The sequence below is a fragment of the Cryptomeria japonica genome, chromosome 4 (assembly GCF_030272615.1).
Source record: "Cryptomeria japonica chromosome 4, Sugi_1.0, whole genome shotgun sequence".
NCBI lineage: Eukaryota > Viridiplantae > Streptophyta > Pinopsida > Cupressales > Cupressaceae > Cryptomeria > Cryptomeria japonica.
Genome location: NC_081408.1, coordinates 195,451,144 through 195,523,232, shown reverse-complemented (window position 1 = coordinate 195,523,232; position 72,089 = coordinate 195,451,144). Strand labels below are relative to the sequence as shown.

At 35.8% G+C, this 72,089-nt stretch overlaps 2 protein-coding genes across 5 annotated transcripts; one reads left to right on the top strand and one right to left on the bottom strand.

Moving 5' to 3' along the window:
- Window positions 1–33,032: 33,032 nt before the first annotated feature.
- On the top strand, window positions 33,033–39,447 carry LOC131076291 (FACT complex subunit SPT16). 4 transcript variants are annotated; one of them, XM_058013413.2, is made up of 8 exons: window positions 33,033–33,241; window positions 33,355–33,439; window positions 33,601–33,753; window positions 33,947–34,022; window positions 34,152–34,277; window positions 34,729–34,781; window positions 35,025–35,444; window positions 36,223–39,447. In XM_058013413.2, the coding sequence occupies exons 7-8, from the start codon at window positions 35,032–35,034 to the stop codon at window positions 38,963–38,965; spliced, it is 3,156 nt and encodes a 1,051-aa protein (XP_057869396.2). In that variant the 5' UTR covers window positions 33,033–33,241; window positions 33,355–33,439; window positions 33,601–33,753; window positions 33,947–34,022; window positions 34,152–34,277; window positions 34,729–34,781; window positions 35,025–35,031; the 3' UTR covers window positions 38,966–39,447. The 4 variants fall into 4 exon arrangements, with proteins under 4 accessions (XP_057869396.2, XP_057869395.2, XP_057869393.2 ...); XM_058013412.2 differs by having other exon boundaries at window positions 33,355–33,483; window positions 34,165–34,277; XM_058013410.2 differs by having other exon boundaries at window positions 33,355–33,483.
- Window positions 39,448–44,402: 4,955 nt separating this feature from the next.
- LOC131076290 (uncharacterized) lies at window positions 44,403–58,538 on the bottom strand. Its single transcript, XM_058013409.2, has 5 exons — window positions 58,187–58,538; window positions 47,465–47,765; window positions 46,341–46,499; window positions 45,130–45,428; window positions 44,403–45,037 (listed from the first exon to the last, which is right to left on the bottom strand). The coding sequence occupies exons 1-5, from the start codon at window positions 58,376–58,378 to the stop codon at window positions 44,780–44,782; spliced, it is 1,209 nt and encodes a 402-aa protein (XP_057869392.2). The 5' UTR covers window positions 58,379–58,538; the 3' UTR covers window positions 44,403–44,779.
- Window positions 58,539–72,089: the final 13,551 nt, after the last annotated feature.

Here is a 72,089-nt window from a genome sequence, read left to right as displayed (position 1 = left end):
CTAGTGTTGCCATCAATGCCAAAGGGGGAGATTGTTGCCAATATCAAGGAATTGATAATGTGTTGCATTGATGTTTTGTCATTGATGTCAATACTAGCTATTATGGTTGTTTATCAGCTTCCGATAGAAGGATTGGATTGGGAAGATTATCAGTTGATTGTCACTGGTATTATCTGGATGATGGGATAAGTTTGTATGAATGATTCATATGCTTTTGAAGTATGTTTCAGTCAGTTGGTATTGACTTGATGATCGGATGCTATCTTATGTTCTAGTAAGCCTTCTTTATAGGTGTGGTAAGGGTTTCACCGACAGAGCTTTATTGAAGATCTTTTATGAAATGCATAAGTGGTGTTGGTGCAACTTCTAGAAGGGATTCAGGATGCTGATGGTGATTGTGTTTGTGCCTTGACTGATTGGTGTCATTGCTTTGGCGTGTGTGGATCTAATTTAGATTTGGTGCTATCTAGGTTATGGATCGGTTTCATGTAATTTGTTGGTGGATCCTCTGATGTGCTTCTGAGATGTTTTATTGATTAGATGATGTTGATAGACTTATAAAGCACTAAGAGGGGGGTGAATCAGTGATAGCAAAAACAATAACACTTTAAACCCAGACCGGTAAAAACAATTGACCAGTTTACTTAAGAATTTGCATGCAATCCAGTGTTATAAAAGCATTCACAACAAGTAAAACATTCACCATAACACAAGTAGTATACATGGAAAACCCAACTAGGAAAAACAACGGTGAGATGGGACTCACAAGCTAACTATCTGTAGAAATAGGTAACTGACCGGTTATGGTCTACAAAGTGCTTTGTTAGGAGCGAATCCTGTTAAAGATCCCAAATCCCTGTTATGAGCTATACCTCGTTAAAGGTAGCCTCAGTGGAGGATTTATATCCAAGTTAATGAATCACCTTGTTAGAGTATTTCTACAATGAAGCTTGTTAGAGCTTACCCTATTAGGGAATTTAACTGATGTAGTGATTAGAAAACAACTGGTGGTATGATCTAGGAATAACACATTCTACTTGTATAGATCCTTTTCTGCTCACTCAATACTGCATCACCGACATACTCTGCAACTTCTTAAACAAATCGCATCAACTCTAACTCATAACATCACTTGTATCTTGCATATATAAAAATAACTCATCATAATGTCTTTTTATAGATATTAGATTTCATGTCAGCTCAAGAACCTCAACACAATTTCCTAGGTTCAATGAATCTGGACAATCTTCCATAACACATCACAAATCACCGCCAAAAATTTCGGTTAGAGGTAACACATCACAACCGGTGATAGCTCATAACACAATCTATGAAACCGGTTGGAACACCGATACCGGTTTAGTGTTGACCGCTTCCAACTTACATACCGATTGTCTCCATTCGCACCTTGTTGCATCTCGAAACTGGTAATAGTGGAATTGACCAAAACCGATTGTCTTTACTGCATATATCGGTTGTCAACATATACCGATTTAGACACCTTCATACCGGTTAGACTTCTCTATACATATGATACCGGTTTATAATACAAAGACTTAATATTAGTACCCATTTGACCTAACTATGACAATCAAAACATATGTGTGCCATCAATGACAACACATAAAGTCATCCAATACAAAAATCATCATCAAGCCAACAATCTCCCCCTTTGGCATTGATGGAAACACTTAGGAAAATTTTGTCAACTAAGTGTGCTTACAAAAATGTACAGACTCCCCCTTAACAGTACATACAAAATTTTCACATCACACACATATATTTACTCCCCCTTTGACAACAATGCCAAATTGAAAAGTGCAATACATATATCATATCAAAATTTGTCATAAAAAACTGCATATATATAAATATAAGAGTTTTTAAGGTGTGTACAATGCAATTCTTAAGAAAATGTCACTAAAATGACTCTTCAATTGTTTAAAATCATTATCCCATGTTTCTAGTAATGTCTCAGTGATCTCAACATTTGTCAAAATTTTAGCAGCAAATTCTTCCATGGCATCCACAGTGCTCATCTCCGGGGTTTCCAAAACTGCTTTTGAATCCTTGTATGCCCTATGTAGAATTTCAACTTTTGGAATCAACTGGTTCTTCAGTTCTTTCAAGGATCTGATTCGCTTAACCTGGTCAAAATCATAAACATCTAATAGGTGTTGTAAAGCATCAACCTATTTTCCAAAATTTAAAGTGGAATCCTATACTAGTATATAAGCATCACTTATCCTCTCCAGTTCCTTTTCTGTATCTTCTTTCTTTTTCTTCAAATCAGAATAAAAAATGAAACTTTAGATATATTAGCCAGAATTTTACCTCCAGTTTATATACCAGTTCTCAATAGATCTTTATTTACTAATAATGCAATCTTGCCTTTATCACTTTCCGAAATTAATTGCTCTCCCCTTTTCTTCCTGTAATATTTTTCAGCTAAGGCATGTGTTGCCTCTTCAAGTGATTTTAATTGGTCAATATCATCATCAACCAACTGTCCAAGATTGGCAATAGGGGTAGATAAATTACCAGTATCAGTCTCGGGTAGGAGACTTGTCAAAATGTCAACAATAGTATGAATAGTCTCTGCTTCTTTTCTCTGCTCTTTTAACCTCTTCTTTTGAGCCCTGGATTAGATAATAGTAGCAATCTCCATCAGTTCAGATGCACTCAAATTGTCTACATCTATAGGGCCTTTTATACTGATTGAGTTGTCACCATCATCAGTTTTCTTCTTTTCCTTTTCTTTCTCCTCTTCATCCTTTTTCTCTTCTACCTCTTCTTTGTTTTCTTTGCTTCTATTTGTTCCTCCTGTGTGGTTGTAGTGACCGGTGGTAGTTAACTTTCAACTTTGTGTTCTTTTTCCGGTGGTGGTTGTCTGTCCACACTTGGTTCAGTAACTAGTACTTCCTCTGCTATTTGTTTACCAACAATATTCGGTTGTTGTTCAGTTTTCTTAACTGGTTCAATGTTGTTACGGTTGTATCAACAATATCCTGAATTTCTTCAGTTTCATCCACAAGGAATATGACTAGGAGAGAACTTGTGTCATCCTTACTCTTGACAGGATAGACTATATTTGGTGTAATAATTTCTTCAACGTCCAGCTCCGATGGAGCTCCAGTCTCAGTATTATCAGGCTTATTATCATAGCCTTTCAATAGTGGATTCATCCTCTGAATATCTTGTGCAATTCGATGAGTATTATCCTCAACAAGCTAAATCTTTCCATCCAATATTCTTAGTCTCCTTGTTTTAGAATGAAATTGTCCTTTATATTTAGCAATCAATGCTAATAATTCTTCACGAGACAACTCGAGAAAATATTGAACAAAAACTCTATCAATAATCTCTTGGTCCTAATCTAAAATCAACTTCCATTTATTTTCAAGAATTGAATATAAAGAATCAGAAATGTCCCTTTGAATATCTTATGGTAACCAATTATTTTGACACAGGTGATTGATTACCTCTTGAACAACTTCTTGTTTCTGACCTTCATCAAAGGAATCAAAATGTTCTTTTACATTATCAAATCATTTTCTCCTTAATGTTTTCAGAGTCCTTTCAAAATCACTCATTGGTTTGAAAGATACAACATCAATAGGAGTACTTTGCTTGGAAATTTCACCTACTGGTTTAGACTTCTTACCAGTTACCTCCATCTTCTTTGATTCTTCTTCAGTTTCCTCAAATTCCTCTTGATGTATGAGATGTTTGCCTCATTTCCTCGTGATAGTCTACTTATTTGCATATACCTTAGGTACCAGTTCCTTCTTGATTTGAATACTCCTTGTTATTCTTGTACCAGTGGACACAGAAGTTGCTTGCTCATCTTTCTTCTTTTTCCCTTTCACACTACTGGGTTGTGTTGATCCAATCCTTTCTTGATAAGTTCCCAGTATTTTCTTCTTAGTGTCCTTAGGAGATGCCAAAAGGTTGTTGGCATAACCAATTAGTAAGTTATAACTGACATCATAGCTCATTTCCTCCATTTCTTCTTCTCTTGGTTCAACAGCCTCCATAAGGCAAAAGTCAGTCACAGTGAAACAAATGTCTTTTTCAAAGTGTTTCACCACTTCATCAGATAACCTTAATCTCATGCTCATTTTCTTTTGAAACTCATTGAAATACCTGTCCATTGCAACTGGAAATGTGTTCTTCACAGCCTTTATGCTATTCTTAATTTGGGTTGTAACTGGTGTATCCTTAGACCATTGTATATCACCAATTTCTGGAATAAAATTCTGAAAGTAGAAAAACAAACCGATCAAAATTTGTCCATATTTAAACTTATGACTGTTGTCTTTCTTTATTGATTCTAAATTCAGCATCAATTGACTTCTCATCGCCTCACACAGATCATAATCTTCAACTTCTTTCATCATCCTATAGGCAGCATGCACTGCAGTAGATGGTACATTGTTCATTCTGCTAGAATTGAATATCCGATAGCCAATAACCATTGTTGCAAACTTGACTCTTTGATATGCAATATTATTGACCGATATAGCACGACCATCGGCATTGGTCTTTTTCAACTCAATAACGGTCTCCTTTGAGATTTTCGTCAATTTAGGTACTTCACCAGTTTAAAAGAAACCAGTTACTGCATGAATAGCCTCCTTTTTTGATAGTGTGAGACCTATCAAGATACATATTTCCTCCATGTACATGACAGAGGATAATCCTGACACGTTCTTCCTCAAAATCTTCAAGAAAGTAGACTGCATTATGAAAACCCTTTTCATAAACCCTAATATATTTGGGTTTGATTTTCTGGCTCTTATCACATAAAGATTTAAGCTAAGAATGGATTGCCAATGACCCTAGATCCTCAATTTTGCAATCTATGTAGCTAGACAAGTCACCTTTAATTAGAACACCTTGGGGAACTTGAGACAATGCATTATAAGATTCTATCTTATTCGTTCCCATAGACTCCATAGCTTCAGCAGTGATAAAAAGACTCTCTGCTAGTGTAGACGATGATGCCATTCTAAATACTCTTGATTTGAGAGAGAAATTTACATAAATACCTTGTTCCCTTTGTGTTGGTAGGGTTTTCGATTTCTCTCTTGCTTGCACACCCGATTCACCTTTCTTCGCTTCAAATCCGATTCAACTTTTTAAACCGTAGCACAAATTCGTTCTCAAACTGCTAACAATGCTTTGTTTCACTCTACAAGTGCTCAAAATGCTTCTTCGAATGCAATTAGGATAAAAATGACAGTGAAATTTCCTTTTATTAACTTACCCACTGCATTTATTATACCACCGATATGGTAACAAACCCTAATTACCACTTAACAAACTTTCCTATATCGGTAGACATATCAATCAATTGGTAAACCTTAGAAAATCGATTGACAATAATATCAAAAATTCTTATTTTACAACTCAAAATGCAAAATTTTCTTACCATACTCTCTTCAAGGGGTCCAAAAATAGATTTATAGATATGCTCCCCTTAGGCTTGTTGAAAAGCTCATTTTACCGGTGTAGCATTCTCCACACTCGGTGAAGGGTTTGATTCTTCTAATGGCTTGTCCTCACTTTTCTTCTTCCAAATCCTATTTATCTCCGCTCTAGTTTCTTCAACATCGATTGTCTTCTTTCCTTTCCAATCTTCATTGTGACTTACTGGTTGGTTCTTCTTAGTTCTGCAAAACTTGGCAATGTGTCCCGATTTGTGACAATGATAGCAGGCCATCCCAGATGCTCTCCAAGGTCTTGCGTTACCTCTTCCAGTCCTTCTTCTATAGTTCATAGCCACATGTCCATATTTATCGCAAATTATGCAAATCACATTGGTTACCTTTTCCATCTCATAGGGACTAAATCAGTTGACATAAGGTTTTTGCTAGTTCATGTTTCTCTGGTTTTCATAAGTCCTTCTCTAGTCATCGATGGGTCTTGAATTCATGTGAGGTGTTGGGTTATTTTCTCCATATCTGCATTCAACTGATCTATGTCCATACATGTTGCATGTGTAATAATGACCTTCAAATCTTATAGACACATATCTAGTATTAGCATTGTAGCCTATGTTCTCATTAGATCTGCTTCTACAAACATTAGTAGTACATCCAGGTTTAAGATAGTTAAAACAAACTAGTTTAAACTTCTTCTTACCTGATTTCATGCCTTTAGATACCAGTTTGTCTTTTGATGAAGTAACCTTTATTTTAGAAGACTCACCTTGCTCAAATGTATTGAATCCTAATCCAGATGTGTCACCTTTCATCCTCCGAGATTGGATCTATTCATCCAAGATAGAGGAACTATTGTTGAATTTGTCAAGCTTCCCATTAGCCTCAGTAAGCTCTTTGGTAAGATCTTCATTATGCTTCGTAAGAGTTTCTCTAAGAGACATTGTCAATTCAAGATCTAACTATAATGCTTCTTTTTCTTCATTCTCCTCATGCCAGTGTTCATGCAAAGCTGCATTCTCCTGCTTGATCTTAGAAATCTCATGATCTTTCTCTTTGATCAGGTCTTCAGCTGCCCTCCTTGCTTCAATTTATTGACTCATATGGATTGTAAGAGCTTCATGTTCTCTCCTCAGGTTAAGTTTTTCACCATTCAGTTTCTTCACTTCTTCAGCTAGTGCATCAATGTTGGCCTCATCTGAAGAGTTGTTGTCAGAGATCTCCAATAATTACTCAGTCAGTTCTCTCTTCTTTACCTGTGAAGCCTTGAATCTTCCTCTCAAGGTTTCAAGCACATCTCTAGTTTCATCAAGTAGTCTAGCCATCTCTCTATAACTCATATCCCCCATAATGGCTTTAGGGTTTCCTTCCAAGTGGTTAAGCCTTAAGGAAGTTAAGCTCTAATACCAATTGATAGACTTATAAAGAACTGAGAGGAGGGGTGAATCAGTGATAGAAAAAACAATAACACTTTAAACCTAGACTGGTAAAAACAATTAACCAATTTACTTAAGACTTTGCATGCAATCCAAAGTGTTATAAAAGAATTCACAACAAGTAAAACATTCACCATAACACAAGTAGTTATATGTGGAAAAACCACTGTGAGATGGGACTCACAAGCTAACTATCTACAGAAATAGGTAACTGACCGATTAAGGTCTACAAAGTCCTTTGTTAGGAGTGAATCTTGTTAAAGATCCCAAAGCCCGGTTAGGAGCTATACCTGGTTAAAGGTAACCACAGTGGAGGATTTAGATCCAAGTTAATGAATCATCTTGTTAGAGGATTTCTAAAATGAATCTTGTTATAGATTACCTGGTTAGGGGATTTAACTGATGTAGTGATTAGAAAACAACAAGTGGTATGATATAGGAATAGCACATTCTGCTTGTATAGATCCTTTTCTGCTCACTCAATATTGCATCACCGACATACTCTGCAACTCCTTCAACAAATCACATCAACTCTAACTCATAACATCACTTGTATCTTGAATATATAAAAATAACATCATAATGTCTTTTTTATAAACATTAGATTTCATGTCGGCTCAATAACCTCAACACAATTTCCTAGGTTCAGTGAATCTGGACAATCTTCCATAACACATCACAAATCACCGCCAAAAATGTCACATCACAACCGGTGAAAACTCATCACACAATCTGTGAAACCGGTTGGAATGTCGATACCGGTTTAGTGTTGACCACTTCCAACTCACATACCAATTGTCTCCATTTGCACCTTGCTACATCTCGAAACTGGTAATAGTGAAATTGACCAAAATCGATTGTCTTTACTGCATATACTGGTTGTCAACATATACTGGTTTAGACACCTTCATATCGGTTATACTTCTCTATTCATATGATATCGGTTTATAATACAAAGACTTAATAGAAGTACTTGTTTGACCAAACTAAGACAATCAAAACATATGTGTGCCATCAATGACAACACATAGTCATCCAAAACAAAAATCATCATCAAGCCAACAAATGTTTGTTTGGCCTTAGGCCGACAAGTTTTATGATTTTATTTCAGGATTATGTAATGGATCTATTGAATTATCATTTAGGTGGCCGACTTAATTGGTTAGGTCCTGGGTTGGTATAAATATATGTAAGATCTCATTGTAGATCATGGGCAAGGAGCGAATAATGTAATAATCATTTATGCAGAGGATTTGGTCGATCATAGGTAATCGAGTTGGGTTTATGTAAGAGGTTTTGGATCTTTGGTATTGAGCTTAACCGGAACTATAATCTGGCATGTTTGATGCTATCACAAGCAGTTCTTCTTTTTGGATTGTTGTCCAAATATTTTGAGGTGGTTGACCTCTCTGTAGTCAGTGAGACTCCATTTTGATGAGCAACGCGCTCTAGGCAGTGTGCCTTCCTGCATGTGCAGGCCCCTATTGTAATCATATACTTTCTATAGAAGTATCATCTGACTGTGGGTAGGGTTTCCCACCATGGTTTTTCCCTTTGCCGGGTTTTCCACGTATAAATAATGGTGCTATGTGTTATGGTTGCATGGTATTTATTCTCTGGTTTTCAATCATGCTTTAATGATTTTTCAGTTATTCTGATAAAAGGTTTTAAGTGCTTTAATTCACATAATTTGTTAACAACTAATTCACCCCCCCCTCTTAGTTGTTCACCGCTTATCCTAACATTGTAGCCCCTAATATTTCACGATAGGACCTTCATTGCCCTTGGTATGCCTTTTCCTGATCTAAGATTATTCTGACCTTTTGCATTAATAGACATCTCAAACTTCTTCTTAGTACTATTTGGACCCCTTTGCCTCTTCTCCCCTATCTTGGCTTTAACACTTTTAGATTTTGATTGTCCTAGAGAATGTTTCTCCAAAATCCCTTATGTAGATTGTGTTAGGGCTTCCAAAATTTTCTAGTTTTTGTGCTCTAAAAATTTCCTTTAGTCTCCTTGTGCATGCTTTAGGTTTTTCAAAAATCTTAAGTGTTGAAAGTAGCATATTTTGCCCTAAGTGTGTCTCCCTTCTCTTTTAATTTTGTGTTGATTGGTTGTCCTGATCCCTGGTGCATTAAGTTATGACCTTGAGTCCTTCAAAACATTTTTTCATCGGCCCCTTGCATTAGAAGTAACATCCTTGAGCGGTTGCATATACATTTTAATTTCCTAAAGTCTCAACCTAGACCTAAGTTTCCTAACAAATAAGTCCTTCACAGTCCCCTTGACCCTTAAGTATTTCTTAAAGTGTCCACATGCTTTATTATTTCAATTAAGTTTCATCCTTCCCCTCACCCCTATACGATCTTTTCCAAGACCTTGAATGCATTGCAGGGTGACAGGGAAGCATTTGGCAGTCATAATTCTTAGTTGTCCCTCTACCCTACAAATATGTCATGGAGATAGAAATCATGTTGCGGGGTGGTGGGTAGCGGTTTAATCTCTTTGTATTGTGAATATTATTCTCCTCATCCTCGCGTGGTTAGAGCCTAAGCTAAGAAACCACCATGGGATGGAGGGGAAACAACAAAACATTGAAGGAAGTCATCCCTCTACCCCATGGGAGAGAAGTCAAAGGAAGATAGTGGCATGGGATGGAGGGGTGATAAAAAAAAAGGTAAATTCTTCCCCTTTGCTCTGCGAAATAAATAAATAAGAAAATACACCCCATGAGCTAGTAGAGAGAGATAATAAAGAAACAAGTGTTCCCCTCTACCCCATGATGATAAAATAAGTTAGATAAAAGTGGCAAGGAATAGAGGGATGGATAATAGAAAAAGAAAAAGAAGGTGAAGAAGACAGAAAAGCCACCACATCAATAGGTCAGAGGAAGTCAAGGCCTCACCTCAGTAATCCATTGCAAAATCAAGGGTGGAATTCAAATCTGAAGGCCACCAACTCAAAGCACTTGCATGACATGAATTAATGGTGATGAGACTAAATTCCAATTACGAAGATTAAATTTGAATTTTCACAATTCATTTTCCCACTACGCTATCCAGATATCAAAAGAGAAAGATTTTTATGCAAGGAGCACAATTTTGCAGCAACATAGTCATCCAACACTAGATCTTTGAAGACAAGTAAGTAATGCCATCATATATGTGCTTTCTAAATTTGGTCTATAGAACTTGGAGAATTAATTAGTAGGGTTATTAAGTTTATCAAGTAGTAAAAATCCAAACCCTAGCATTAAACAATGGCTCCCAAAACAAAAACCACCACTATTAAACCAATCGCAAAAAAGGCTCATTGACAAGGTAAAATTTCAAAACCCAAGAGGAAGAAGGTAGCCACCCCAAAATCCATAGAGACCTCACAACCTGCCCAGACCCCACAACCCACACAAAATATATGAAATAAAGAAACCACACCTGTAGCATCTATGGATGTAGAAGCCCTAAGAAAACAAGTTACAAAACAACTAACTAAAATTGAGAGCAAGAAAAAGGAGGTTAGGGGTTGCATCGGGATTTGCTTGATATTTTTAAGGGTTCTACTATGAAAGATTCTCTGAAATAGGTCTTGAATGATAGACGCAATAAATATGGAGATGTTGCAACTAAATAAATAAGGTGGGACATTTTCTGGTTCTTCTATGGCAACAAAGACAATGAAATACCAATATCAAACCCTTGGACTCTAGACCTAGGAAAATTGGTAGTGCCTAATGTTTTTGTGGAGATCGAATTGATCAGATTCTTATCGAGAAGTTATCATCCCAAGTCCTCAACAATCAGAATCGTAGAGGGAAACATTAAGGTAGATATAAGTCAAGAGGCTATATCATCCTACTTTGACCTAATTAGAGAAGCCTTGAAAGAGATTAACCTAGAAAAATTTAAGGATGAATAAGACAAGAAAAAGTTGATTCTAAGGAGGGATGAAGTCCCAAGGTATAGAAAGAATATGTACCAAGGAGGAAAGGATTATTTGTTACAGTCAAAGCAAGAGCCTTTTGATTTGGTTTCACTTGAGCATTTATTTTTTCAAAACATATTATGCATTGTGTCAAATTTTAGGAGTTGATGCACAAAAGACAAAGATGCCTATGAATTTGATGTTGATGGAAATGAGAATCCAACATTCTCATTCAAATGAGTTATATGATTTTTCCAATTATCTTCAAGACCAATTACATGAAGGATTAATGAGGGTAAAGGCCAACCAAATAGTGGCGATTTATAAGCATTTTTTTTTGAAAAAGGGGTAAAGATTTATTCAGAAATCATAGAAATACAAAGAACAGGCCTTAGGCCCACCAAGACAGCAACAAAAACTAAAGGATCCTAAAAGAACCACCAGCACCACCACTACAATGTCCAGTGACCATAGCAATAGATCCTATTGTCGGATTTCCAATGATAATACCTTTTCGGAAAGCCCTCAGAAAGATGACATCAAGTATTTTGGAATTACACCAAAAACCAAGCTCATTCGAAGCCTCGAAGGGCCTCAAAAATGACAATGAAAATGAAACCAACATAAAAGGGAAATTGATCCTACACCACTGGGTGTTCTTGCATCATCCTTTCTTCTAGCATTAACCTGCCTAAAGTTTCAAGATAACCAGGAGGTAGACCATCCCTTCCACTAAAATCCCAACCATCAACACGCTCTGAAGCCCACTTGGCCAAACAATCAGCCACTCTATTCCACTCCCTGGGAATATGACAAAAGGAGACAAAATCCAATGTATTACATATTTATAAAATTTGTCTGACCACAAAAGCTAATTGCCAACTCACATCATTCAAGTTTTGTTTGTTCAACATGTCCACAACAATCTGAGAATCCAACTCACAAATAATCTTCCTCCATCCTAAAGAACAACCTCGCTCAACAACAATCTTAATAGCTAGGGCCTCCATAAGATTGTTAGAGTGCTGCCCAATATAAACAGAGGAAAAAAACTGCACAACCATCATCACCTCTACCTATACCTCCAATACCTGCATGTCCAGGATTCCCACGGGAAGAGCCATCTTTATTAATTTTTAAGATTCCCATAGGAGGGGGAATCCACCTTGCATCTCTACTTATCCACTACTTTGCATGTCGAGATCTTTTTCTAGCAGCACAGTCCATTTTAATATTTTCCAATTGCAGATTCCTTACAATAGCATAATCACCGGATCAACATTTTCAGAGAAATTGCACTTAGCTGAGATTGTCTCCTAAGGCCTATTAATTATCTTCTTCCACGGCTGAGGACTCCCTATATTTGAATCACAAAAGACCCTCTGATTCCTTTCCAACCACAAATTCTAGATAATAAGGGCTGGCCCAATAGCCTAGGCCACTTGAAGAAAAGAGGTCTTTGCTGGGGGTCTGCCCAAGCTATCCCAAAATTCAATTAAGGAGGTAGCATGAAAACAAGCATGTTGCCAAGCCTCCCACCACTTGTGCCAAATCTCCCTAGAGAAAGGGCATAGAAAAAACAAGTGGGAGAAGTCTTCCTCATTATGCATACACAGATAACAAATAGATGGTCCCTAGAAGCCTCTCTTATGAAGATTCTCCCACGTGAGGCATTTCCTCTAAGCAACCAGCCATAAGAAGAAATTACATTTCGGCCAAGAGAAGCTATTACAAACCTTCTTCCACCAGGGAACATCTGTCAGGCCATGCAATTGCCTATAAAGCTGAGCATAACCTTCAGCAACAGAAAACTTGCCTTTTGGATTATGACCCCAAGCCAAAATATCTCTCTCCTTGAGGGAACTACATAACCTACCCTCCAAGATATTAACCAACACCACACGATATTCATCTGAACCACCAGAGGGCCATTCAAGAGGATCCTTCCAACAAGTCACCTCAACTTGTCCAATGCCCCTAACCATTTTAAAATTCTCCACCTTAACCCATCCATCATCAGTGAAAATTTTGCAAAGAGGGTGAAGCTGTGGATAAATAGACAGAATAGGAGGGTGACCATCCCAAGAGTCCTGCCAAAAAAGAGCTTCATAGCCTCTATTACAAATCCAGAAAAGGCCATCTTTAATAAGTTGGGCACCTTTTTTAAGAGTATCCCAGATACAAGAGCCCCTGCCCACTAAACTAAGATGAGGCACCTCATGATCATTAGTACCAGGGAGATACTTATGGGTTAAAATCTTGGCCCAATCCTGATCCTAACTGTTACACCACCTCCAATACAGCTTAGTCGCCAAGGCCTTGCTAACCAAAGCAATAGATCTGAGGCTAAGACCCCTAGCATGTCTCCGTCTACAAACAAAGTCCCATTTAACTAAACTCCACTTAGAAGAAAGAAAACTACCAGACCAAAGAAATTGATGGGAAAGAGCATCGAACTCTCTCACAAAGTTTGAGGGGGGAGCCTGCACAAAACACTTATAAATGGGAAGCGCTTGCACCATAGTCTTCAGAAGAATCACTCTTCTAGCAGAGGATAACAACCTGTAAGTCCGATGATTAACCTTACAACAAAATTTATCCAAAATTCCTTGCCAAAAATCTTCGTGCTCAACCCCCAAATCTAAAGGAATCCTGAGGTACAACAAAGGAAGGGACCTTGTTTGAAATCTGAGGATCCTGGCAATCCTATTCTGAATAAGTCGGGGGTTGTTAAAGAAATATATGGATGATTTATCTTCATTAATTTTTTGACCTGAGGCTTTGCAATAGATATCCAAAGCTCTCCTGAAATTCACTGCCTCATTAATTCTGGCCTTGCCCATCAAACTAGTGTCATCCACAAACTGAAGATGCGAGTAGAGAGGTAGAACATTACTCCAACTCCAGCCCTGAATAAGACCATGTCTCACTTGGGAAGTGATAAATTTTCCAAGACCTTCGCCCATGAGAATAAATAAATAGGGAGATAAAGGGTCCCCTTGCTGAAGCCCTCGCGAAGCACTAAACAATTATGAGGGTTCCCCATTAATAAGAATTGAGAAAGAGGTAGAAGTCACACAACTAAGAACCCAATTCACCCACTCTTCTCCAAAACCAAAACCCAAAAGGATCTTCTGTAAGAAATCCCAACTCACCCTATCATAAGATTTGGCCATGTCAAGTTTAATAAACATAGCCTTCTCCTTAGAGGAAGCCAACAAATGAATATCGAGGATATGTCTTCCATCAATGAACCCACCTTGCTCCTTAGAAACCAAAGTGCAGAGGAGAGGTTTGAGTCGTTCAACAATCAATTTAGTGATTATCTTGTAGACAACATTACATAAAGCAATAGGCATGTACCGATCCAAGCTATTAGCCCCCTCCTTCTTAGGAATGAGAGACAAGAAGGTAGAATTCATAGATTTTAGCATTTGTTTATACCTATGAGATTCTTGAACCACATCTAGAAGATCATACTTTATAATCTCCCAAAATTCTTGAAAAAACTCAATAGGAAACCCGTCAGGGCCAGGAGCCTTGCCTTTTTTCATTTGAAACACAACCCCCTCAAGTTCAGACAAAAAAATGGGGTGCAAGAGAGCATCATTGATTTCAACAGAGATAAGAGGGGGAATATAGTTCAAGATGGCCCTCTCTTCCACCATAGCTTCAGGATCCTCTTTGGTAAACAAATTAGAAAAAAAAATTGACGGCTTTTGTAGCAATTTCTTCTTTAGATGAAAGATGAACCCCTTCTGAAGAAATGAGAGAGGTAATAGAGTTACCATACCTCCGAGCCTTAACAAAATTATGAAAAAAAGTAGTGTTTCTATCACCTTCTTGGAGCCAATCCACACGAGACTTTTGTTTCCAGAAAATCTCCTCACGCAACTCCCACTCTTCTAAGTCCTTTAGAGCAAGGGACTCGACCATACTAAGCTCTACAGTCATCCCTTGATCCCTAATTTGACGTGTAACCTCATCCAGCTTGGATTGAGCTGCCATCTTGTGTCTATGCAGGTTCCCAAAACATTGTTTATTCCACCTCTGCAGCCTGTATTTTACATGTTGTAATCTCTTCCCAAAGGAGTACATAGCCCACCCATGGGTAGGCACCCCTTCATACATCCCTCAATGATTGATCACGAAGCCACATCAATTGAAATTTGAAAGAGGGATTTTTGCAGGTTCTAAAAGATGAAATATAAAGCTTAATAGGCCAATGATCAGAACCCCTCCAATCAAGAATTTCTGAACTGGTGGACCACCTATCATGCACCCAACAGCAGGAAACCAAAAATCTATCAAGCCTTTCAGAGATAGCCTCAACACAACTCGTCCTATTATTCCATGTAAAGACATCATTAATTGGCTTCACATCAATGAGATTCAAGAGACCAATATTATCTCTGAGTAAATTTGAGGAAGGATCAAGCCTGAGTAACCCACCTCACTTTTCTTCTAAACTGGTAACGACATTAAAATCTCCAGCCAAAATCCAGGGGAGAAAAGGATCCTGTGCCCGAACAAGATTGATGTGAGCCCAAAGATGAGACTTTTCCACAAGATCAGTAGGAGCATAAATATTAGAGAAGAGGCATCTTTCTCCAGTCTCAAAGCTAGAAGCGACCATAGAAATGGAAGACCTGCTAGAAAACCACCACAAAGGGGAAACTTTCCTCCAGTTCCAGAAGCAACCAACCCCCCCTGAACTGCCACAAGAGCTCACTCCTTGCCAAAGGCCCTAGGGCCAGAAATGCAAAGCACAACTGGGAAAACCATCCACTAAAAGCTTGGTTTCCTAAATAAAAACAACATTAGGAGACTCATAGTAAATTAATTTGTGAACAATCTTTTGTCTAGGGATGTTGTTCAACCCCCTTACATTCCATGAGAACACAATCATTTATGTGGTTGAGAGAAGTGGGAATCAATGGGATTCATAGACCCCAACTCAACCAAAGTATCACCAATAAGCTTAACCTTTTCCTAATCCATTTTATGTCCACTCCTTAAAGGTTTGTCTAAAGAACCCTTTTTGAGGGTCTTCTACTACAAGCCTAAAACAGGTGGGGCTTTGTTACACTTCACTGAACCTAAGGCTACTATAGTGGAAGGAGGAGTAAACGCCATGACCACTGCACCTTCAGGGACCTGTGACTCACTAAGATCTCTGTTGTCCTGAACATGGGAAGGCAAATCCATAACCATTTGAACATCATGTTGATTCTCCAAAGATAGGGCCCAACCCTCTTTCTTGGAATCCCCATCTAGCACCCCATGCTGAAATTGGGCACCCAAGGACATTTCAACTAGAACTCCTTCCTCTTGGACCAAATCCTCTAGAACCTCAAACCTATTTAGGGTGACATCATTTTGCCTATCCAACTAGGTTATCTTATTTCCCTTATCTTTATTCTAAGGTTTGACAGGAATGAAGCCATCTTTATCAACAGGACCATTAGGCATAGGGGCTTTCCCCTTATCTTCCCCTAGAACAGAGTGAGGAGGATCGGAAACAACCAATTTAGAAGATTTATTTTTGGGACATCTTCATTGTAAATGACCATATTCATGACAAATTCTGCATCTAAATGACAAGGTCTCATAGTCAAACTGTTGGATCCAAGAAGATGTGCCCAAACAGATTTCTATAGAGTCTAGCAAAGGATTATTTAAATCAACTTCTACACATATACGAGTGTAGGAAATTACCTTTCGATCTTGAGTTTGTGAATCCGAACCCAAAAGTTTACCAAGAAGCACTGAGATTGAGTAAAGAATATCTTCTCTCTAGAATTCCAATGGAATCCTCGGCAATTGGTTCCACACGAGCACACGAGAGGGAAGTTCCTCAGCAGAATTAAAGCCAATATGCCAAGGTTTGATAAAGAGTTCCACCTGGTTGAAAAAATAAGGGCCACCCTCAAAAGCCTTGTTCCTGTCTGCCAAGTTGGAAAAAATAACTAGAAAATAGTTATTGGTTGCCATAAGTAGCTCCATGTCTCCTTCAGGATTCCAGACACGATGTGCCCAAGACTCTAAAATAGGTATAGAGAATCGAAGACCAATAAATTTGCATATGAGAGCATGATTGCACCAATATTCGACATCCTCTGAAATTTTCTCAGGTTGAATAACCAAAACTGGATGATCTTAGGATCTCTCCAAACAACCATTCACCTTTTTCATGCGAAAAGGATCTTTCAAAGAAGAGATGCCTACCCCTGATTGGCAATGACCAATGTTTTCCTTTCCACATGCATGCATCAAATGAGATGGATCTGCCATATCCAGATCTCCAGAGACCATCTGAGAAGAGGCTAATCCTCTATTCTCCATGGATCCAGAAAAATACCAAAAGAAGAAAAAGAAGAGGGACCCCGTGGAAAACCCAACCCCAAAACCCCGCACACCCCAACGACAACCTAGAGCTGAAGAAACAGAAAAGGGTTGCAAAAAAAACCCCGTGGCAGCCCAAAAAACCCGACCACGAGCAAGCAAAAATCGACCCCCAGCAAGCAAGACACAGGCTAGGGCACATCGGCCCTAGCATGACACCCACGCACACGCAGAGCCATCTCCTCTCCTTCTCTTGAGCTTGTGATTTATAAGCATTATTCCCTCTTGTGTCACCTAATTCTTTTATAGAATAGAATAGCATGGAGCCCAAGCCTCAATATTGTCATGTCTGATTCTAAAGGTGAGAGGTGGCCAGTGCAAAGATGGACCCAAATTTGAGACAAAGGGTCCAGAGAGTTTGACTATGTCACATTTTTTTATCACTTTGTAATAATTTTTTTGAGATAGTGTGGTCTACAAAGTCAAAGACTACTATAAATAATTAAGAGGGCCTTGAGGGCCAAAGATAAGAGGCCAACAAAAGGGAAATTACCAGAAGATGCCTTTTTCTCACAATTTTGGTGATTTCTTCCTTTTTGTTGAATGCATGGTGATAAGAGTATATGGGTACCCTCTAGCACCACATCAACTACCAATTATTGTTCCTCCAAGGTTGGATTTCATGGAATTTATGTGGAAATTGATGTGGATGGAGAAAAATTGGGTGGAGCCAGAAAGAAAGGGGACTCATCTCCCAAGATATATCTAGTATAATGATTTTGTTGTAGGATGTGAAACCTTGGAGAAGGTCTAGTAATTCGTGAGGAAAAATTATTGTTTGCAAAATGGAAAGGTCAGAGATTATTATCCTGAAGGCTATATGAACCACTTGAGAGTAAATAAAATGAAAAGAAAAGTTGTTCCCCATCAAACTTGAGTTCAAACATTTGGCGAGAAATTGCAGCCTAGAGTAAACTTTGAATAATAGAAAGAAGTGGGCTATTTGGAGAGGCTCGAGAGTGAGAAGAGACAAAGGGATACTAAATTTATAGGATTTTGTGAAAATGTAAAAAATGAAACCTTGAGAATGCAACTAAAGTTGTAAAATTTTGAATAATTGTACATTGAAGCTCAAGGGAAGTCATCTGGGTCAATAGAGGAAAGAACCACATATCAACCACCAAGGCCCTTGGTGTATGCAGGCAGAGGAAAGAAAATTATGGGCTAGGAGCAACAGGATATTCAAGTTGGTCCTCAAATAGACCAACCGCTTGAAAGGACTAGGGCATAACAAACTGAATTTGTGGAATTTCAGGATGATGAAGAAGAAATAGATTAGCCTCCTATTTCCCCTCCATGTGACATATTCCATGATGAGGAATATGCAGATGAGACAATAGAAGTTGATAGGGTTGTTATGTCAAATGTTCAATCCTAGTGGAGGAAGTGGATAGTGAGAGGAAGATAGTTGTAGTTTTGTTTGTCTCTAATGATGAGTTTACTAATACTCCTAAATTTAAAAGCTTATTGTAGACACCTAAAAATATCTCATTAATCATGTACTAATTATTCCTTTAATTGATTAAATAATTATTTAATTAAGTTAATTAATCTTATTCTTCTAATTTCATATTTCCTCATCATATTACTAATTATTCTATTTTCAATTCTATCATCGTTTAATCATTTAAACCATTTTCTAATGTTTTTGATCAAGGAAAACCAAGTTTTTAAGGGACCAAAAACCCTATACAAGACAGGTTTTAGAAGGACCTGCAACCTGAACCGAAAGATAAACTTGAAAGTCCACTCAAAGAAACAGAACACAAAAGAGACTCGGCACAACCAATCAAAAGAAGGGGAACAACAATACCCCCACCCAAAACCAACAGGCTGCAAAAAACCAGCAGCCCTAACCTAGCCAGGAAGGATCAAGAATTTGTCCTACCCTTGTGGGATCGAAGGGTCATATCAAAAGAGGACTGGGACAATTTAGATTTTTTACTTTTAACAGTAATCCATCCCTCCTCAACCCTAGTAGCAGCCTTTTGCCAAGAGGATGGGTCGAGAAAAGCCAACATCCAGAGAGGCAAGGACAACAGAAGATCCAACAGCAATCTGGGACGCGAGAGGGTCATCCATCGAAGAAGAAGTTCCTACCTTCAAATTCGAGCGGTTGGACCCAAGATCCCAAGGAAGATTCAATCTCTAACTCAGCTGGAAGCCCTTTAGAGACATCAATGTTAACCAAAATCAGAGCATAAGTAGAATGATAAATTTGGAAAGAATCCTTATCAATCATTAGGAATTCGCCTAAAGCCTCCCCCACTTCCTCTAGCAGAGAATCCGTCCATAGATGAAAGGGAAGGTTAGGGAGCCTAACCCAAATAGGAATCTCATTAAAAGAATCAGTAGATGGGTTAAAACCCGAGAACCAGGGTTTAACCATCAAAACAAATTTGTCCTCCCAGCTAAAAGGATTAATACCTAAGATTTTCGATCCATCCTCTGCATATTCAAATTTGGCAATGAAAAAACCCTTGACTGAAGGAAAAATGTTAACTGAACCTTTTATGATCGGTTCCAAGCTTTGAAATATTTATTATTTAATTAATTGTGACTATTAATCCTTCAGTTTAAATAATCTTTATTATTTAAATAAATTCATCTTCAATTTCTATCTCTATTCAATTAATCATTCAACCCTTTTCTAAATATAATTAAATCTTTATTATTTAATTAATTGTGATTTTAATCCTTTAATTTGAATAATCTTTATTATTTAATTAAATTCAATTTCTAAATAATTAAATAGTTTCTTTAAATTATTTAATTAACTAATTTATTCTTCTAATTTCATTTAATTTCATTAATTCTCCAAATTCATTCAAATTCATATTCTTCTAATTTCTTCTAATTTCAAATACATGTGCATGATTTCAAAAATCAAATTGAAAATCAAAGTTAAGTTCTAAACATATTCAGATAACAAATTGAATTTAAAATAAATTCAATATTTGAATTAAATCTCATGCAAATATTAAATTGAAAATCTATGTCAAAGTGCAAGCACGTGCTAAATTAATTAATTCAATCAATCAATTAATTAAATCATTATCTTTTCAATTCCTATTTCTATCTTCCACTTTGCTTTTTTCCAAAAAGCTTTCAATTAGTTAACTATTCCATTTATTCTAATTGATCATTTCAATTAATTGATTAATTAAATCTTTTCTTTAATTCTCTCCAATCTATCTTCCAATTAGCTTTTTCTAAATAAAGCTTTCAACCAGTTAACTATTTCATCCTTTTTATTATCCTCCAATTATTCTTTTTCATATTTCAATTAGCTTTTTCCTCAACCAGTTAACTCATTTATCTATTCAATCTATTACGTTCCACCTCCAAATCAGTTGTTCAACTATCAATCAACATGTGAGCTCACCTGAGTTCCACCTTGTAAAGCGGAAAAATCGAACCCTAGTCGTTCTCCCCTCCCCAACTCCAAGGAGAGAGAAGGGAGAGTCACTAGGGTTGATGGTTTTCACTTAGGGGAGACTTTACATTCAAAAGAGGGGTTGAAACCCACAAGATCCAATCCCACGCAATGCAAGATTGGATTCTAAATGAGTTTCAAGGGTTAAGACATCAAGGATACCCTCTTTTGTAAAGAAATGTAGATAGAAAGATTGAACTAGGAATGCGTGTAGAAGCAAGAAAGATTCGCTTATAAACAGAAATAGGGATAGGGTATGAAGCTGCGGACCTGGAATTAGCAGTAAAATGTCGAGACGGTGCTGTTCTGCAAATTTGAGCGAAAGTTGACGGGATGATGGCGCTCGGCGTGCACATGGTCCTCCGAAAAATCCGCGAAACGAAGGTGGATCTGTTCGTCTCTGCACAAGGATTCTAGATCTTCAATTACAGCCGCGTACCTGCAACCTACACACAGAAAAGAGAGGACGATTGGGGGGTTAGGGATGAGGGGTTTGCCTTTAGGTCAAACCCCGGTTTTGGAATTAACCAAGAAATGAGAATGTTGTAAATGTAAATGTTTGTAATGTAAACAAGTACTGATACCTTGTTGTAAGAATGTTTGTATTCTTACATGCGAAGGTGTAATGTATGTTGTATGTAATGTGTTGTAAGTGATCTCCTCTTCAATGGTTGAATCCTTGTCTTGAATGCAACACTTAGCCTTGAATGGAGACTTAGAATGCTCAATTGCTTGAAGGAATACTCGAATGCTTGAATGTTTGAATGTTTGAATATCGCTTCCGCCTTTTTTCCCATCTATCAAAATGGGAGAGGAAATGTAGTTTATATACTTGTCAATTAGGGCTGATAGACTGATTTTCCCGACCTTAGGCCGACCAGGAAATGTTATTTTCCAATTTGCAAACATAAAGACCCGAGACCCAAAAGAGACCGGGCCCAAAAATAGGGCCAGGGACCAGGGCACTGGGCGCCATGGTCCTGGGGGACCAGGGCGCTGGGCGCCATGGTCCCACCTCTAGGGACAGCAGGGTGCAAGGAGGATCAGGCCAGGGTGCTGAGAAATGCAGTTTATGATGTCATGAACAAGTCTTGGGGTCTCCATCCAGGTTCAGTGTTGCATCGCCATCGTGAAGACCCAAATGCAGTCGAAATTGCAAGTGTCACAATTTTAGGACGCTACACACCTCTCATTCAATTCTCTTCAAAAATCTATAAATTGAGCATTCAATCTCCATTTTCATCAATCACGAACTTTGAATCTTTGTGTCAATTGCAAGTTGGCAGCGCGATATCTGAGAGCCACCATACCTTGAAGAGAAGAAAAATGGAAGCTACATGCAATCATGGGATAGGGAGTTTTGGATAGAATATTTTACATTCCTATTTGCTTGATTGTATCATTTCATTGGTTTTGTTTAGAATTCTTTGATTAGATAGGGATTCGTGATTTCCCTCTGTTTCTGAATGATTTAATGATGAATTTTACATATGACACTTATGTCTGCAAGAAAAGTTAAAAGAGTTGTCTAAGGAAGAGGTAGCAAATTTTGATCAAGAGAACATAGACATAACTCTTGATGAAACTAGGAGGATGATAAAGGAAAGTGGTATGTTATTAGTCCCATGTTGGGACTAAGAACATATTTTTGTTCCAGGTCAGGTAATAAAGCAGGATGACCTTGCATTTGTTAGAGAATTCTCCACATACAAGGGCATTAGGGGGATAGGGTTTCACCCTAACATCAAAGCATTGGCCCAATGGTCAAAGGCTCCTAGCACAAATAAGCCCAGGTTGATGCATAATGTAGTGGAGAATATTGGTGATGCAATCATTAGGATTTTGAAAGATACTTGTATTGTTGAAGTAGCTACAATTGCAACCCACTCAACCTTATTTGCATAGGCTACTCTAGAAGAAGCATAGAAAAGGCATGAAACACTAAAGAAAAGACATGTTTCTCTGAATGCAATTTTCAATAGCTTGTATATGGAGAATATCAGACTGGAGAAGGAACTGACAAATAAAGAATCAAAATGATCCTCATGTACTGCAATAATAGAACATGAGTCCCTTCCTCCTCAGACTCCAGTTGTCAAAACAAAGTTCATAGTTGAAGATGACACTACTCCCATGCCCTAGTATGAAATTGAATAGCTTAAGGGTGAGAATAAAGCATTAGGTCAAACAATTAGAATAAGGGAGAGAATGTTATTTGAGGTGGAGTTGAAGGCAAAGGAGAAATGTTTGAGAGTTATGGCGGGAATAATTTTGCATTTTCTTAAGGCAATTTTGAATAAATTAGATGAGGTCCATGTACTTCATATCAAATCCTCTCCCAGGTTCTTAAGCAATATAAAACTTTTATTGTAGTTTTAAATTCATTGAGTGATACATGGCAACCACAGGCTATAGTTTTGAGAGAATTGTTTATGGATGTTAAAAGCCTCTCAACAACACCACCAATTATTAGTGCCACATGGAAGACTTATAACATTTTGTTCAAAGAATTGCAATATGTTGAGGGCAAGGAGCTAGGAGTCAAAGAAAAAGTAGATTCTTTCAAAACATTCCAACACTGGACTATCCCAAAGATTTTAGATGAAAGTGGAGAAACAAAGAGTCTAGATGTATAGAAAAAAGATTTTGAAAACATAATACAAGTAGTAATAAATAAGATTGATGGAGGGGATGAACCCCAGATATCTATATACCATTTGATTATTGACAAGGTCATTGATATAGATACTTTATATGGGAAATTTATAGCAGATGCCAAAAATGTAGTGGACAATAAGTGCAGGGAGGCCCCGGGTAGAATACAAGAGCTTCAGAATTTCAAGTGCCCAACCAATTATCAAATTGCACAATGGAATCAAGAGTTGTGTACACTTGAAGAGAAGTGAATAGGGAGACACTATGCTAAAAGGGATGGACTATGTTTCAAGCATAATTCAACTATATAATGGGAATCTTACCAAATCAACAAATCATAGGTATTTCAAGAAGATTCTGATATTTTGGTCATATATCATTCAATGCCTTGGTAATTTTACAAGGCTTGTCTTTAATTGTGCCTATTTCTTTCTCCTTCACTTTATGCATGTTTTACTTCATCACCAGTTATTTTATCATCAACAACAAACTTTTTCTTCAAATGAATCGATCATCAGGATTATGCAACACATCAGTGAGCTCCCAGTTTTCAATCCAAGTCAAGCAAGCCAACAAAGGACTTTTCCAACAAGATAGCGGTTATATTTGCATTCCCTCTCTTTTATGCAAATATTTTTTTGTCTTGTGTACATATAAAGATGTTTTTAGCATATCCGATTATAAATCAATCAAATTTTGACACATGTGCAATTGGTCTGAAGCTTGTTTTTCTCCTTCATTCTCTACAAGAAGGAATTCGAGGCCATTTGCAAAGGGTTTTGAGATTATAAATTTTGTAATTGGGCAGGTAGAATGGAGAGTTGCATATTTAGGTAATATAATGTTAGCATTATGCAATTTCTTAACTTTTTTTGATGGAATGTATCAATCATGTTTGAAAATCAATAAAGATTATCACATGTTGTGTCCTATTCTTGTTCTCTCATTTCATATGATTCATTTGTGTTAAGGACAAAAATATTTGTCTTTGAAATTTGTATTGTGGATGTGAGATATACTTGTAGGTTCTTTCCAAGGGAAGGATTAAACTTTGTCGGTTTTTTTCAATGAATTAAGGAGCATAATAGTGATTTATGAGTAGAATTTGTGATTGTTTATAGTCCAACATTTGTGTCATGCATAAATGTTTGAGGTACAATTGGTTGAGTCTTTTAAATATCATGGAAATTTTTAGAACTGCTGTATTTTGGCTTTGTTGCTTGGATTAGTCACTAACCTTTGAAGATTTTAAGTAAATTTTAGACACCATTTTAAAATAACGTTGATCTCAATTTCCCTTTTCTATTCATAGGAGTAGATGTAGGTTAGATTCACTCCCAATTGTGCTTGGAAAATTTAAATAACTTTGAATTAAGCCAACATGAAGTCAAATACATGCATTTTGGTTAATTTGTACTAGGATAAATCTGCATTGTTGCAATATCAGTTCATTTTGCTGTAAATCTTTAAATATTGCAAAGGATCACCCCCTAGGTTTTGCAGAGCCTAAAGTGTTGTAGATCGTCCAATATTTGATTGAGACCTTGTTCATTGGCCACTAATATAAGTTCTTGTTGATAGAATTTGGCTCATTCTTAGGTGAATTCGGGCAATCCGTTTAAAACACCAACATATTGAATCCCCAATTCATCTTCTTCCTTCTCCGCTTCCCATGATTCAACATCACTAGTTTTTTTTATCAGAGATGCCCCACACTCTTTGGTCTCTTCTAACATCAAATCCAAATTTCTGATGGGAGAAATCCAAATGTCTTTAAATTAAATCTCATCATCCATATTCTCCTCTTTGTTTGCATCTGCAATCGATAGCCACTTGCCACTACCCAGTTCTGCTTCCCAATATTCAAGATCTTCTACTTCCTTTATACTTCTGATCATCTAGTCTTCAACCCCAATCATTCCATCTGACAAAACAACAATTATATTTTCAGCAAGAGGAGCCATATCTTTTTGTTTCTTATCTCCTTCTGTCCCATCTCTGACTTCCATTCTCAATCACTCTTCTCTTTGTGGAAAAGTTGCATTGGTCATTACATCTTCGAAGTTAGGTCTCTTAAAAGTTGATGTGGCAACCTGCATCTCTTCTATCTAGATATAAATCCTAGGTTCCTCCATCGTAAGTGGATTGGGAATAGGATTACTAGCTTCTTCCACGTCCTTCAGTTCTTCCTGGAGATCATCGGCCTTTGAAAAATTACCAAAACAATTTATTAGTTTGGCAATAAAACTATCTTGCTCTAAGCCTTTGCCTTTCTTCTTTTGAAGAAAATCATCGACCGAGTGACCCACTTCCTTATATTTCAAATAGTTTTCCACCATGTCTTCCACCTCAATCTCTTGCCATCAAAATGCTTCCCCTATTCTGATTTCAATCGCTTTCGGTAAGGGTGATAACGATTTCCTAAGGATACAAATCTTGGTGTACATGCTATGTTCCTTTCTATCCAATGCTTCATCTGCCTTCATGAATTTCCCAATACGATTACCAATACATTTTAGGATTTCAATATCCCAATACTCATGAGGCAAGTTATATAGTATAATCCATATTGGAACTTCCTCAATGGACACCTTCTTTGGGTCAAAGTTGGGAACCCAGTCTTTGACATAAAACCCCATTCCTCCCATTATAAAAGGGCCATTTCGCATAATCAAGCTACTTTCTCTCTCTCTCACTCGAACAAATAACTAGGTAGAAGCCATTGGGAAAGGTTTTTAGCATAATATCCTTACTCTAGTTTTCATCACATCATTTACAAACCCTTGAGAAAGTCAGCCATTCCCCAGCCCACTTCATGTAGAAGGCTTTTTCTCTGAAATTCTTAACCAAGTCTTTCCATTTTGTATTATCGATATTCAATGAAATTGTATGATTATTTTTTGTTTTAATACATAACTGATTTGGTGGAGGTTTAGACTCCTTTTGTTTCAGCCTCCAAAACTTCTTCTCAATGTTCTTAAAATCCACCTTCTGACCAGAGTGAACTCTTGCAAATTCCCATCAATTTTCTTTGTTTGGATCTTGATTTTCCTCACTCGTTTTGCGTCTTGGCCTAGAATTATTTGTCAAATCCTTCCATGCTTTTTTGAGCATCGATCCATTCCTATCACTGCTTCCCTTGTGAAACCCTAGATCTCAAATTCTCAACGACTCTTTCCACGACTCCATAACAGTTTGGGACAAAAATTTATTGAGGAAATTTATAATAGTATTAGAGATGGTGATCTTGATAGCTTATATACCAAATCCCAAGTATTATTTTTCTTTGAAGAAGCCATTTCTTCATCCATGGCTTTCATCCAAGAATGTGCATCATCCATACCCATAACCTCTCTAATAGTCTTAGGGTCATCAATGCTAGAAATTAGAGAAAAAATGCAACTAGAGTCCAGTAGTGAATAACCAAACCTTTCCAATTGTCACTTAACACAATTAGACCTCCTTAACAACTGAGGTTAAGGTTCTTTTTCTTTAAAAATTTCAAAGCTTCTTGAGCTCTCTTCATCATCAGGCCTAACTGGAGTATGTACTTCATCTATCACCAAAGTAGGTGGTATCTAAACTACCTCCTTATCTTTCTTCTTTTTCTTTGGTTGTAATACAACAATGGAATGTTTCTTCTCTCTAAAAAGTACACTTAATTTATAGAGAACCTTCTCAACCATTGAATCCCAAACCTTGTACCCTTTCACATTGACAACATTTTCACTGAAGCTATATTTTACCATGTAATTCTACAACTTAGACCCTTCTCACTCAAAATATGGGAATATGTGTTGCAACCAAATACTCTACGATGCTTCACTAAAGGATTCTTACCATACCATTCTTGCATGAGTTTCTATCATAAGAGTTGATGTAGGAGATCTATTAATCAAACAACATGCAATGAGAACAAATTCAACCCATAACTTTTGTTCAAGGCTAGTACCACTCAACATACTCATATCCCTCTCAGTCAGTGTCCTATTAATTATCTCTATAAATTAATTCTATTGATGGGTTTAAGGAATTATTTTATGTTTCTCCGTATCGCTATTTTTACAGAACTTATCGAACTCTACTAGAACAAAACTCACCACCATTGTCAATCCTTAAACATTTAATCTTTCCATTAATGTTTTTCAACCAATTATTTAAACTCTTTAAATTGACTAAAGACTTCATCTTTACTTATGAGGAAATAAATTTAATTTTCCTTCTATTGTAATCATACATGAAAGACAAGAAGTATATGGACCTAGATAATATAGGAAAATTTATAGAACCAAATACATCTACATGAATATAGTCCAAAACCCCATAAGACTTGTGAGAAATTTTATAAAATTGCACATGATTTTTTTATATCAAAAATATAATGTTCGTAGAAGTAAAACTCAAGACTAAAATCTTCATGGCCTCTACAAGGCTCTTATTTTTCAAGGTTATAAGATCCCCACCAATATGATTGATTATGTAGTGTCATAAGATCGTCTTCCCTACTAGAATATTCATCTCCAAAGTATAAGGACCCTTAGGTATGCAAAAAGCATGACCATCAAAAGTAGATGCCATAGATTTCTTTATTGGTTGGCATGACAATGAGGATGAAGAATCTAAAGATTTTTTCTTCTTGTGAGAAGAAATTTTTCATTGAATAGTGCATGCATCCTTCTTCTACAAGGTTCCTATCCAGATACCCTTAGCCAAAACCATAACTCCTCTTGTCATCTTACATCCTCCAGTTGAGAAAAACAAACACACAACTACATCTATCAATTTACTCATTGACATGAGGTTTTATGTTAAACTTGGTATATACAACACACCATTGATCTCCTTCACTCTACCATCAAATAATTTTATTCTAACTCTTCCACAACCAATGATCTCTAGATGAGAATCATCACCGAGACACGCCTTTGCACTATCATATTCTTCATGCTTCAAGAACCAACCTCTATGAGGTCATGTGAAAAGATGCCTCAATGTATATTAACCCCAAATATTTTGATGCATGCATTTCCAAGGCTACAACCAATTCTTCACCAAAATTAGAATTCTCCATTTCAATCCTACCAAATGTTATTGTCATCTTTTGCACACAATAGGGTCACAAAAAACACTTCTACAAAATCCACACTATAACTAAGATCAATACAAAAAACCCAACAAACCCAAAACCAAATCAAAGGTCATCAAGCTCTAATACCAATTGAAAGGAAACTAGGTGCATGGAAGATGTTTCCCACACCAATCTAATTAGGAGAGAAGTTGCAAAATTTCCTAAAACCCTTAAAGCATGGAAGATGCTTCCTACACCAATCTAATTAGGAGAAAAGTTGCAAAATTTCCTAAAACCATTAACAATTATAGCTTCATATGCACAATTAGAACATCATAAACATTTAAGCAATAAACACATAAAACCATAACACAATATTTAAGGAAAAATCCTAAAAGGGAAAAAATCCACATTTCAAAACACCCAACTCAATTGTATTATCAACAACAACAACCATTACAATACAATCAGATAGCTTATGCTCTTTAAGAGTCAATTTTATGGTTTAGGCAAACCAAAGAAATAAACAATATTACTTATAATGCAAAAAAAAGGCAAAAATAATAATTCACAATAACATAACTTTGATGTGGTATGCCCAACGTGAGCTACACCCATAGAGAAACAACTATCCATTTTCTTTTTATTATCTAGTGAAGAGAAAATTACAATCTCGTGACCTTTTACATTTGACAACCACATATTTATCAATCCTTTTGGCAACCTACAAAGGTCAATTCACATACCAAAATAATAACTAACTCCTTTATTAAATAGTGATTAAATAATGGACAATTTTTACTATGAGGGGCTCTGCCAAAGCCACCAAAATTTGAGCTCAATAGCATGATTAATCACCACATACCAACAACTAATACACTATTCAACATGATTCTAGAATAATTTTGGTAGCATAATAGAATCTCTACAATAAATTAGCATACACTACTAAATGATCTAACACATAAGTATATATAGAACACAAGAATGGGGGTCCAAGACTACCTTGTGTCATCTCCATTAACACTGCATGCATGCAACTAAAGAATGAAGAACATAAACTAGTCCAAGCTAACATGCTAAATTAGACATCACAATCTTCAACATGAAAGGCATCCAAATATTTCCTTTATGCACGAAATCAATCTCCATGAAATGCAAGGCATCTAACCTCATCCTACTAAATCAATATTAAAGTTTATTAATAAATGTCGACATGCATAACTTGTATGTCAGCCTACTAATTATAAACTAGTCTTATCCACATGCTATAGGTGTAGTTTCCCCCAAAAAATCTTATCCACATGCTAGGTACTTAAAAATGCAAGACTAAAAGTTATAGATTCCATTTCAATTCTATGATCGAAACTATCAATTAAGACTTCAACAACTAAAACAAGTTGTTACAGACACTGCCATAGTATGTCAAGTACCAAAATATCTAAACATATGACACCTACCTCCTCACATATAGATCGTCTTGGATGAGTGCCAACTTCCTAAAAAGTAAGGATCGCACCATACACATCATCTACCATGTAGGATGCAACTTCACCAAGAGGTCCCACAAAGTGATATGCAAACATACGAAGTTAATACATTAAGATAAATAATTATGCACCGAATGATTAATAAAATCAATTGATCAATGTTAAGACTCAAAGGTCGAGACACCTTAATCCCAATAGAAACTTTAGCAACACACACAAACTAGCAACCAAACATGGGTACTCTTAAAATTAGGATAAATCTCAGCCAATACAAATGTATTCCTTTTTTCTTTTGTACATTCTTCTTTGTCTTGTTAAAGCAATTTAAATTATTTTTTTTTTTTCCAAATAACAATTCTCGTAACTTTATTTTACAACATTTCTCCTCATAATAGTAACAAAACCCTTAACAAAACCCTTAGAGTCAAACTACCTTTTCTCATCAATTTTCATTCAATAATCATTTATATTGTTAGATAATACTTGTCATAGCCTTCTTTTCAAGGAAAGTGAAATATAAAAGTTTTATAATTGATAAGGTATGAAACCTAAATTTTATGTTACTTCAGATGGAATTATTTTAATAATATAAGTTACTTTCTAAAACCCTATCTCTATCTTTGTATTTGAAAAAAGTTTGAATTTTACAAGATTGAAAGATTCTATTGGTTTAGAAAAGGAAGGCATTGAAGGTGTGCTTCCATTACATGCAAAATTACTTCTCAAAATTTGAATTAATTGCATGCATTTGACTCTTTGTGAGTTCTAAAACTAAAGATATTTCTCTTCTTTTTTCTTAGTCTCAGAATCCTTTGAATTTATGGTTGCCAAGGCCACTCTATTAGTAACACGATTTCACTTCTGATTTGACATTCATCATATTGTATCATGTAAATTATTTTAAAAATTTTATAATGTCCATTTTTAAAGTTATGACTATGATTAAATTTTTAAAGAACTAGGCAATATGATTTTCAATGCAAAAGAATGATTGTTTACATTTGAATCAAAAGATATTCTTGTTTCATTGAAATTTTCATTAAAAAACTAGAAATTTAAACATTTATCAATTGTGGATTTGGTAATTTCCTAGTTTTTCATGGAATTAAAAATAAAATAAAATAAAAGTGATTTTGAAGGAGGTATAATGGGAGAAAACAAGAATCCTTATTATGTTTCCATTTAGAATCCTTTGGAACTATGTCCAAACTATTATCGAACTTTGCTTTCATTAATGTCCATGTCACACTTCAATAGGACTTGATGCTAGAAACTTAAGATTTGAGTTATAAATGGGTGTGAAGGAGTGGCTCTTGGTATTGTATTTAGTCTAAAAGCAACTTTGATGGTTACCGTTACATTCACACTTAGACCAATTTATTAAGTCATTATGTTTCACAAAATATCTTGAAAAATCATAATCCTAAATAAATAATTCTTCAAATATATATTAGTCTAAATCTTTAATTCAAGATCACTAATCTAAAAACATTAATATGAACAATTAATTTGATATAACATTAATTTAAAACCATAAATTTGAATAATTATTAATTTGCAATAACATTAATATGAAACCAAAATCTAACTAACCAAAGCTCTAATATTCATCTTCATTGTCAATTTATGAGAACATAACTATATCATCTAAATGAATAATTTATCATTTTTTATCACAATGTCCTTAGGGTCCATGCCCTACTACTAATCTTAGTCAAAATAGGAAAGCATTAAGATCACACTTGCACATGTCATTCATTAAGTTGTGAAAGTGAATTAAACAAATAAATAATCATTTTTTATTAGATTTGAAGATATGCAATTCAAAAATGTTAATATTTATATAACCAACAAATCATTTTCAAACATCTTGCATTGCATAATCTATTATCCAAATTTAAATTAAATATCTTTAATTTATTATTTGCATTTTACATTTATTTAAATATTTTTAATCAAAATAACATTTATTTAAATAATATATTTAATCAAAATATTAAAAATAATTGTCTTCTAAAAGATGCGAGTATAAGATTGCTCTCAGATTTGTATAAGCAATACCAGTGACTATACTACACCAAGACTAAGGATTTAATCTATTTGAACATGATATTAAATTATATGGATGCAAGATGGATGAATAATTCAAGCAATAGTGATTCAAGCAATAATGAAATAAACTAAATATGAAAAAAGCTAAATTAAGATACAATAATCTCAAAAAAGCAAGCACAATATCTCCAATTACTCCAGAGCAAAATCAACGTAATAATAATCTTCAAGGTGTTTCTTAAATATCTCTAGGATGATTTGAATGAGAGCCGAAGGCTGAATTTATAGAAATTCACAAGAGATCAAGAAAAAACACAATTTAGTATTAATTGAAATAATTGAGAAATTAGGTTCAGTTAACTTTGAGATAGATTCCAATTATAATTTAATTGAAATGATTCAGATAAGAAGTTCAAGTTGCATTATAAATAAAAATTAATTAATTCCATACATTTGTGATAAAAATAGATAATTCTTTGATTTATTCAAAATAAGAGTCTTTTCAATGCAACTAAACTTCTTTTTCTCAAAAGCCTTGAGTTTCAATTTTAGAAAAAGATTAATAATTCCTTTTCTGATTTCAAGTTAATCTCAATTTAGAAGAATATCTCAAGTTTGATTTCTCTCTCAATTTAATTCTTGCTTTGTGATTAATTCCTCTTTTGTAATAAATTAATTCCTTTTTTGCATGATTAAATAGCAAATTTATTAATTAATTAAATATGCTAAGATATTTAATAAATTAAATAGATTAATTGATCACAATGATTTTCTTGGAATGATTCAATTAATTAAATAAATTAATATTGAGTAATTCACTTGCCATATGACATTTGATGATTAAAGAATTAATTAATATGCTCAAGATTGATTTAATTGCCTTTGGTTAGAACCTTGGTATGTTGTCGAGATTAGAAGCCCATGATTTAGATGACCAATTTTACGATATTACAGAAGAAAGACTTAAATAGACTTTTTTAAAGAGAAAACAATAAGATACACTGAATTACATGATAAAATTAACTTTCCTAATATACATTTCATTTGATGAATAGTACAATTGTTTCCTATCACATCAGATTCTTAAATTTCATTGAATTTGTTTAAATTTGTTAGTACTACATGAAACTTCAACCCCAAACCCCAGATTCTTCAATACAAAAAAAACACTTCAACCCGAGAAGCTTGTTTCTCTAGCTATGCCATTTCTAGTTGCCGCCAAATTGAAGCGGCAAAATGTCCACTTCAAATCACGTTTCTTCTCTTTATTTTACGCAATTTGCTCAGTAATACGATCAGCAAATATACTGTAAACCCTTCAAAAACTCTCCACTGTAAGTTCTGCAAGTGAATTGCTTGTGCGTTAATCGATGTAAGCAAGTTGTTCAATTAAATCTGATATTTATCATCGTCTTTATTACTTTTGTTTCTGTATTCCATTATACAGGTTTTAACAGGGTTTAACGCGTCATTGCTGTTACATCTAGCAAAGCCAGGAGCACTACGTTATATGCAAACAAAACCCAACTTCTGTAAACCCTTAAAAACCTTTTCCAGGACTAGAATTGCTTCTATGGTAATCCTTTAATTATTCCATTAAAATGAAATATTGTATTTTTTTCCTTCTATTAATTCTGCATCAAAATCTTGGTTTATATGGGTTCGTATATAACTACTGGAATATTTTTTTCAGACCAAAGGTTATTATCTGTTCTTCTAAGGAGCCAATACAGTAGAAAATTGACCAGTCACTCAAGTCCCATTGAATGCTCTGAAGTTTCCATTTGCATCGGGGGTTTGTGTGGTATAACAGATCTCTACTAAAGAGTTGCCACTTTAGTAATTGGTTAGTATACGATTCAATTAATATGAGATTTATTGGTTTTTGTGTTAAATTCTTCATCAAATTCTATGCTTATATGGTTTTGTACATAATTTCTGGTGATTTTTTTCATACCAAATTGTATTGCCTTTTATTTAGAGGAGCCCAAACAGGAGGAAGTGGCTTATTTACATTAACTTTATTGAGTGTTATGCAGTCTGAAGTCTCCATGAGCAGTGAGGATTTGTGTGCTATAACAACCCTTTACTAAAAAGTTGCCACAGTACTAATCGGTAAGCATATTATTCAACTAGTATGAGATTTGCTGTTTTCTGTACTAAATTCTGCATTAATGCCTAGGCTTATACAGTTTTTGCATAAATTGCTGGTGCATTTTTTGATGCTAAACCTTTTATTCAAAGGAGACACATACAGTAGGAGATGGATCACTCGCACAAGCCTCATCGAGTCCTCTGATGTTGCCAGATATACTGAGGGTTTGTGTGGTGTATCAATCCTTTACTAAAGAGTTGCCTCGGCACTAATTGGTAAGTATATCATTCAATTAATATGAGATTTTTTGGTCTCTGTAAAAATTCTGCATTAAATCCCACGCTTATATGGATTTGTTAATAACTGATGGTTCATTTTATCGTATCAAACGGTTATTATCTTTTATTTAAAGATGCTCATGCAGTAGGAAATGGATCATTCATTCAAGTTTCATTGAGGTTTGTGTGCCTTTACTTTCTAAAGAGTTGTCTCTGTGCTAATCGGTAATTATATTATGCAATTAAAATATGGAATTAGTTGTTTTCTTTGTAATGTTTTTTCTCTGAACTTTGCTTTAAATTCCAGGTGTGCATAATGGTTCGTGTATTTTTTAGGCCAAAGGGCAATACCTTGTTTTTTAAGTTCATACTGTAGGAAATGGATGATTCACACAAGCCTCATTGAGTATCCTGAAGCGTCCACATGTACTGATTTCTTCCATTTCAGGGTTTGTTCTGTGGAAAAACACGCTACCAGAAGAATTGCTTCTGTACTGATCAGTAAGTATATTATTCAGTTGATATGAGATTCACTCTTTATATTTTTATTCTGTATTAGTGCCTGTAATAAATTCTTGGTTAATTAAGTTTTGTGTTGTCATTTCTGATGCATTTTTAACATGAAGTGCATTGACTTATATCATAAGAAATAGAATCCCATTTAATAGGAATTGGATAATTCATACGAGTTTCATGAAGTGCTCTGAAGTGTGCACATATTCTGATTCGCACTCTCTTCCTAAGGTTTAAAATGGCGGAAGATAGAAATGGGAGCTCAAGTGGCTATGCGCTAAATATCGAAAGCTTCACTAAAAGATTGAAGACATTGTATGTGCATTGGAAACAGAACAGGCAGGACTTGTGGGGCACCTGTGAGGCAATAACAGCTGCAGCTCCTCCACAGTCTGAAGATTTGCGTTATTTAAAATCTTCAGCTTTGAATATATGGCTGTTAGGGTATGAATTTCCGGAAACAATTATGGTATTCATGGCAAAGGAGGTACATTTTATGTGCAGCCAAAGAAAGGCTTCTTTGCTTGAGGTATTGAAGAAACCAGCCAAGAGCTCCTTGGGTATTAATATAGTGTTGCACGTGAAGGCCAGGAATGATGCTGGAATCATCCAGATGAAGACCATGTGTGAGGCCATAAGGGCACAGTCAGGGTATGAGCGATATTTCATCAACTGGCTTATTTTTTGCAAAATTTCAAAATTAGACTAGTCAGTTGCTATATTTTCGATAAAATATTTGCATTCTTCATGATACATATGCAAATCTTTAATAAATGTTTAGAAGAGAGCTTTTAGAAAAATCTGCGATGTACTTCTGATAACATTGATTCTTTGGATGACTCTAAGTGATCCATCCTCTTCTGCATTCCAAGGGTTGTCAGCAGTGTGATTCGTAATGTCGGTGTTATTAAAATTCTGCCAGATTTTCTCCAGAAGCTGTTTTCTATTGGTTATGGGCTGTGGAAACCTAAAAACACTTAACAACATAAAGTAATTAGATTTGCTGAAAGGTACATGTTCATAATAAAATTTATTTATTTTTCCTTAAAACGTGTCTTTTAACACATACATCCTTTTTTCATTAAATCAGAAAGATTTGCCAATGATTTTAAAAATATTAGCCAACCATTTTAAACTTTAAAAAGATCCGGCTTCATTAGCATTTTACCTATCTGAGTGCTATTAAATGAAAACAATTCAGCAGAGAGGACTACTTTTTGTTAAATGCATGAAGTTTCCACAGTCCATATTGATATGTTTGTTATTTTTCTGGATTCGACTCCAGAAAAATAACATAAAAACTCTCACAGTTGAATCCAGAAAAATAACATACTTTTTGTTAGCAGACTGGACAAATCAGTTCCAATTTTATCGACTGATTATTTAAATGGAACAAGTAGTTGATCCTTTAAATGATTTCCTGGTGCAGATCAAAGGTTCCAGTGGTGGGATGGATTGCTAAAGAGACTCCGGAAGGGCAGCTCTTGGAAGACTGGGCTAATAAATTAAGGACCTCAGAGTTTCAGCTCGTGGATGCCAGCACTGGATTTTCAGAGATCTTTGCTGTTAAAGATGAGCCAGAACTCACCAACATTAAAAAGGCTGCATTTTTGAGTGCATCTGTTCTGAAAAATGTTGTCTTGCCAAGGTTGGAGGTTGTTATAGACGATGAGAAGAAGGTTACCCATTCTGAGTTGATGGATGATACAGAGAAGGCCGTTCTTGATCCACAGAAAGCCAAAGTAAAGTTGAAGGCTGATAATGTTGATATTTGCTACCCCCCTGTTTTTCAGAGTGGGGGAAAGTTTGATTTGAGGCCTGGTGCTGTTAGCAATGATGACTATCTTTACTATGATGCCACTGGTGTTATCATTTGTGCAATTGGATCCAGATATAACAGTTATTGCTCAAATGTGGCAAGGACTTATTTGATTGATGCCAAAGATGTTCAAGGAAAAGCCTACAAGGTTTTGTTGAAGGCACAGGAAGCAGCAATAAGTGCACTTAAGCCAGGAAACCCTGTTAATGCTGCCTATAAGGCGGCAATAGAGGTTGTTCAAAGAGATGGCCCTGAACTTTTGCCTCACCTCACAAAATCTGCAGGAACAGGAATAGGGATTGAATTTCGGGAGTCTGGGTTGAGTTTAAATGCAAGAAATGATAAATGTCTGAAAGCGGGGATGGCTTTTAATGTATCACTTGGGTTTCAAAATTTGCAGGTGCAGACTAGTAACCCGAAGACACAGAATTTTTCATTGCTTCTTGCTGACACTGTGGTTATTAAGGATAAAGGGCCTGAAAATGCAACTGGGGTGAGCTCTAAAGTTTATACTGATGTTGCTTACTCATTCAATGAGGAGGAAGAGAAGGAAGAGAAATCCAAGCCCAAGGCTGAGGTAAATGGAATAGAATCAGGCTTCTCCAAGGCAACGTTAAGATCTGATAATCAGGAGATGACCAAGGAAGAGCAGCGTCGGCAACACCAAGCAGAGCTTGCAAGGCAAAAGAATGAGGAAACTGCAAGAAGATTGGCTTCAGGGGGTATTGGTACAGGGGATGGACATGGCTCTTCAAAGACATCTACTGAGATGGTTGCCTACAAAAATGTTGATGACATCCCCTTTTTAAGAGAGCTTATGATTCAGGTTGATACAAAAAATGATGCAGTCCTGGTACCCATCTATGGTATAATGGTTCCATTCCATATAGCTACCATCAAGAGTGTTACAAGTCAACATGATGGAGGGAATTCCTATATAAGGATAATATTTAATGTGCCAGGGACTGGTTTTAATGTCAACTATACACCAACAATGAAATTTCCCAGCAGTATTTATGTTAAGGAAATTTCCTTTAGATCCAAGGACCAACGTCACATCAACCAAGTTGTACAAATGATCAAGTCCCACAGACGGTCTGTAGCAATGAAAGAATCCGAAAGGGCTGAAAGAGCTACACTGGTGACTCAGGAGAAACTTCAACTTTCAAAAACAAAGCCAACTAGGTTGACAGATTTGTGGATCAGGCCAGTATTTGGTGGAAGAGGAAGAAAGATGACGGGAACTCTGGAGGCGCACCATAATGGTTTTCGGTATTCAACGATGAGAGCACAAGAAAGAGTTGATATTATGTATCAGAACATTAAGCATGCGTTCTTCCAGCCAGCAGAGAAGGAGATGATTACATTGCTGCATTTCCATTTGCACAATCATATTATGGTAGGGACCAAGAAGACCAAGGATGTCCAGTTTTATGTGGAGGTGATGGATGTGGTCCAAACTTTAGGAGGGTCAAGAAGGTCAATGTATGATCCTGATGAAATTGAGGAAGAACAACAAGAGAGAGACAGGAAAAATAAAATTAATGCAGAGTTTCAAGGGTTTGTCAAACGAGTAACAGAGCTGTGGGAACAGCCTCACTTAAAAGATTTTGAACTTGAGTTTGATATACCATTTAGAGAGCTTGGTTTTCATGGAGTCCCTTTCAAAGCAACGGCTTTTATTGTTCCCACGGTTAACTGTTTGGTGGAGTTGGTGGAGATACCTTTCCTAGTAATAACTATTAGTGAGATTGAGATTGTTAATCTTGAGAGAGTAGGGCTTGGGCAGAAGGCATTTGATATGGCTGTTGTTTTCAAGGACTTTAAGCGGGAAGTCCTCCGCATTGATGCAATTCCTTCTTCATCCCTTGATGGTATCAAGGAATGGCTGAATTCCATGGATATAAAGTATTATGAAAGTAGAATGAACTTAAACTGGCGGCCAATTTTGAAGACTATTACAGATGATCCAGATAAATTTATTGAAGATGGTGGTTGGGAATTTTTGAATATGGAAGCTAGTGATTCTGATATGGAGAATTCACAGGAGTCAGATCAGGGATATGAGCCCTCTGACATAGAAGAGGAATCAGAATCAGATGACGAGGATTCTGAAGATGAATCGCTTGTGGAGTCAGATGAGGATGAAGAAGAGGAAGATGATTCTGAAGAGGAGGGAAAAACATGGGATGAATTGGAATTAGAAGCCCGAAATGCAGATAAGGAAAACGGTGATGAATCTGACAGTGAAGAGGAAAGACGACGGCGGAAGGTAAAAGCTGCAGGGAAGTCTCGGGTATCTGATATTAGAGGTTCACGAGGGATGTCTGCTAAGAGACATAAAGTCAGATGAATTAAGTTAATCCACATATCTGCCAAAGTTTACTTCCAGTTTTTATGTCTGTTTGTCTTAACTGTCACAGTTACTTACAAATTTGAAATTTCTTTCTGGTTATTTTTATGAGGATATATTCAGCCACTATCTAAGCACCTTCTGTTTGTATCACAAGCATCTGTGCATTTCAAGAATGCCAATTACCTATGGTCTACAGCTATGCCATCGCACTTGTTGGATCTACTATTTCAATGCTTTCTATGGCCCTCTTGTTTGAGATACCACTGACAATCCTATCTCCTTTCCTTAGCTGAGGAGTGGATTTGATTTTGGAAATACTGTGCTTTAAAACTAGCTATGGTCTCAGGAGAGCTATGCTAGCTTTGTTGTTGACAGTTGACACACCCTCAATCTTCAACAAGAACTCGGATGCATGGATTCAAATGCGAGCTTTCAAACTTAGATATGAATATGCATAATTTGACTTATTATGGTTTTCACAGGCAGTTGTCTTTACATGACTATTCTGGTTTCTGCTAATAGCCTTTGTTTTTCTTTCACTTATCAAAGATAAAAGAAAACATGCACTTTGAGAAAGTTGCTTTATCCTTATTGTAGATTGTGGAGTCTTAATGTTGTTCTAAAGGACAAGGGTTGTCAGTAAGTGTAATAGCGGCTGCATCCTTACCAAAATTGGCAACCCTTATTCAGAATACCTTAGCCTTTGGACTCGATACAAACTTGTCCATTGTTATTCCATAAAAGTAATGTGTAAGACATTTAAGGGGTAAACCATACAGAAATTCAGTTCTGCCATCCAAGGAAAACCTACATATGGTGTATCAAGAACAGCAGAAAATGCTTTTATTAGGGTTAATCCTTTCTTCTCCCACTCTGATGGTATTTTGCCCAAAACATTTTTTTTTTCTGTTTCAGTGCATCTCAAAATTTAATGCATTGATTAACATTCGTTAGGCATTTCTGTTGCCTTATTTTTCCAGTTAGAATATACTAGTAATAATAATTAATAAATGATAATTTTTTAATATCTAGAAATCTCTTTGTATTAGATGCACAATTGTCCACGACTCCACACTATCACCTATTAACTTATAAGTGGAAGGAAATATTTTGATATGGTGAACTTATCTGAAGAGAATGTTAACAGCACATTATATGTGTTTTAGACTTTTAGCATATTTCTCAAGGAAACAGGATATTGAGCCATCTTTGTTGTGATTCCTGCAACTTCCAACTAAACTGGCTTATATCTAGAAGGATGAAAAATAAGTTCTGCACTCTGGATCTTTTGTTAGGACTGTTCAATGCATCCTGGTGTAGGAAGGGGCACATCTTTGAAAGAGGATAGCTGTTGTTTCAACCTTATGCATCCCAGTTCAGTAATGAATACATTTTTGAAAAGACTGCATGCTGCATGGCTATTGTTTAGACCTATCTTGTTGCTGTTAGATCTATTGAAGCAACTCCCTTCGAAAGCTGAGATTCTGCAAGATCTTTGCAACAATCTCATCTGTTTTCCTTGCCCATCATAGTTGTATGAATGGCAGATTTTGTCTCTCCCTTTATTTGCATGTATAAAGGGTTTTGCCATACCTATACCTCTCCCAGGCATGATTTTAAATTCTGCAAGATTTGTATGGCTGGGTTGGTTGAATTTTTAAAAAGCTCGTAAACTAGATTATAGAAAATACTTTTGCCTTGTGTGGGCTTTGAGAGTTGCACTAGGGGAAGGCTTAAAAGTGTTGGGATAAGATGTACTATATGTTGTAGGAGGGCCATGAATTTTATCTTTCAACTGGTGCTTTAAGGCCCCTTATGTCACTTGCACTCATCTTTTGTGATAGGAATGTTTTGATTCATAGATTATGGGTTTGGCATGGATATTATGTACTTTTATAATTAGGAGATGTGCATGCCTTGAATATTGTTATTATTGAATATTTAATGGAAACATAAATTTTGCACAGATAATGCTAAATCTGAGGAAATCCAACTAGAGGGAGGACAAACCTGTGCATGGTACTTAATAGAAGCATCATCGTGCCCAAGTTAACATGTCTTTGCCTTGTGTAGCATATACCTAAATTTTATCCTCAGGAGGAGGGTTTGAATGAACCAAATAGAAATATGTTTGCATAAAACTGTCATGAGGGTGGAGCCAAAGGTGATGCATTATTGATAGAGCGACAATGTAAATGGTGTGCACATCTATAGTAGTTAAGATCTGCAAGAATCTCTGAGTTATTTCTGTCCAAACTAGTCATTTGTGGAATAATTTGCCACTATAGCTTAAGGATGGCATGTCCCCTAGGTTTGTGTATAGTTTAAATAGCGATTACCTGGGTTATGCTTCTTCCAGTTATAAATGCCATTTTTTGAGCACAATGAAAATATATATTTTAGGGGAGATCCATACAATAATGTCTTAGACGTAAAAAAATTCTTTAGGTTTTTGATTATAGTAGCATAACAGTTGAAAATCTCATGATTAATTCCAAATAATTATGACCTCATATTTGTGGTGCCATAGAAGATGTTATGTCTAATTTTATTTCCATGCACTATATATGAAATTAGTTTTTCAGTTTTGTTTTGGTTTGTTCTCTATTTTTGCAACAAATCATATGATTTAGGCTCTTGTCAAATGTCTCACCTTGGCTTATATAACCAAGGGTTTCCATTCATGGATATTATATTCTATTTATATTTTTTAGTAGAAACATAACTTATTTTTGTTAGATTGATCTTCTTATATTTTTTTAGTAGAAACATAACTTATTTTTGTTAGATTGATCTTCTAAGTTCTTTGTGCTTTCCATTAGGCTTATAGAACTTGGGTGGTCATCTTCATAGTTGAATAAGTAGTCAAGTTCTTTGATTAGTCTTTTGAGAGATTTTAGAGTGAAAGATTTTAGACTAAATTACCTCATATTTTTATACATTTAGTATTGATCCCTAGATATTCATTCTTGATTTCTGGATTCACCATGCACTATCCTAGATTTAATATGAGGGTGCAAATCTTACCTAGGTCAATCATAAATTCAAACCCTTTATCAAATAAAAAATTAAAATTTATTGACTAATATTGTATTTAAAAACATTCTCTCATTCATTTGAAATCTTCTAGGAGTTACCAAAAGATATAACAGCAATGAGAGCTAGCAAATTTATCAAAGCACATCATCCTAGAACTATACATCATCCTAGAACTATTGCATGTTTGCTCATCTTAGAACTATACATCATCCTAGAACTATTGCATGTTTGCTCATCTTGATTCTTTGCTTAAATTTGTGAAGTTTATCAATCTAGAAAATTGACCAAAGAGAACTCAACCCTTGTGATTTACGAAGTCTATCATGTGTTGCAAACACCACCAACCCTTAGCATCATTTGACATCAAGGATTGGAGTGAGCGATTTATAGTAGTTTGAAACGTCCTAGATTATTCTGACGAGTTATAAAATCACTTCCGTAAGGTAAGTTAAGTCTATACTTGTGGAGATGGGTCCTATATTATTCTTACACGTTATAAAATCACTTTTATAAAGTAAGTTGAGTCTATACTTGTGGAGATGGGTCCTATTAATTCTTACACGTTATAAAATCACTTTTATAAAGTAAGTTGAGTCTATACTTGTAGAGATGGGTCTAACCTTAGTATACAATTAGATTTTAAAACATTGAGAAGTAATAAACATTTATTGACATTTTGAACCAACACCGAACCATTTGTCCTTCTCATGTTTGTCAACTCTTTATGCTTCATTTAAATCAATTATTATTTATTTATCAAAATTTTAAAAAATTGTTTGTGGATTCCCACATGCATATTAGTTGTTTTAAATTTTCTCAAAGTCTTTGATTTTAGCATTTAAGAAAAAAATTAGACTACACTTGGGAATGTTGTGGTTTCTTTGTAAACTTAAAGAAGTGAAAATAGTTTCAGATGTGAGAAATTATTTATAGCTACAGCTTATATTAACGGTTTGGAAGTTGTAAAAAGAATTGAACGTCCATGAAAATAAATTTAACCATTGATTCCCTTTATGAGAATTGATGGACGGCACTTAGCATTACGTTTTGAGATCGACGATACCAATTCTTGGCAATGAGAATCGTCACTCTAATTGCCTCTCAGATCCTTCTTGTAAAAACTTTTAAAAATTCTGAACACAGACAAGATTACCCAGCAAAGTAAGAAAGTAAAGCAGAGAATAAAATGACACAGGCAATAGCTTCCATGGCAGCAAGGTTTCTGAAAGGTGGTCACATGAGCACTGTATGCCTACCCACTACTAGCACAGTCAATCCAAGCTTCTTGACACTTGACAACAACCATGGCAACAACCACTCAGAGTAGTCAGTGCTCCCTTCTGGGTCTCCTGGCCACTACAGTGTCAGTGGCATGAACTGCCACCAAGGCCCTAGCAGAGGCGAAATCTATCAAGCTGAAGCCCATTTCCCCACTCTGATGACCTGAATGAATGTCATTAGTCATCATTCTACAACATTTACCAACAAAAACCTAGAAACACCCACTATCCTGCACCATTGAGTAGTCACTTCAACAAGATCCTTTGGTCATAAAGGTCAAAATCCCAATGAAGGCTTTGTCCAGCAACAGAATGTGGTGGTACGGCCATCCCCCGGATAGGAAATAAAGTCATCAACATTATACATTTTGTGAGCTACTTGGTGTGAAGGATTTTCATGTCAATCAATTTCCATGTGATGCATGGTTTTCCATGTTCTCCCTTCATCTTGCATAAAGTTCGTACTTTTCAAATAATTAAATAAATAAAGATGGGCGAGTAAACAAAAATTGCTTGAGATTGACGAGGAAAAAATGCAAAAATGTGAATGGTTGTCAGTTTAAATCCATTATGAGCAGGTAGGTAAGGATTTTGGGCCTCCAATTTGCAAACAAAAATATTGATATTAGAACCAACATCTTTAAATAAGAAACAACATTTATGATTTAATAGATAGTATAAAAGATTGCATTCATTTTGTTTATGTTGGTCTCATGTATCAGTATAGTGCATACTGTTACTTCTTTGGATTCTACTTCATTTTATTGAGTTTCTGAAACAATTTATATTTAAAGCCACATATAATGTAACATTTGAAATATATATTTTACTAAAAAAATATTTAAAGTTATCAATATACTCGTGCAACACATTATCTCATCAGTATTTCAATTTTTTATCTATTTTAGACTTTAGTATCCCTGGCAGAAAAGCTAAATACTCTTGCTAGACGATTCAAATTTTACGTACGTATCAATCCTATATTGCAAAGTTTACAACACAAATTTATTTTAAATGGTCAAAAGTACTTTTGATTGGAATTAATTCATCTATTTGCGGATGTTGTGTACAAATTAAGTAGTGAAGCAAGAGCCCTTCAGAGTGCATCGAGCAGATCATTAACAGCCAATTATCCTGTATAATAAAGGCAAAGATAGGAACAAAATGTTCGCAAGATGACAATTCATATGTTCATGTCACTATTGCCTGAAACAAATAAGCTGTTATCTGTTATCTTTACGATCAGATAACAAGTAAATAAGATATGCTTCTGAATAAAAGCATTCTTTCCTGCCATGCATAGTTGAACAAGTCTTCAACTTGCATTCATCTAGCTTGACCAAAGGCTGTCAAAAAAAATTGGCATTAAAAATTTGTGGCAGGCTGCTGCAGCCATTAGAGTATTAATTTGTAAGATTCAAAGAAAAATTTACATTTGGCTATCATATAGCAGCTCTCCAAAATAAATTTCTCACTTATTGGCATAACATGACTAAGAATTTTCGGGGATCGAACTGCTCTTATTTACAGGAATATTTTCAGGCGCAGATGGTGTCGGTTGTACATGACCCATCATAGCAAAAAGCCTTGCTAAATCTGTTAAGTTAATGTCTGCCTGATCACTTGATGCTCCTGAATTTGATAGCACATTAGTTTGTCTCCTCATTCCATAATCTGCTGCTGCATCCTTTGATAACTTCGTAACGGAAAGGACCTTCTCCAAATCTGACTGTTTCAAAGGCCTCGGGGTCTGCAAAAAATCATAAAGATAATTCCACTTCATTACATCCAATATTTAGCTAAACTATTAAAAAACATTATTCACGTGTACCCTAAACTAACCTCAGAGGTTATCTGACCACTCTTTTCCTGCTCCAGCAACTCTCTAACTGGATAATAAGCTGCTTGTTTGCATAGCTCCATTAAGTCAGAGCCACTGTATCCTTCACATAATCTTGCTATGTGGTCATAGTTAACGTTATCCTCAACATTCTCATCCTTTAAAATCACTTTTAATATTTTAGCTCTCTCTGAGCGATTTGGCAACCCAACTTCAAATTTTCGAGAAAAGCGACGCAAAATTGCTTCATCTAGTTCCTCAAGTCTGTTTGTTGCTGCAAGAACCATAACCCGAGCACTTTCTGCATAGCTCATATCATAAGACATAATCAGAGATGGCATCACAACATGCACAATGAAGCTACTTGTTAATTGACATGTAGTCGAGACCAGGACAGTCCAGCTTGATCTCATTACTAGGTGTGGTGTTTTGAACAACCCAAATTTAACACTATCAAAATATTATCTTATTTCTGTTAAGCTCGTCCCTTTTATTTATAGCTGCAAAGCTACCAGTTCAGGATCACCACTACCATAAACATAATAAATACAGTAATATTTGCATCCAAAGTGAAATTGTCATCAAATTACAGGAGACAAAGCACGCACCCTTGGGATTTTGATTAGACCCATTTGCAAGCCTTTTGGGTTAACCAGTAACAAACCATATAAATAGACGTGGATAATTGCATTGGTGAGAAAACGGACATTCTCAGCATCCTTGGTTTAGTAAAACCATTGGAAGCAAACAAACAATTTCCATGAAAATAAACTATAAAACAATAGTAAACTCTCACTATAATAATGCTATATGGCTTGTATGTGAGGTTTCAAAAACAACCAGCAGTTTAAGTCCCAAAAATACTATGTTAAAGAAACCTGTAGATATAAACAGAGATCACGAAAGTGATAGATTTTGTTCAACCTAAACATGCCACAGTGAATGGCATTGCTATACAACAAAATGATCCATACAACCAAAGAACACCTAATGCAAGAGCTTATCAACCAGTGAGAATTATAAAGAAAAAATTATTATTTCAGAACTTCTCATTAAGAATCTATGCAACAAGCATGAAAAGGTCACCTGAAGATGCCCAGTGAGACTAAAGTACAACGGTTAACTTCTAGATTACAGCAATAGTGCAATTTATGTAACAAGCCCTAAAAATTATGAACAGAAAGAAAAAATATGGACAAGAGGTAATTCTTACGGTCAGTTGTGAAACCATCCCACAATGCCATGAACTCAGTCTTCATTTGTACAATAGCTTCCTGCTCAGTGGAACGACGCTGACCCAAAAAGCTATCCGCCTCATCAATAAATATGATAGCAGGTTGAACTTTATTTGCCAATGTGAACACAGCATTCACTGCATGATTAAACCACAAAAAAAAGAAAAGTAAGCTCTATATGTCATATAAAATACGTGTTAAGGATTAAAAAAAGTAGATGCATCATTCAAAACTTATAAAGGCAATCTTTACCCACACTCTGTTTACACTGATGTAAATCAGTATACAGAGCATCCAACACATAGATAATTGTAATAAATGAAAGAAAAACAGTGACTGCTAATAAATTATAACTGCATGGTTAAGCCATAGCAAACGATCATTAGATATAGTTAACTCCAAAAACAATTTACTATGTTTAAGACTTCTGCCATTTTCTATACATATAGCTTCACCCTGTATTAATATCTATTCTTACTAATAAAAAGTAATGTACTCCACCATTAGTTAACCATCAATTGGGTCCATATGACACTCAGTAAAACTTTTTATCACTTGTTTACATGACTTCTCATGTACACATAACTTCTTTCTCATGCTTTGTCACGTAGCTGAGTTTTCTCAAAAGAGTGTTTTAAGATTTTCCTTTCAGTTTCTAAAAGCCCTTTAAACATTAAGAACTCAAGAAAGATTGACATCTACTGTCAGTGCTGCGAGCTATTGAACTTACAAAGGGTGGCATGATAACTGTTGAATTGAAGGCACCTTTTTTATTTCTTCCTTGAACATCAAGAATGTAATTGAAAGTTGCTAGTCTCATAACCCTACTTTTATGAAATTAAGACACTTGAGAAGACTATCTATACTCACCTCTTTTCTAATGCTAAAGATTTTGGACACAACACATAAATTATTGCTCACATGTGAGAAGCTAAAAAAAGGACGAAAATTTAATACAATATCCATCAGATAAATAAATAAATATACAATGTATAAACATAATCATGATAAGATATTGGCACTTTTTTACTAGCAATACAAAAGAAAAACTGCTCATAGAATTTCATCTAGGACTGGGATGGAACTGTTTTATTACACATACCAAGCTTTTGGGCGTCCCCAAACCATTTACTCATCAGATTGGCAATCCTTATATTGATAAAAACTGCTCCTGACTCTCTTGCCAATGCTTTAGCAAGTAAGGTTTTACCAGTCCCAGGTGGGCCATACAATAGAACACCTTTCTGAGGGCCAAGAAGTTTGCCTTGTGCAAACAAATTGGGCCTCAGTAAAGGAAGGACAACCATTTCATAGAGTTCCTGTTTAATATTTTCCAGCCCTCCAATTGAGTCAAACGTCACATCAATATCATTTGGGTTGACAACATCACAAGCTATCACATCCTGCAAATCAGCAAAGCCACAATCATCAAACCATAAAATTGGCACACCAAGAAGCATATAATGCAGAGTAGACTGCTATGTTGGTCACAATTGCAAAAAACCATGTCATTCTCTGCATGACCTGTGACAAATTACAAACTATGATTTTTAAAAACATGCCACAGAGGAGCAAAATTAGCTCTAAATCAAAGTTTCTGATGAAACAATACATATTGTGTTCTATATATTGAATTAGGCCTACAAATGTTAGTTCCATTGGTAGGAATTTTTCATAATTTAAATGTGTACATTTATATGTCTATATTTTCAAAAACTCTGGTCTTGCAAAATCCTCTAATACAAGAAGTTTGTAAACTAAATGGCCCACATAAATCCCAACCACAAAATCTCCCATGCCTACTCTCCTGGAAATGTCTTTGACAAGTAATAGAAGTTTGAACTGCCGTTCACATAAACCCCATAACATATTAATCAAAAGTTTAATAGCAATGGACACATTCAAAAAATTATTTACCATCTAGAATGAATAATCCTCAAACTTGGTTAGGTAGTAGGTAGAAATGGTTAAACTAATGTTTCTATTATGTCTTCAATATTTCCCTTGCTAACATTTTTCTAGGTTCCACATATTTGATCCTATTTTATTTATAATTTGCTCATAAAAAAAAATTAATCAAATTTGTGCTTCAACAGTTAATCAATGGGCTGGTATCCAGAACCAGACTCAAATCTCCAACATGTAATGAGAAAGACTATCGCAATTAAGGCATTGTACATTCAGATGATCAAAATGATAATTCAGAGATTGAACACTCCAGAGGTAAATTATTAAAGCCAGGAATATCACACAGTTTCAAATACTTGAATAATTTGAATTTGAAATAAAGGAATTGAATAAAAGATTAACAAAATTTGGGAAGAGAAGGTAGTGGTAATACACACATCCAAAGGGTTGTGAGATGATGATAGGTGCATTCCTATAGTGACCAAGGTTTGAATTGTCACACACTGCAATAAGGCAGTCAATAACCCAGCTGGTATATCAGAAAGTGATGTTGCGGACTAATGACTAGAAAGCAACCTAGGTTCAATCATACACCAAAGCAAGTAGTCTCATGATCTCTTCCATGGCCTCGGTACTCAATCCTAAGTAAAAAAATACTAAAGCACCATCTCAATGGTAAAATATATGCCATTAAATACCACAGTGCAGTTTTGAACACACCAGCATTTCATAAAGCTTTGGGATTTCGGGAAACACAATTTGCAAAACTGACCAGAATTTCCCAGGATTCACAACTAATGGCATACAAAATTTATTATTTTAAGCTTTGAATCACTTAATCAAATTTTCACAAGCAAAAACAATTCAAGATTTTTTGGCATTTTCATTATGGCTGACATCTTGTCATAGGGCTCAGGGTTTAATGGACACATAAAAGACATACAAAAATTTATATCTCCATCACTGATAATAATGCAGTCCACAACTCTGGCAGACATGCAGCAAGGTAGTGGTATGAATATGTTTACCTCACCCCATGTTAAAGGTTTGACCTGTAACATCACCCAAGATCTGCCAAGCCAAAAAAGAATGAGTATGTAGCAACAAATACAACTGAAAATACTCTTTGGTTTGCTTACTATAGTCTGCTGACATTTTTGGTACGATCAGAATCAGATCTGTAGCAAGGAAGTCCTCTATTAACCTCCGAAGGAAGTCGCCTCACCAGGTTAAAGAATTTTTGTCCTCTGGTTCTCTGCACATCTAAAGTTTTCCATACTCAAGCCTGATACTTTGAACAACACATGCTCTGAGAAGTTTATTGGGGTTTCAATGAAGGTAAAATAGACTGAAAGTTCTTAGGAACACATCCACCATTTGATTGCATAAAGATCCACAGTCAAAACAAGTTCCCACTCAAAACAACGACTCAGATTTTGCGATAATTGAGGGCTAGGTTTGCAACCACTGCAATAAATGAAGAGGCATCTTCCCCTTCCAACACTACAAAAGCATTAGAATCCATTGGACTAGAAAAATACATTCTAGAATAGTTGCTGATTCAAAACTGGCCATTGATGGTGTCCCAATTGTGCAAGGGTAGATAGGAATGAACAGTGAAAATAGCGGGAGTGTTGGGGGTTCGAAAGTCAGGGATACCACAAGACTCATACCATTGGTTGAGAGTTGTGGAGTGAGAGTTTGAGCAAGAGGTATACTGGTAGGCAGAAGTCCAAAACTACAAGAATAAAGGAGAAAGGTGAGGGATGGATGGAAGGTATGCCTGGATGGACAAGTACAGCAACCTGACAAGAGCAAGAGAAAGCAAAGGTTGGAGGAAAAGCATGTTGACAACAAGAAGTCTGAAACCTCAATAAGCGCCCTCCCCGGTAGCATCTTCTTCGAGAAGATTCTTTCATCTCACCAAGTATTCTATAATGCATTTGTTTCTTAATTTCCTTTCCCTCATTGCCATAATAGCTTCGGGCTCAAGAACTAATTTTCCCTTGTCATCCAAAGGTGGTAAAGTTGTAGAAAGTACAAGGTGCCATCCAATCACCTATTTGAGGCATAATTCATGGAAGACTTTATGAATTTTGAACCCTTCCAGTAACTCTAGCTCATAGCCACAGCTCCAATTCTTCATATAATCTTGTATGGTCCATAAAAACATGGTTTTAACTTTTTCGCTCTACATATTCAAAGAGATGACTACTTGTAAAGCTGCAATCTTAGGAAAATCATGTCCCCTACTACAAAAGTTCTCTCGATTCTTTGCAGATCAACATATTGTTTGCAATGATTTTGAGCTTTCTGTTAATGCACTTTAAGGATCTTCAACACATCTTGGCTTGTTTGAATCAAACCTTTGGTCCCCGGCACCCTGCTATCAAATAATAAGTTGGGGTATCATATCCATGCAAGGCCTTGAAATGAGACATACCAATAGGCAGGTGGTGTGTTGTATTGTAGCAATACTACCCTGAGTAGAGGAATTTGACCCATACCTTCTGCTCTCCTGAAACATTATTCCTTAAATATCCTTCTACCCATTTGTTAATTATGAAATTTCCCACTTGAAATTTTCCAGATTTATAAACACAGTTATTAAATAGCAAACACAGGAAAATTCCAGATCTACTTGAAGACACAGAAATCACAATCAACAGATAATAACTTGAATCCTGACAGCATTAACCAGTTAATAATTACATACGCAGGCAATGAAGGCAACTTTATCAGTTGATCTGACCACAGAAATCAAACGTTTGATATGAAAATATTGCTGCTGGTGAGCAGCATACAGATGTAATAAAGCCTGATCACAGTTTCAATAAGAAATGGTTACACACCACTCTAAGACTCTACTGATAGCTCCAGCATTTGTCAATTATGCTAACTGTTCCCTCGGCAACACCTCAAATTGTGTTCTCCTCGATAGTGGAAACCTCTTAACCAGCTTTGCTGATGTTAATAGACATACAGCAAAGGTGCTGATATATTGTGCCAGAAAACTCAGTGATGGGACTCTGCACGGCACAAATCTTCACTCTCCGCATCAATCAGTTGTTCAGAACCATATATCTTCCTCACCGTGTCCACCCTGCATTATCATTCTGTTCAGGGAAGCAGATGTTTTATGAAATTAAGACACATGTTGGGAAGGGGCCGGGTGATTGTCCTACCTGGTAATGAAATTTCTGAGGTCTCTGTCTCAGAAATACAAGCATTAGTTTAATGCTGCTCAAAAAGGACAAGCTTCAATGCCTTCCTTCTCACAAGCCCCTGTAAAAATATGTAATCCTCCTCAAGTCATCCAGGTGAAGGAGAAGGCCTAATACATGTTAAGAACAAGTCAGCCCAAGGCAATCAGGCAAAATTATTTAATATTTTTCATTTCAAGTCGGCCTGGGCTCCCCACACTATCAAAGTCAGCATCACAAAGTTGGCCTCAAACAAATTATTTAATTAATCCATTTGTTAATTATAATAATTTATTTCTATACTTAAAATATGGGCTGGCTGACCCAGCCTTAAATCGGGGACATCACAAACTATTTCTGTTTGGCCATCTATCTATGGGTGGTAGCTTATGCTTGGAGTGAGTGTAGCGCCCACCAATCAGAACAATTCTTGCTAAAATAGAATTAAAAATCTGCTACCAACGATCACTTACAATTGATTTTGGCAGCCCATGGAGTCTAAAAATTTCTCTAAAGAACAAATCTACTACTTGTTCCTTGTAATCGGCTGCAATAGGGAAGAAATGTGCATATTTTGTTCTGTTGTCTACCACCACATAAATACAACCCTTATCCCATGCCTTTGAAAGTCTTGCGATAAAGTCCATAGATATACTCTCCCAATTTTGTTCACGAATGAGTAAGGGCTGAAGCAAAAGAAAGTCTACTCAAACTTTTTCTGCTGGCAAATGAAACATTCACATACATGCTTGAGCACCTCTTTCTTCATACCTTTCCAAGAAAAAACCTTTCTCTAATCTGCTTGTATGTCTTGTAGACTCCGTAATGTTCTACTAGAGGACAACCATGAATTGCTTCTAGGATCATTTTATTTAGGAATCAAGAAGATTCTTCCCTTATACTTGATGAGTCCATCACCTACCTTGAACATTTCATTACTGATTTTTTGTCAAAAATATCATTGGAAATTTTTTTTTTTTGCATATTCAGCTATTAACAAGTCCTTCCAATCATTAGAAATCTCAGAAATGGAGGATATGCTTGGCATCCTAGAGAGTGCATAAGCAACTACATTATTTTTCCTTTTGACATATTCAGTATCAAAATTGTCAACTTGGAGCGAGCTTACCCATTTTTGTTGGCAGTCATTAAGGTCTCATTGATTTAGAAAGAAATTGAAATAGTTATGATCCATCTTCACCACAAATCTCGAGGGCATGTCATGACACACCACTAATTAACGTGGTCATTGACATGGTCTCATCTGAAAGGAATTTATGGTCATTCATGTGGTCTACATCTGAAAGGAATTTATGGTCATTCATGTGGCCTACATCTGAAAGTTGACGTCCTAGCACTGCCAGACTATTGGCATGACATCTTAAAGCAATATACTGTAAAAATTGAAGCATTACCAGCCTTGCAAGGTCAGCAAGGGACCAGTGACCCCATCTTCATTATACATGACAGTCGAATTCAACAGCAGACCACACTCAGCTCCTGGTTGGAGAGACATATAGCAGGTCGGATTACTTATCAGCACTGTCCTCTTTGCAATGCAAATACTTAGATCGCCACATTAAGCAGGGTGAGGACCATCTACCACTTGTGTTGGTTGCTGCTGCTGATTGAGGAAGGTCATGCAATCACGAAGAACACAGAGGACTATTTGGCAAGCTCATCAAAGAGACAATGCAGATGCCTACAATCTGTGAGTGGGAATTGTCACATTTTCTCAGGATCATATATATATATATACACCATTGGTTATTAATTTATTTAACATCAGAACTAACTGTGTACAGAAATCTCTATTGCAAGTCATGGCTACAGGAGTGTTATCATATGCATATTTCAGCCTCTACTGTTTTGGGCTAATGTTGTAAATCATTAAGTTGTTGTTTAACCTCTACTGTAACTGTCTCTTCTCTAATTTGTGAAGAAATCTGGATATCAAAATTTTAGCCAAGAACCAATCACATAACTGTATCACACATTGTAGCCAAGGGCTACTACATATTTGGGGAAGGATATTGATTGCTCTTCTTACAAAAATGAAGATAGACTAGAATAATCTCGAACACATGACTGATGTCAGATGATGAGCCCGGGTGAAAAAAGTGCTGTCATAGCTGAAAGTGGAAGAGTATAACCTTCCAATAGCTGTTTCAAGTGAGTGGGCAGGGAACACTGCAGTTTGATAGGTTACCCTCTTGTTGTTGCATTGTTTTTGTGATTACTATGTTCCTAGGCTGAATACTATCATTGTCATTTGCAGCAATCACTTCCAACCTTTTTGCAAGTGAAGATAATATGTTTATCGGGAGCAAAGAGTAGGCAAGTTAGCATGAATAGAATAGAATATAAAAATATTTTCAACTGTGATGTCCTATCCTTCAGTAAACTTTTATTGTTAACAAAAGATTTGAGCATGTGGATTTTTCAATCCTTGTGCATATGTTTTTTCATGATTAGATTGTTGACCTTGAGCTTCTTTTTTTAATTTACCATACTAAAATGAAAATTGTTCAGACTTTTTTCACACATGTTGATATAATAGCTATGGTCGGATACTTCAAGCCGACATAGCAATTACAAATGTGTGTATGGCCTTCGGCCTTGTTGAAAATTGTAGCTAGCTCCGATACCTGACTATTGAATTTTAATGTTGTCAATGACAATTTAAATTCCTATGTATTATCTCTCATGCAATCCGAACCACTTAGGGTTGGGCCCAAACACATGTAACGTGAAGGCAAATGATGTAACTTAGGGCTGGGATCAAATACATGTAACTTGTAATTATATCTTGCTATGGATAGGACAAGACCTATGTATAATGTAACCTGTGGATAGGACAAGACCTATATATAAATGTAACTTGTAAATGATTATTGGTCTGACCCTATATTGGGTGCCAACCTTAGATTATTATGAAATCATTTAGCAAGGCCGACCTAAGGCTTCTAGGTTAGTTGGTCACATATATATACAAAGTCATTTACAAACATCGGATATACATTTTGGAAAATACATTCCTATCTGTCATAAGTGAATTACTTCAGCGATCAGCATATCATGATCAAAGATCAGCAAACATCATCTAAAGGCAGCGATCATCATTGAGTGCACAGTGAACACAATCAGGGGACAGCGAACACTATTAGAAGACAGCGAATATTATTGGAAGCTCAACGAACCTTATCTGAAGCACTGCTATCACCTTGGGAGGTCAGCGAATTTCATCTTTGGGACAGCAACATCCGAATTGCAGATAAGTTCACTCCCTAGGTTGAAGCTATTATTGTCCATTATGTGCTGACAGCTTCAAGTACTGAAGCATATTGTAAAATCACTTCTGATTATTGCCTAATAAACATCTGAGACTTGTTGCTGGGTTTTTCACCTCCAAGAGGGAGGTTTTCCCAGGGTACTGTTGTGTTATGTGTGTTTTCTTTGTTATTTTCTGCTTACTGTTATCTGTCTGGTCTTAAAATTAACAAGCCTTACACATTTGTCTACTACGATTTAATTGTTATCTTGAATATTACAAATTCATATTTAATAAATACAGTTTGATCCTATCTAATAAATGTGATGGATTAACAATAATGACATAGTGTTATCGGTTAATGAGAATCGGTTATCACTTAACCCGCCACCTTTGGGAAAGGCACGATTGAAGAAGCACAGCCGACTTGGTCAAGGAGTCATGTTGTTTGGATGATCCACGGATGGATACAAAAGAACGTCTCCCTCTCTCTAAGCCGACGATGAATACATGTATGGGCAGATCAAATCATATACACAGCAGATCGAAATTATCAGTAAATTTGGAAGTATACAGATACAGAGAATTCGGAGGCATACACACACAGCAAGTTCGAACTGAACACATATACACAGGCAGATTGAAGATACACACAGCAAGAAGTTTGGATCCAGCATACATATAAGCAGATCGATTTTCTTCATAGCAGTCGAATTCATTATTGGTGCAAGAAGGAATATATGGTTGATCTCCCTTCAGCAGAATCGAATGTGATTTATACAGTTCAGATTTCATATATTAAATTCATCTCTACAGTTCGATTATTATATATCACCTTGTGTGGTGAATTGTTGTATGCATAGAGCTTCAAGGAGTGAAGCAATTCACATTGGCCCTTGTACTTGATTATTGTAAAAGCATCTTGCTGTTCATATTTGATATATATAGAGAGAGAGATTATTTCGTGCTCAGGTGTGACGATAGCACATATCATCTATGGTTGGGAGGGCAACAATGATCTGTATCATTGCCCGTGGTTAATAGAGCACTCCCTATGATTACTGTGCATGGTCAGCTTCTTGTGATCCTAGTATTGTAATGGAAAATCAACAACACATTCACCAAAACCGAAATTTCAACAGATAAAATTTTGATTAAACAATTAAAATAAACAGAACCAAAAAAATCAGTATCTGGAAAATTTGCAGAAGTGTATGAATAAAGATTCCAAATTTAGAAGCAAAAATCTCTTCACAATAGATTTACTTATTCGTTGTGGATGGAATTTCACATATAGATGTTTGATTAAAAAAGTAAATAAAAAATGAGACAAGCAAACAAACAGTAATAAGATTACGGTTTCGTAAATACAATAATATATAAAAATTCTGAAATTCAGCTATTGGTCTATTGAAGAAGTTGCTTGGCTTACAAAGAACCCACCAAGGATCAAATTTTGCTATAAGAAATAAGGTCAGATTTAAGACCCTGGCGAATTTGGTAGAATCAAAGTTACCCCGAGTTTCCGGGACGGGGACGGCAGGGGACGGCGGGACGCGTTTCCGGGACACAAATTTTTTTTGCCAAATTTGGGGATGGCGGGGGACGGCAAAGGGGACAGCTATATAAAATATAGGAAAAATTTAAAATATATAGGAAAATTTCAAAATTCTAAATGTTAATATGAAAACATGGATAAAGCATGCATACATACATTATATTCATATGAAAACAATAAAACATGGATATAACATGTGTATTATACTATGAAAAGTTGAAAACATTTTAGAATGTAAATTTTGAACATACAACATTGTTAATACTCAATACACAATATGCAATTATGCATTCATAAATCAGAATTTCAATTCATTCACATTGTCAATATGCATATCAATAGACTCGGAGGTTAAATTTTCCCTACTTCGATCGACGCAGTTTCCCCCCATATTTTTCAACGGGGGTTTGGGGGCAGCACCCCCAAGGTGGAGTCAAGGGGCAGCACCCCGCGAGGCCAAAAAAACTTTTACTTTAATAAAGACATTCGGTGTTATTTTTCTATTGACTCGCCGAGTTTGGCGATTTTCTAATCCCTGTGTCAAAATGCCCAAAGGCTACACTGCTGCCATATAGTTTCATTGTCAAAATTATGAATTAAATTAATAAATTTAAAATTTAATTAATGTTATCTTTTAATTTTTTTTTATTTTTAATAACAATTTGAATTAATAAGGGGCCTATATTAGAAAATTTAAATAAAAAATTGAAAATACAACTTTTTAAATTTTTTTAATATTTTTTAAGGGCCTTAGAATGGGGGATGTTTGGCCGTCCCGGGGACAGATTGGGGACGTCCCCCAGAGCTAGGGCAGGCGTCCCCCCGCTTCGGGGACGTCCCCTCAAAAAACAGGGCAATTTGGGGACGGGGAAAACGTCCCCCGGCCGTCCCCAAGTCCCCGAAACGTCCCCGAGACGGGGACGGGGGTTTTCAGGTCGGGGACGCATTCTTGGGTAACTCTGGGTAGAATAGATTACCCAGCACTTAGCTCTAAACAAAAAAAATTGATTGCAAATTTGAAAGAATGATTACCCATAGTCGTCATTTCTTAATCAAAAAACTCTAGTTACCCATGCAGTGTGTTACATCATTAGCTCCTGATAAAGAAAGTCCAAATATCTTTGCACCCAGCAAATTGGACAAAATGGTTTGACCTCAGTCCTTAGCTCTTAATCAAGGATAAACTAGTGCACCCTATGTAGCAGGCCACAAGATGAAGTAACAAGATATTTAATGGCTTCTAAAAAATAAAATTAAAAAATTCAGAAATTCAGTAGTACAAAATTTTCAGAACCTGTTTTTATCATACATTACGAATGGAATTTCCAATGATATGAATTTTCAATAAAAAGATAAATCAAACAGAGATTACAAAAGGAAAAAATGAAAAAGCAAATATGTAATAGAGTAAGCATTTGGCAAAACAAACAAGTAGACTTCGAAACTCGAAAGCAAAAGAATAAAATCATAATTTTATTTCTTATTCATTGTGACCAGAACTTTCCTATATAATTTTTTTCATAGAATATATAAACTAACAAAAACGGGAAAAAGGAACATCGAGGTTTGGTTAAAAATTTCAAATTTCGAAAAGCGATAATTCTTCATAGATATTTGTTGACGTACTCAGTAAGGACGCAATTTTGGGCGACACAAGTTTCATAACAAATATTAAAGTAAAATAAGTAAGAAATACCAAACAAAAATAAAAATTCTACGGTTAAAGATTTTAAATTTCAAAAAGCAATAATTCTTCATAGATTTTTTTGACGCGATAAGGACGCAATTTTCAATGACAAACATTTCATAGCATATTTTAAATAGCGAAGATTAAGAAATACCGAACAAAAATAAAAATTCTAGGGTTAGGGTTTTGAATAAAACCTCATAAGTGTCCGTTTGAATAAGGGGTCGACCCAGGCGCTTTGCTATTTCCTTCTTTCGTTCAGCGGCCTTTTTAGTGGCTTCTTTATTGGGGTCAAGATGCTTGAGACCCGCTGCAAATACCAAATAACTCACAGCTGCACTTATTGCATATAATATTAACTCCTGTACAAAGCTCGTCTTGCGAGCCATGCTGGGGTTTTAAGTTGTTCCCCAACTGCGGGAGAAATTGTTTTCGCAGAGTCGAAAATACGTGTTTTAGATGGGAGGATATGGAGTGATATTGTTTCGTATGTGTAGAATATACCATTTGAATTTATTGCTTTTGTTACAAGCAAACTCGCTTTTTTAATTTAAGAATGTATTTTCTTCTTGTGGATGGGAGTAATGGTGAACATGTGGCACTCGAGAGACGAACAAGTTCATTTGAGCCGCTGACAAGAATTTTTAAAATAATTTTAAGATGGAAGTGTATATTTAGAAAAAAATATGTGAAGTGTATATTTAGAAAAAAATGTGTAAATAAGATTTAATTAAAATCAAAACAAATCAAATCTAATTTTTCATTTCTAAAAATAAGGATATAATTCTCATTATAGAATGTATATTGATTAACAAGTGTCACGTAGTGGGGAGTAGTTGCCCTCATAGTATTGTAATAAAAATATTTGTTCTATTTTTTAATTATTATAATTTTGAATTGTAATAAAAATATTTATTTTAATTTTTAATTATTATAATTTTGAATTGTAATAAAAATATTTTATTTAAATTTTCAATTATTATAATTTTGAATCATTGTTATTTTTAAAATTATTTTAGTATAATTATATTTATGTAATATTAACTATAACTCTTACTTTAATAAAAATAATAAAAATAATTATAATATAATACAAATTTTATAGTGAAAAAATATATTTTTCTTAAGAGTATAATCCTAAGTTAATTTAAAAAAATCTATATAATTATAATAATAAAATTAATCTCAAATTTAATTATTATTATTTTTCAATAAAAGTGGACATGCCACTAAACTATTTTTTATTAATATATTCATTTTTTGTTTACAACGGGTTAAAAGGGCATACCGACAAGAAAGAATCCACAAGAAAACCTTCGGTTGCGGCCCAAAAAAGCAAAAATTAAAATAACCCAAATACCCCATTTACAAGATCAGTCTAAAATTGACCACCCATTACATAGCTTTAGAGATGTACATATCATGTGTCCAGCTGCCATCAAAAAATTTGAGATAACCACACAGCCCCATACAGCCAAGATACCACAGAATTTGAAAACTGCAGAAGCAACCTCAAAGTGAATAACCAGGCCGCATCAACCTCTCAAGATCGTAAAAAAAATCGAACAATTCATGACATATAATCCTGCATCAAAAAGAGATATGAACCAAAAAGATACCTGCAAAATGCAATCAAGTCAAAAACCAAGAGCTAGAGCTCTCATCAAGAGGTTCCCTGTCCTCTCTCAAAGGAGGGACAATCTACAAGGGGAATTCCAACCTTGGAGCCCCTGAAACCAGAGAACCAAGAGAGAGAAGCGAATGTAACGCCATAAGCAAAACCAAAGCCTTATCCACAAACTGAGGTGAAACCCAATCTAGTAAGTTTTCAAAAGATTTCAATGTATCCCCCAATCTATCACAGACTAAACTCATTCTCAATTCAAACAGTAATTCCCCACACCGCCCATTGTCCAAAAGATCAGAACGAGGAAGAAAGCCCCCATAGTAAAAAGACCCCAGCTCAAAATGATAGCTATCTAGTGCAGACCTAACAAGCTCCCAAGTGCATACCGAGGGAAGTATGAACGTAGAAACCAAGAGTTGAAGCAAACCCTCATCATACAAAATGTCATAACAAATAGTAAGAAATCGAGACAAAATCTCAAAGCTAGAAAAATTAGAACTAGACTGCAACCAGAGGCTCCCCACCAACCTATGAACCTCATAATCCACCCGAGGAGAAAACAAATGAAAAACCTTACCAAGCATCTCAGAACTACTCCTCGTATCCTCATTTGAGACCGCAACTTGGCATTCAACAACAACCATGTACGTGAAAGAGCAGAAACATTCGACATATGCATACCCAAGAAAGAACCAGAAAAAGCCTTATGCAAAATATAGAAATATTGTCGTCTTTTAAAGACATTTGCAGACAAAAACGTGAGCAAGAAGTGCCAACACAATCCATGATTACAAATGAAGGCAATCAACAAATTTAAAGCTCGTAAGAGATATCTTCGTAATTGTAAACAATAATAGCATAATGCATCTCACGGTACTGGCGGCAGAAGGACATTACATGAAACACACACAAGTACCGTGACAGATAGCTTCGAATAGGCAATCCTTCCATGCAACACAAAATATCAAAGCACAAATAATACTCGTGCGAATGCAAACTGAAAAAACCTTACCCAGTATTGTACGATGACAAGCTGCCACCCTAAAACCATAGAAGACAACCACCCTTGTTGCCTATGCCAGATCGTAACCATACTTCATAAATGAAAAGAATTTCTCATCTACCAAGCATACTTGCCACCTGAACATATTCAACAAACATGACTACCTCCAAAGGAAAAAAGGTAGGAAAAAAATTCAAAATTACCATATAAAAAGAGGACCCCCAAATCTTAGTGCAAATATTCCAAAACTGAAGCAGTGATCTCTTCCACACTTACATCACGCAAATTAGCATTAATGTCAATAGCTAGATTAGCCAAGAAATCCGCAATTCTATTTACTTCTCTATAACAACGAGAAATCAAGAAGAAATAAAAAAACTCCAATTGTTGTAAAATGTGATTCAGAACATATTGCAATTGCCAACAATTAGACCTTTTCTTCAAAACACTTTGGATGATCACCATCAAATCCCCTTCTATTACGAGAAAACTCCTACTGTTTAGTCCAATTTAATTATTATTTAATTTTTGTTTTAAAAATCAATTTAGTGTTCGTTTCACATTTTAGGTTTTTCACCAATATGTGAGTTTCAATCTTTAATACGAAAGCTACAATTGCAAAATTTAGGCCAATTTATATCATACCCCTTTAACTTATTTTGCACCCAAGGATCTTAATAGATTGGTAGGTGGGTATATCGTGATAAAGGTTTGTTGCATGGCTATGTGTTCAATAGATTTATAAATTTCTAATCGTTCTTTAAAAGATAAAATCTATTAAATCATTTGAATCTTAAAACTTCATCTTAGGTGCATGTAAGGATATCTTTGTTAGATATTTTGTTTTATACCTTCTAATCGATTATTTCAAATGCTTCTTGTGTCATTAAAAATCTATCTCGTAATTATTTTTGCATTCTTTGCTTGATTTTGACAAATTCTATGAAATATTCAAATGACTGCGATCTTGGCTTATACTTGTCATAATTTCTCTTACACTTTTGCATATTTTATTTAATAGTAATTTTCATTAAGGTTTTTGAAGCCATTTCAACCCAATAACATTGCAAGAGAGTCACCGAGCCTTTTAAAAAAAATCCATTTTACAACTTGTAGTCATTGTTTTTTGGAACTGCATTTATTATCTTCCATTACATGTGTACGATTTAAGAATTGGAAAAACAAATCTTGAACCTTTAAAGCCCAACCATAAGCAAAGATCCAAGTTTCAATCCAACATCACGCCGATGAAGTTCCTCATAATGAATACAAATGCAAACAAAATACCAAGTAAAATAAAACAAATGCATTCAATGGATGTCTCAATCCATTGACCTCCTATCTACCAAGATTTTTCATTCAACATTTTGGTGCTCTCAAATTTTATTTAGCACTATGCACAAGAGGCTACAGAGAACGAATATGGTTGATTGATTGAAATGGATGAAAATGGCATTATGGTGTTCAAATTTCAAAGAAGTGAGAGAGAGGCTTAAAAGCGAGAGGGGGCATGGATTTATAGGCGTCCTCATGGATGAATCCAATTTTGGAAAGGATGTGGGATTATAAGAGGCAAGTGGAGTTTGTAAGCATTTGTACCACATTCATTGAGTGGATGTAATTGGCGAGGGTAATAAAAGAAATGAATTTGTGATATGGCGGAGATTAGAAATTATTTTAAAATGAATTTATGTTGGAAGAGTTTAATGAATTAATAGAGGAAATACTAATCAATTAATTAAATAGATAATAATATCTATTTAATTAATAGAATAATTACGATAATATATGAAGACATTTTTATGTGTCTACATTTTGCCCCTCTTTGAGACAATGCAACTTGTTGTGTTGTTTCAAAGAAAAATTGATTAACTGGTATATGCCCCAAGGATATCCTGATAAGGATGATGATTAATATGATATGCCCCCTCAAGAGATTGATCTGATAGATTGTGATAAGATTAAGCTAAGATGCACATTTGATGAAAATGCACAACTGATAAGCGTAACTAAACAACTGATGGAAATGATCAGTATAGCTAGAGTGATAAGCTGATTGAGATTGATGCTAGAACAAGATAAGTTGGTAAAATGACTGATTAATTGATTAGGGAGAGATGGGATCCCATGGTAAGAAGCAAGTTGAGTGATTTGATATTGGAGTTAAGAAGCTACATGTTTGTCTAAAGTGTATTCCATCCATCGACTAAATGTCTTTATTGTGGAGCAAATGCGAAGTGATATGGTTGATGGTACGAGTGAAACTTTATTGTGGTTTGTGAGTGAAAAAGATAGACAAAGATAAAAGTTCCTCCAATTGTGAGATGCCAAATATCCCAACCCATTGCTAAGGTTAAGGAGATGCCCCTGTGAGGGGTAGGATTAGCTTATTATGCATGGAGAAGCATGCATGTGAGCGAAGCAAAACAATCCATAAACTATGGTGGGGTGGAAAGCTTATTATGGCGATGGATGTGAGACAGAAGATCAAGTAGAATCTTGAAAGAGAGAGAAGCAAAGTCCATACACATGGTGTCGGTTGCTCATTTTTCACCATGGTACTTTCCCAAGGTGCCACTAAAGTGGTTTTCACACATGGACAAATTTATTTCTCTTTAATTTTTTCTTTTTTTTCTTTTTTTCATTTTTTTTAGGGCTTCTAATTTTTTTTTCATTTTTTAGGACCTTTTAAAGAAATTCCTTGAAATGCTTTGGTATAAAACCTACAAAGGTGAGTGCTACTAATTGGATCTTCAAGTGGTTCACCCTTTGAAGTAGCCAGCTGATGTGCTCCCGGTCCATATGTAAAAGTAATAATATGCGGACCTAGCTAGTTAGGTTCAAACTTGCCCTTTTCCTCTATGTCTTGTTGATTCTTCATATTCTCTTTAAGGACAAGATCACCAATTTCAAATGTGTGTGACTTAACTTTGTGGTTGACATAGCTTCTGCACATATGCTGATGGTCTGCTCTGAGGTTATTAAAGACAATTTGTCTTCTTTCAACCAACATTTCCAACTCATGCAAGCGGGAGACTCGATAGTCTTCATCACTAATCAAATTGCACAAAGAGACCAACAAGAAAGGTATCTCAACCTCAATGGGCAATATGGCTTTAACACCATAGATGAGGGCATATGGATTAGCGCCTATGGGAGTGTAGACACTCATGCGATAAGCTCACAAGGTGATATTCAATCGAATATGCCAGTCATGACTAGCTTCATTGATCGTCTTTTTGAGAATTCTCAAGATAGTTTTACTAGAGGCCTCAGTCTAGCCATTACCTCGAGGATAGTATGCTATGGAGGAATGGTGTTGAATATGAAACTTCTCACAAAGCTCACGAGCATCCTGATTCTTGAAGGGACGACCATTATCTGTGATGATAGAAAGGAAGACATTGCACCGACATATGATGTAATTAAGGATGAATGTAGCAATTTGTTTACCAGTGACATGGGTTGGAGGAATGACTTGAATCCATTTTGTAAAATATTCTATGGGTGTGATGATGAATTTAAGGTCATTAGATGAAGGTGGATGGATTTTGCCCTCAAGGTTGAGTCCCCACTAATAGAAGGGCTAGGATGTGATAATTGGTTGTAATTCCTGTGCAAGTGCATGTATCAAGTCTCTGTGCATCTGGCACTGCTTGCATTTCTTGACAAACTGATAGACATCCTTTTCCATGGTAGGCTAGTAGTAACCAATGTGCAAGAGTTTCTTAGATAGGGTAGGACCACTAGAATGTGCCCCACATATACCTTTGTGCACCTCTTGCAAGGCAGTGTTGACCTTATCACGCTCAAGATATCTAAGTAAGGTACCATCGAGACCTTGACGTACGATATAAGGTCTTGGTTAAAATGATATAGCGGGAAGCTCGACGTATAAAGATTTTATGGGAGTTATTGGATAATTAAAGTGGTAGGGTATTGTCATGTAAATAGGTATATCATCTCAAATTGAGGCACGCTATAGGTGGAGTATAAGAGCAGTTCCACCAAGAACTCATAGTATGCGGCGTTACTTGGCATTATTACAAGTGATGTTATTGTGGCTATTGCGTCAGCTACTATGTTATTATCCCTAGGAATTTGTTCAAAGGTAATTGATGTGAAATAAGCTTTAAAGTCATCCACCATTCTATTATATGACATTAGTGTTTCATCCTTTGTTTTGTACTCATCATTAACTTGTCTGATCACGAGCTAAGAGTCACCAAGAACATGTAATTCTAGGATTTTCTACTGCACAACCATATGGAGTCTAGAAATTAATGCTTCATATTCTGTGATGTTTTGGGTACATGGAAAATGTATCTTGTAAGCTTTAGGTATATAATCCCGCTGTGATGTGATAAAGATAATGCTAGTGCCAGAACCACCTTGTGTGTAGGAACCATCAAAATATAAGTTCCAAAGATGTGTAGATTCCAAGTTAACTATTGATTCATTAGGTAACTCTGTATAAGGGGATGATCATCTGCCATGGGAGCATCAACAAGTTGATCCACTATGGCTTGTCCTTTTATTTCTTTTCTCTCCACATATTCGATGTCAAACTCACTAAGAATCATGACCCATTTAGCCAGATGTCCTATAAGAGTTGCTTTATCCAGAAGGTACTTAAGAGGATCCATCTTTGCAATGAGCTTCATTTGATGTGTAAGCATGTAATGTCTCAACTTCTGCAAGGCAAAAACTACTAAAAGGTACACTCGTTCAATAGGAGTATAGTTGAGCTCACATCCTACTAGAGTACAACTGATATAATAAATACCACATTCTTTTCCTTTGAAATCACATTGTGCCAAAAGTGCCCCCAACGTTGTGGTGGTTGCAAATATATAAAGGAGTAAGGGCTTATCATCTGTAGGAGGTACTAACACTGGTGGTGACATCAAGTATTCTTTGATCTTTTGAAAATCTTTCCCACACTTGTCATTCCATCTGAATGGAACATTCTTATGTAATAGGTGATAAAAGGGTTGACATTTATCCAAAATTTATACTATAAAACGATGGATATATTGTAGTTTTCCTTGCAATGATCTTTGATGACTGATATTCTTTGGTGGAGGCATTTCAAGTATGGCTTTAACTTTGGCAAGGTCATCTTCAATTCCCTTGGATGAGACAATGTATCTGAGGAGATTCTTGGAGATTACCCCAAAGACACATTTATTTGGATTCAATCGCACCTTATATTGATCTAGTCATGTGAATATCTTGTCCAATATTTCCGAATGTCCATCTCTGGTGTAAGATTTTCCAAGCAAATCATCTACAAAATCTTCCAAATATTTATGCATCATGTCATGAAAGATAGTGGGCATTACACATTGATAGGTAGCTTTGACATTCTTTAACCTAAAGGGCATGACGTTCCAATACAAAGTTCCCCAAGGACAAGCAAACATTATCTTGATCTGATCCTCATGAACAATTTTGATCTGATTATTACTTGAGAAACCATCCATGAGGGATAATATCTCATGCCCTACTATTAAATCTACTATTATTTCAATATTTAGAAGTGGGAAGTCATCTTTAGGACAAGCTTTGTTTAAATCCCTAAAATCTGTGCAAACACGAACACTCCCATCAAGTTTTGAAATTGACACTAGATTGGAAATCCACTCTGCATAGTGAATTATCCTATGAATCCCACGTCTAGCAACTTTTGCAATTCCGCCTTTACCAATAATGCAACTTGTGGGTGCATTTTTCTTAACTTTTGCTTGATAGGTTTTGCCCCTAGTGGCAAAGATAAGCGTTTCATAACTAAATCGAGATCAAGCCCTGACATATCTACATAAGACCAAGCGAAGTTAAGCTATCTTTCTTAAAAAATTGTATACATGTCACTCTTTCTTCAAGTGTTCATGATTCAACTAGATGTATGATTTTTGGTTTCTCTTTTGTGCCCAGATTTGCTCCCATTGTTTTCTTAGCCAACATGGATGATTTTTCATGATAAGATGATTGGGGAAGTGTATCAATTCTTCCATCCTCAAGCACCTCAAAGAGGTTTTCACCTTCAGACACGTCCTTTATTTTACTTTTTTGGGTTTAATTATGTCACAAATCAATTTTCACTAGAAGAGCTATTTATATTTTCTCTAACTTTGTGACTGAAAGGCTTGGCACCCTCTCGAAAGTAAGTTGCACTGTTAATTTCTATGGAAAAATTAGCTTTATGGTCCCCAAGAGGTATACCACTTTGTGCTTCGAGAAATTTTATTATCGCTTCAACATTTTGAAGGGCATCTAATTGTGGTGGTTCTTGTTGATCCCAATCAATAAGGTGAGGATGAAAAAGGGGTAAAGGATCATGATTAGGCTCAAGATTGTGAATTGGATCAAGGGTATGTTATCCCCAATTTAGAAAAATTGGGGCAACCCTACAAATTTTTAACCCATTTGTATCTTATATGCTCTATGCTCGCTTTTTGAGGTAATTTGTGTCACTTCCCATGGGTGATTTTCCTCCTTAGAACCTTCATTTGAAGATTCTTGGTCTTTTATGTGTCTTCTTTAATTCTAAGTGTCTAGGTGCAATTCGGGTTTACAAACCCGAATTACACCATTTAGTCTTCCTAGTGCAAATTGGGTTTATAAACCTGAATTGCACCTCCTCCTTGCACTTACCTTACACATTTTGGTGTTATTCGGGCCTACGAACCCAAACAACACCATATATCCCTTGACATTGCTTATGTATATGCAGTGCATGTCGAGGCCATAGGCCTACCATGCATTAAAAGCCATTGCTTGATGCATGCCCGGTCTACAACCCTACCCTACACTTCACAGCCCTTTGTGCCATAGCCTTTGTGTATGGTAGGTTGTAAACCCACCTTACAACAAGTTTGAGTTCTTCTCTAAACAAGTGCATGACGGGTTTATAAACCCACCATACACTTTGATCCTTCACTTAGGTGTAGATCAAACCTGTAGATCTGAATTACACCTCATTTTGATATGCACTTAATTAGTGTAGTTCGAACCTATAGGTCTGATCTACACCAATCACATGTTTCTCCCCAAGGTGCAGTTCAAGTCTATAGGTCTGAACTACACCTAGCCTTTTTTTCAAGTGTAGTTCGGGTCTACGAACCCAAACTGCACCTTTGAGCCACACTTAGCCCCTTTGTGTAAATCGGGTTTGCAAACCCGAATTACACCAAATGCACACACATGTAAATAAGGTCCGTAGGCCTGATTTACACTTGTTCTACCATGGTATAATGGGGGTTTTGGAAACCCTAGTGACACCAAATTCAACACATGCATGATCTTGTTCAGTACAAATGATCAAGATAGTTGGTGATTGCTCCTTACAAGTGTTGATGCTTTCCCAATGCTACAATTCTTTTCAAATGTTAGAACCTTCTCCAGGGAAAAGAAAATGAAGTTCAAGAAGAAAGACTCCTATTCGCTTTTCCTTTCATCCTCAGTGGCATCAAACATTACAAAACACCAAATGAATCTGAAATACAATCTACTTGGAAACAATACGAAGATTTTTTGAAGAAGGTCATAATAAAGATGTGTCTTTGGACACTTAGTCATTTTTATGCATCTCTAGCATAGTGGCATTTTGTAATTCCAATTGACACCTCAAGTGTCATTTTATTTATGCACTAGTACACATGTAGGACTAGACGTGTCCTAAGTCAAATAGGACTGTACCTTTGACTTAGTCACAAATTAGTTGCAACTTTCCTAGTTTCATGTTGCGCCTCTCCTCTCTATATAGGAGTGTTTTCATTGTAATACAGAGGATCTTTTTGATCTTTTGATCTAGGAATCTTTTGGTAATGCAACAAAACTTTGCCGTTTGGGAAGCACTCTAAAACTTTATTTTTAGATGTAAATCAAATTTCAATCTATAAAAGAGACAAGTTGCTTTCAATCTTTGTGTTGGAACAAGTTGTAATGTGACAACATTATTTGGAGTTGATTGCAAGTATTATGTTGTTATTTGAAAGAGATTTAAACTCAATCTTGTAGTCTTTGAGCTGCTTATTGTGTTTATAATTAATGATATATTGTCAAACCTGATTTTGTAGTCTTGGAGCTACTTATCATGTTTGAAGGTAATGTTTCATGCTCAAGCAGAGAGATAACTTGAAGTCTTTGTGTTGTTTTTACCTTCCACGTTTGTGCATTTAAGGTGAAGTGTGTTGAAGTCTTTGAGCTACACACATTTTATCTTTGTGCTTGAAGCTTTATAGGAAGTCATGGAAAGTCTTTGAGCTTTCATGAGCTTCTTGGTTATTTCTACTCGGTTTTACTTGAAATTTTATTGTAAGAAAGAGTCATCTATTTGTAAATGTTGTTAGGATAGTAGTAAGAATAATACTTTGAGCTTTATTGCTACTTTCCTATCCCACAAGCTATTTTTCAGAAAAGGGAAGCAATGGGAGGCTTTGTACTCTTATGGAAACTTTTCTTCTAAGTTAGTATAGATTTTATATCACTGCAAATAAGAATTGTTTTTAGTCTTTGGGAAATAAATCCATTCTAGATAGAGAATTGGGTAAATACTTACTCTAAAAAAAGAGAGTAAAGTAAATGTATCATCCTGGATTAGTGTAAAGTTAGCATATAGGATAATATTATATATAGTTTGTAGTACAAAGGGTGATTTTGTCCTTACAAGTAGGAGGGACCATATCTTGCCTTCTGAGAGATATTGTCTCACATACTATGGTGAAACCCACATTTTGTAAGCTGAGTTTACAAAATTTTCACCCAAAAGGGTACAAATAGTGTCATAGTCATATATATAAATGAAATCATCATAGTCATTGATGGTGCCTTCCTCTTCAACCTGTGTTACATAAGAGGGCTTCCCTACCTTACTTGAGTTTCCCTTAGTACTCAAGGTCTTATCTTTTTGTGTATCATAACTTAGACCAGGATCTCTACGTCCACCATTAGGTTGTATTTGTTCAAGTATACCTTGCTTTTGTAAATCAAGAGGATTGTGACCATCAAAGACATATTGTTCCATTATCTTAATTCCTTTTCCATATTGTTCAGCTGGTATCTTAACTTCTAGTTTTTCATTTTGTTATCTTCTCTATGTCTTCATCTTTGTACAACCAACCTAGGAGATTTTCTTCTTCCATTTCCATCATACAAGGCTTCCATATTTATGAAAGTTTTGGTTTGTAGACTATAGTAGTGATATTTGATGTGGTTTCAATCATTTGTATTTTGCCATAAGTTTGGGAAGACAAAGGTAACTTTCCAATGCAAAGAGCACGTTTCATGGTATATTCTCCCACTCCTTATTCTTTTACTTGTATTTTGTTCTCAGACTCATTGGATTTAGATGTGGATGCTTTCAAAGATTCAAGATCAACATATGCTTAAGAAGGAGGCACTTCACGATTGCTAGGAATTGTGGATTCAGTCTTAGGATTTAGATTGTTGCAATACATAAAGGGATTTGGATCTCTTGGTATAGTTATTTCAACCCATTATGGAGGAATTTTATACTTTGATGGTATGTAGAGGGAACAACTTGCATCGCATGAACCCATGGTCTTCCAAGGAGGATGTTATACTTGTTAAAGGGAGATCAAGAACCTGGCAAACCACATTCTTCACCATAGGCCCAACCTTGATTGGCAATGCAACTGATCCTTTGGATGAACATTCCTCTTCATCATAGGCTTTTATGGTAATATTTTTCTTTGGATCCACTGCATTTGTAGAGAACCCTAGTTCTTCAAAGTAAAAATATTGAGACCTTCTCCTCTATCTATCAAAACTCACTTGATCTTAACTTTGTGGATGCGAGCTTCAATGTGTAGGGGTGCATTGTGTGGTTGCATGGATGAATCATCATTTTCTATGAAAGTGAGAGTGTGAGTGGAAGCGATATGTCCCACCATAGCTTAGAATTGGTCTACATACAGGTCAGTGGGTACTATAACATTAGCAAGCACTTTATCAAGGATAGACTTATGCTTAGGAGATAAGCATTGAAGCTCAAGTATAGAAATCTATGCAAGCATCTTCTCTAAATAATCTATAATGTTATGTCACAAAGTTGGCGTAGTGGATTTACAATTAGTACCTCAAAGGGGAACCTATGCCTCTGCATGTGGTGACATTGCATTTAGGTTCTTTGCCTTTTATAATAAAAGTATTTACATGGTTATTTGCCTCATTGATGTAATTTATGACATAGTCATATTGAGCATTGGTATAATTTACACCATCACTAGATTTAATGGCTTTTCCTTTATCCTTTTCATGCTTAGGGAAGGGATTTTTAAACATCTCACAACCAGAGTTACCAAAAAGAGTGTATCCATCAATTGCAATATTGTCATCATCAAGAAGGTCTTGTTGTTAGATATTACCGTTGCTAGGATATGTTGTTGTCATTGATGTCAACATATTCATGTGTTTTGGTGTTCCGGTGATTGCAGAGAGTTGATCTATTTGGTTTATCTGTTTGATATGCTAAATCAACTAGAGATACTTGTTTTAGTGTTGGTTTCATGATGCTATGTGGTGATTTGATTTGGTTATGGATTCCGGTATGAGGATTGGTTTTTTCAGTGTTCAGTGTTGTAGTGTTCTGGTATTTGATCCGTTGTGCTCCAGAATGATTATATCTTGAGTTATGGATTTGGGAGTGTTTGGGATGTTCATGTGCATCTTCAATTCAGATGGTTCTTGATTTGGTGCTTTGCAAGTTATCTTTCTAGTCCCAGTTGCTATTGTTGAAGTATTCTCGAGTATCAATGTGTTGATTGATGAATATTTGATTAAGTGGTATTGGTGCAGCTATTATGCATGTTTCTAACGTGCTTGTTGGTGTTTCCTAATCGTGTTCTATTTGTTTTGCTGGTCCGCATTAATGATTGTGCAAATTATTGAGGATCTTATGGGTTCAGTGATGTTCTTTGTGTTATGTGATATTTTTGGTGGTGTAGTGTGTTGCGGATGATCTTGGCGAGATATCTGGTGGTGTTCTGTGTTTAAAGATTTGATTTGGGTCCATGCTATGTCATCTTGGCATTGTATTAGTCCGGTGGTTGATCTATGTATCATGTGATGTAATTTTGTAATTAGGTCTTAAGGGTTGAGATGACCTTGTAGTCAAGGTTGATGATTTGTATAAATAGGTGTCATATTCACGTAACTTGGAGATCGGTTTTGGACTAGGTGTTGTGTCTACATTATTAGAGAGTGGTGTAAGTGCGAACAAGTGAATTCATGTTTTGGTGAGAAGTGTTGAGTAGAGAGTGTTGCAGGGCAGACAAATGTGCTTAATTGGAATTGTCATCAAGCATTAGGAGATGCTATTTCTTCAGTTCATATAAACCGGATTGTTGTGCGAATATTCTTGTAAGGTAGTGAATCTTCCCTGAGGGTTGTAAGCTTCCAGGTTATTCTATTTTGAGCAGTGAGCTCTAGGTAGTGTTCCTGAATG

Coding starts and splice junctions, on each gene's coding strand:
- LOC131076291 (XM_058013413.2), top strand. CDS start 35,032: ATGGCGGAAGATAGAAATGGGAGCTCAAGTGGCTATGCGCTAAATATC. Junction 35,445..36,222: donor GCCATAAGGGCACAGTCAGG/GTATGAGCGATA, acceptor TTCCTGGTGCAG/ATCAAAGGTTCCAGTGGTGG.
- LOC131076290 (XM_058013409.2), bottom strand. CDS start 58,378: ATGGCTCGCAAGACGAGCTTTGTACAGGAGTTAATATTATATGCAATA. Junction 47,766..58,186: donor TTCAAACGGACACTTATGAG/GTTTTATTCAAA, acceptor GCTGATTTGCAG/GATGTGATAGCTTGTGATGT. Junction 45,429..46,340: donor GGATGGTTTCACAACTGACC/GTAAGAATTACC, acceptor TGAGCTATGCAG/AAAGTGCTCGGGTTATGGTT.